At 33.7% G+C, this 72,089-nt stretch overlaps 1 protein-coding gene across 2 annotated transcripts; it reads right to left on the reverse strand.

Moving 5' to 3' along the window:
* Window positions 1–12,959: 12,959 nt before the first annotated feature.
* On the reverse strand, window positions 12,960–37,227 carry LOC149771884 (uncharacterized). 2 transcript variants are annotated; one of them, XM_089948098.1, is made up of 15 exons: window positions 37,112–37,227; window positions 36,723–36,756; window positions 32,643–32,768; window positions 31,484–31,573; window positions 29,555–29,620; window positions 27,875–28,033; window positions 25,567–25,632; window positions 24,192–24,356; window positions 23,530–23,604; window positions 21,133–21,195; window positions 19,572–19,730; window positions 17,465–17,854; window positions 16,183–16,395; window positions 14,864–15,101; window positions 12,960–13,384 (listed from the first exon to the last, which is right to left on the reverse strand). In XM_089948098.1, the coding sequence occupies exons 1-15, from the start codon at window positions 37,187–37,189 to the stop codon at window positions 13,249–13,251; spliced, it is 2,058 nt and encodes a 685-aa protein (XP_089804224.1). In that variant the 5' UTR covers window positions 37,190–37,227; the 3' UTR covers window positions 12,960–13,248. The 2 variants fall into 2 exon arrangements, with proteins under 2 accessions (XP_089804224.1, XP_089804223.1); XM_089948097.1 differs by having other exon boundaries at window positions 29,555–29,623.
* Window positions 37,228–72,089: the final 34,862 nt, after the last annotated feature.

Genomic DNA, 72,089 nt, shown 5'->3' on the forward strand with positions numbered 1-72,089 from the left:
CGTACTGAAATCGCCGACGTGAAAAAAGAACTTCCACCTAAACCTAAAGTAGGAAAAGGAAATATTGATATGATTAAAAATTTAGGGAAGATGTTGTCGAGGATATTAAAAATAGTAAAAGTAAACAATTACCTGAAAAAAAATTAAATGATATGTTTAATAAATCAGGTATTCCAAAAAACATGGTTGCGAAGGTGTAAGTGGTGCTAATCTTATTAAATGGATATACCAAATATATAAAAACAAAAAAACAAGCCAGATATGATGATCTAGAATACGAAGGTCTTGTTAAAGACGTACAGAGACTTACCTGCATTAAATTCCTTCGACTTAAAAAATATTGTCTTGTTCTGAATTTCAAAAAAATAATAAATATTATCTAATTGGTATATATTTTTTAAAAAATTCTCATCTCGTATTTTTCAAAAAAGCAACATAATCAGAATTAAAATAAATAAATCTGAAAGATCAATGATTTTTAAAATAAATATTCCACGTGTTCTGCGACAGGGACCCCAGTTACCATAACTTTCATTTTCAATATATTCACTTTCACCAGTAACATAATTATTTTGTATCGCTTCACGATCTGACATAATGTTTCCTAATTGTCTTATACGAGTATTAATTGTTTTCTCTTTTTGCATCAGCATTCACGAGATAATTCTGATATATTTTTTTTCCAATGCGAAAGAGAGAGAGGTACGAATTGCCTCACCTCGTTTTCTTTTACTGCAGCTGACGAATGAAACATTGCCTTCTGAATCCGTTTTTCGAACTTGTTTTCAGATGGTAGCGTGTATCCACCTTCATATTTACGCTTATTTAATGTTCCAAATCAGAAATAAGTTTTTCAGGATTTAATTCATCAGATAAATTTATGCCGTCTTTTTCTAGTATTTTAATAGCAGAAATAACATCATTAACATTTTCGTAGTTCATTATACAATATATAATATATATTTAAAATAATAAAAAATATTTACACAGCTTAACACCCATGTGAACTCTAAGCTTGCCACCGCATTCTAGAAAGTTCAGAGGGCACGAAATATTTACACATCACAACTCCCATGTGAACTTCTAGCTTGCCACCGAATTCTAGAAAGTTCAGAGGGCACGAACTATATACCACAACACAGACACGTAATGTATACACAACACATACAAAATATATAGAAACAACACAACCCCCATGTGAACGCCTAGCTTGCCACCGCATTCTAGAAAGTTCAGAGGGCACGAAATATGTACAATCTTAGATCCAAGGACGAAACAATTTACTTATGTGAACTACTAGGGTCCCATGTGACATCCTAGTAAATCCAGAAGGATACAGTAAGGACGGCACAATCTCCCCTGAAACACCTAGATTGTCAAATAACATTCTAGCTGGCTCAATAATATATGTTTACAGTATTTACAGTAAGGACGACACAGTACATATAGTATTCACAGTATTTACAGTAAGGACGGCACAGTACATATAGTATTTACAGTAAGGGCGGAATAGTACATATGGTATTTACCGTAAGGACAGCACAACATACACGGGAGCCATTCAATACGCTCAACATATTTCTGCATACACACACCCCATATCAAACCTCTGGGAGAGTGCAAAAACAGCACTCACCACGTTGCCTAACGTGGTGAGGAGGTGTGTTTTTTCTGTTGAGGTTCGAGGCTGGCTGGGTCCCCAATTATATATATATATAAATCGCGAAATATGCGCAACCACCGACAATTGTCAGTCTTAGGACTCGATCGCCAGACGTCGAGCGTCAGAGTTACACGCACTAGCAATTGAGCTGCGGAAGCATCTGACAGATATATGTTTTAGAAATTATTATAAAGCTAGCAGTGTATAAAAATATAAAATTTACCGCTTTTCATCACACACATGATGCACATATATTTTAACGTGGCGCCAGACTAAATGATATAACCTTTATTTTGTAAGTCTTACCCTTTATTAACAGAAACAAGCATCACGATATATGTTCTGTCATTCGGGAAAGTACGGAAAACATATTTTTCGTATTTTCCCCATGATGGATTGCAAGATTCAACTGTTTGTTTTATTAATTACATTTCCAGAAAAAATACACATGAACCAGGAAATCGGACGGATTTAATTTAACAAAAATATTAATTCTTAAACAATATCTTATTTAACCTTAATAAACGATCACACCTACCCGTACTGACATTTCTTGATATATAACGGGAATTACAAGGGAGATCACTGATAGTTTCTTGTATAGTAATGATTAAGCCACTCTCGACAAACCGAAATTGATCGCGGAAGTTAAACAGTACGGCTTCTCGAATTAATATTACAATATTACAGATTGTTTTCTTCAACTGACTTTAGAAATACATGACAAGAGAGAATTAACTGCAATAAATATTTATTTACAAGTCAGCATTATTGTGTAATATGTACCGTTGATTCCTTTCTGACAGAGTCAAGGGAGTTAAGTCTAATCGCATGACGTGTCCTCAACAGAGGTATCTCCCTTGGAGTAATAAAGAATACATTAACAATTGTATAAGTACTGAACAAAAACAATTTAAAAAAAATAAATAAATTAGTTAATAAATATAAACGGCATAACTACTAAATACCTACCGGAGATAGATTAGTTTGACAGTTATCCCTTATAATAATGGAAAGTTATTTTTTGTTCATATTGTTTTGAAAAGGCCGATTTGTACATTTTATTTGTTACAGAATGTGTTGAGAACCTGCAAACGACGATGAACTGATTAGACCAGATGGAAGTATTTGTATCGAAGAAAAAAGTAAGTGATCAATTTGTACGACCTAATGGCGTTATTTATCAAACAGAATCTCTTCACACAAAAATGAAAAATCTTGCACGGCGATATGCTGATGATACTGACGAGTTGCTGAGCAACTGTTTTACTATTCCGTCAGATGCGGTTCATTTTGCTAGAGAGAAAAATTCGTGGAAACCAACTCGGTTTGATTTTATTAATGATATAATATCGAGTTGTGTCGATTACAGACACGGCGGATTGTGGACTTCTAAATACGGTTATAAAGCTGTTATCTCGGTTGATATCGTCGCATGTCATCCAGTAAGTTTTCTTGGTATGGGAGAGTGTTCTGTATATTTTAAAAGATTTTGGTCATCCGACACACAAAATGACCAGAGTATTGATCAATGGATCATTACCGGATTTTGACTTAACTGGATTCGCTGGTATCGAGTCATTCGAGTTTACTAAAGATCTTCATCCAATTATTTATGCTTGGTTGCCAAACATTTGTCAGAAAAAAAATGTGAGCACCAACAGTATTTTTACGATATATAATCAATTTAAAAATACTGATATTTCTGACAATAAGCGAAGCAATTATATCATATCGGAAGCAGACCGAAGTTTAGTTACCACACCAAAAGGAACATTCTGATGATGAAAATCCTGATACAATCGATTATGAAAATAAAATTGCAAAAGATCTCGTTTGAAAAATAATCGGCAAATTCACCCAAGGAGGATCATTTGATCACAAACGACATTGTACAATATTGATTATAGATGATGCTAAGTTAGATTTTATGATCGATAATACAACGAAGAAAAATACGGTTATAAACAGAGAAATAGCTTTCTTGCAAAATGGAACCAAATTATGTACACTTGTGAATTATATGGAGTCAATGCTCGCATACGTTTTGATAAATCTATAATCGATGATAAACAAAATTATTGTGTTTGCCGTCAGAGTCTCTACGGATCCGTTTTATATCAATACAAAATATTCAGGATTGTTGAAAAATCACAAACACACACACGCGTTTCGCTTTCATATGTTTGAATCATCGAATATGAAATAATCATTCAGTCATTTAGTTAGTAACGTATTTCCGTTGTCATACTTCACTTTATTTTCACTAATAAAAAAGTCATAGACGTGTTAGCTCATCCGTTTTCTTTAAAAGGCGTGTCTATGTATCGTATAGAATATGCATTTATTTGACAGAATGATATTTCACTTAAACCAAGGATATGCAATATATATTTTTGTTTGTTTATTATTACGAATATAATTGCTTTGTACGACAATCCGTCGAAGAGGACAATCAGTCCATAACCGTGTCGAATTAATGTATTGACAGTCACGAAGGTCAATTATATGCCCAACTTTGCATTATTCATTTGCGCATTTTCTCACGTAGGCTTTTAGATCATATTAATTTAAAATATATACACGTAAAATGAGATTTTTGGATAGGAACATATCAATTTGTAAACATATATCAAAGGATAGATATAATAACTTATAATTCGGTTATACTTTTATCTTCAAACGGGATAGAATCAATACAAGGAAATGCTGTATATAAAATCATTGATTGTGAAATAGAGATATCTCATAAGTATGAATCGATCCCGTATGCAACATATATTACATTTTAAGTGATTATATCATTTGAAACCATTTTCATCTTTGGGTAGAAGAAACGTTAATCTTAGACAGTCCCCATCGAATGTGTTAGGTCGGCGGTTCGAACCCGGCTGTGTCATTCCAAAGTCTTTATAAAAAAAACAGCGCTCAACATTAAGCGGTTAGTGTTAGGACTGACCACTCGGTGTCACGATAATGTAAATTGGTGGGAAAACATGATACATGTCTGCGGCATCATGCCGCAGTGCCATACATTTTACTATAAAATGCCACAATGCAGATATCGTAGCAATATGGCTGCAAAATTGTTAAAGGTACGTTTAAATGCCAAATCACACACACACACATACACACATACGCACAAATAGTTTGTTACGCCGACTGAACTTATTCAACTACATGAACACTGGTCTCATGAAAGCAATTCTTAAATGCTTTCTTGTTATGTAGGCTCCTTATACAAACACATTCATTTCTTAACACATACACTTCTTTAAACGTATTGATAGACAGACAGTCCAAAATAAAATCACATAATTGCCAAGAAAATTAATGTCAAGTACGATCGCACTCTGAGTATTTCTTGGAAGAAAGACTTAAAGAACAATGATATACTGTCATCTCTCTCTCTCTCTCTGTCTATCTATCTATCTCTCTCTCTCTTTTCTCTCTCTCTCATAGCTTATTTTCAGTCCGCCGATACAAAAAGTATACAAATTTAGATAAAAGCAAGATGCGTTTGTAACATAGGTATGTTGTGCTCAGATAAAACCAACGAGTCAGTATAAATGAAAAATAGAAAAATAGAAAAATCTTTCAGTCTGAAACATCGTCAACTTCCACAAATACAGCTGAAAGACATTTGAGCCTTTATGATGAAAGCACTCGTACTTATAAGTCTTATGTATACGTCGCTTTTTTCACAACGAAAAGGGAATATCCTAATAAAACAGACTGCTTACTGTCCTTTTCGGGCTCCTAGAATAGTCCATTTAATTTAAAACTGTCATATGTTTCCAATATCAATATATGTGATGTCTAATTGTAATATTTCTAAAGCAAGCTAACATAAATAGTAACTCTTGGGTACGTGTGTTCAAAGAGAGACAACTCCAAAATTACTGAATTATTGAGATATCAAAAGTGGTGAACTACATCTGTTGCTTGAAAGTATGGACATGCTCATGCATTTCTAACGACCATATTACTATAAAAACTCACCAAAAAAATGACAGTAGCTGGGATCAACTGGCAACTCAGGTTAGAAATAATAAATTGCACTGGTCAACAGTGAAATCATTACTGACTTGAAAAGGCACTAATCTGTAGTATTTTGGTGTGCCGAACACGAATATAACCGTGAAAAATTTGTATTGGCTCTCGTTTTGAAGATATTCATATACCTCATTTTCTATGTTTCACTGTGTAAATTTCTCCAGTAGGACTGCAGCAACATCCGGAATAATGATGTAACATAGCATAATACCATCATGCTCACATCATCCACAGTTGATTGCATCATTTTCTGATGCAATGCAATACTAATGCCATGCGGCTGCTGAAGTAAGTTGACGTCAGCAGTGTACTATACATGTGTAGGCCTATTATACTAATGCCAGGCGGCTGCTGAAGCTGACGTAAGCAGTGTACTATATAAAGCCCAATCAGATAGGTTCAGCATTTAAAATATTTTAGACGTTGTGCGAGACAGTTCAAGCTACTGTTACATAAAACTTATTATTTTATCCATTTACGTACAATAAAGAACAGTAATGCCTCGAAAGTGTGTTAATACCGCGGACAATTTTTGCTATATTTGTGGGGAAGTGACATTTGCCAACCAGAAGAAAAGTATCAATTCTCAAGTGAAGAAGGCATATCATCTTTACTTCGGATGCAAGGTTGGTGACCAAGACAAGCCTTGGGCTCCGCATATATGCTGTGCTACATGTACAACACAGCTTTCACAGTGGTTGAATTGCAAAAGGTCATCAATGCCGTTTGCAGTCCCAATGGTGTGGAGAGAGCCAAGCAACCACCTAAATGACTGTTACTTCTGCTTGGTTCCTCCTCTTTCCGGCGGAATAACGAAGCGAAAGAAGTCGAGAATAGTCTACCCAAACATTCCGTCTGCATTGAGACCAGTTCCACATGGTGAGGGACTTCCTATTCCAGAACCTCCAGCAGAATATTCTCTTGATTCATCTGACGAAGACAAAGGTGAGTCGACCTGTTCTTCTCCTGGTCCATCAGCATGCAGTGATCCAGATTTTCACTGTGGTGCATCATCAACCCCACACAGAATAACACAGGAAGAACTAAATGACCTGATTCGTGATTTGGACTTATCAAAGAACAAGGCAGAATTGCTAGGATCAAGACTCCAACAATGGAATCTTCTAGAAGAAGATGTCACAATTACTGCATATCGAAAGCGCCACCAGCAATTGGAGCCTTTCTTCAGAAAGGAAAGTAATCTGATATTCTGTTCCGATATTGAGGGCCTCATGAATGCTTTAAAAATCACTCATGACCCACAAGAATGGAGACTATTTGTGGACTCTTCGAAACTGAGTCTCAAGGCTGTGCTTTTGCACAATGGAAACATTCTTCCATCTATTCCAGTAGCGTATGCTGTCCACATGAAAGAGACATACGATAACTTAAGGCAGCTACTGAATTCCATTGAGTATAATAAGTACAGCTGGCACCTCTGTGGTGATTTGAAGGTAGTTGCCCTTTTAATGGGGCTGCAGCAAGGATATACAAAATACATGTGTTTCTTATGCGAGTGGGATAGCCGAGCAAGGGAAATGCACTACATGAGGAAGTAATGGACTCACAGGCAGAATGTAGCCATTGGAGAGAAGAATATCCAACACCCAGCTCTGGTTGAGGCTCAGAAAATCTTGCTACCACCCCTTCACATCAAACTAGGTTTGATGAAGAACTTCGTGAAAGCCATTGACCGGACTTTGCCAGCATTCCGATACCTGCATGAAAAATTCCCTCGACTCAGCGAAGCAAAGATTAAAGAGGGAGTTTTTGTGGGTCCTCAGATTCGAGAGCTTTTCAAAGATGACCGGTTCAACAACTTGCTGGAAGGTGACGCGAAACAAGCATGGAATGCTTTTCGCCTAGTTTCTACAAACTTCCTCGGAAATGTTAGGGCAGAAAACTATAAGGAACTAGTAGAAGACATGTTGATGAAGTATAAGAAACTTGGCTGCAATATGTCTCTAAAGATTCACTTCCTTCATTCCCATTTGGATTTCTTTCCTAGCAACTGTGGTATTGTTAGTGATGAACACGGCGAACGTTTTCATCAAGATATCGCAACAATGGAACAAAGATACCAGGGAAAATGGTCCACTACAATGCTGGCTGACTACTGCTGGACACTCCTCAGAGATGCTCCCGAACAGCTGTACAAGAGACAGGCGAAGAAATCTAAGATGTAGTCAATGACTTGATTTTTTATAGGTAGGCTATTACAGTTGACCTTTTACTATTGGAATGCATTTCCTTATGTAAACATTAATTTCTTGCAGATTACAAAAAAACTAGAGCCAATTTTGCAATTTGACTGTCATATTCGTGTTCAGCACATAAAAATTGATAAGAATTGACTAATTTTATTTCAGTAACATGACTTTTGTAAAAATTTGTTGTCCAGTGTTGTTGAACGACCAAATAGGAGGGTGTGCTTTAGCTGGGATGACAAAAGGTCACGATATTTGGGATGAGCAGACAACCTCTTAAGCAATATAATTTCAATGATTAGACTAGTCTGCATACTTCTGTATCCGTCACCATATTCACAACTAAATGGGAAGTTTTCCTAATGTTGGTAATGGATATTCTCTCTCTCTACTTCTCACCCCCACTCACTCCACTCATCCCCCCCCCACTCACTCACCCCACACACAGAGATCATCCCTAAGTGAGATATTACCATACCAGAGATGCGAACCGCTCTTTATAACGGTACTAAATATTACTAAGTATGTTCTGCGGTCTTCAAGATGAATTGATACTATGAACAAAAATCAGTTCATCAATGCGTCTAGGTTCCAGGACGATCTATTTTTAAATCGAGTGATATGAAACCAAACTGTTGTCATGAAATTTGTTGCTGTGTATTTTATTTATTATAAATTTTTATTTCATATAATCTTCATTGAATGATTATGATGGTGATGATGGAAGCATGAGTGATTCCCAATACCTACTTGGCTAAACAAATGATACTCAAAGCCCTGGTGTATTTGGTTTTAATGTGTGTTGTCAGATGCGAATTTGAATTTTTAACTTTTTACTTTACTTTTGGATCTGTGAGGTTAGTTAGGAGTAATCAGTATAATAAACAATATAGATCCTGATCTGCAGGCGCAATTTGGGAAGGTAGATCACGGTCTATGCTGCTTTCAGATTGAGTCCTGTATTTGGGAAAATGAAGCAAAGTTGATTAATAAAACACTGAAAAAGGCAATTGGTAATGTATATATATATGTGTGGATGTGTGTGTGTGTGTGTGTGTGTGTGTGTGTGTGTGTGTAATTTGGATTTTTAACGCAGCCTTACAAAGTGTTCAGTCATATCACTATAATGTCTGCAGCGTGGCATGTTATAGTGATGTCGGTCACTGAGGGATCATGCCGTATTCATGTGACATCATGTCCCACCCTGTTACAGAATTTTGACACCAGGCCGATCGGTCATAACATATTGGGAATGTAAAAATGCTTGTGTTGCTTGTTTATTTGTTTTGTAAATGTGCGGAGAGGAGATATTGTACATTTCTACCGGCTGGTGTCGCTTGAAATATAGGAAATTATACATGAATTCATGTATTATGCTGATGTTTAAAAAAAAAACATGCTAGCAATCGAAGTAAGGGACTGTTGGACAGGGCGGAGTAAAATTATAAACTGTCAGATTCACAATTTGGTTTAAAAAAAAAGAGTGGGACATACTTTCACTATTTAACCATGCATTGTTTGATTAATAAGTAATTTAGTCAAGATAAAAGGTTTTATGCAATTTAAAAATAAATATATATTATTTACAGATATGACTTGAGATTTAATACTTTTAGACAAGGTTTAAATGGGAAACTGTCAAATATTTTATACAAGGTCTAAATGACAAAATCTTTAATGCTCTTCGTTCCATGTACAGTGTATTTACATTACATGTTTCACATTGGGGTATTCGCAGTGTCTTTTTCAGTATGGTGTACGTTTGATGCAAGGTAACGTGTCAACGCCAATACTAGTTTCGTCATTATCATCATTACAATCTACGGGAGATATCTGTTTATATTTGTAAGAGTTGTCTTTATATTGGACACTGTTTGCTGATGTTTAATGTGTTTCCTTGAAACAATGACGGGTCACAATGGCTGATGGATAATTTGCACGACTACAGTGAAAAATAAAATCTGAATATTAATCTTGATAAGCTAATGTTATTTCCTTTATAAAACGTAGACCATTACGACAAGACGAGGTATGAGTATTACTCAGAGAAATATTGATGAGGTGGAAGATTGTATTAACCTCGGTACTGCTTTCTAGAGCAATAGGAAATTCTCTATATCTGATCAAACAGTGCCTGATACAGTACTAAATGCTTAGTATAATTTGAAAACATAAATGTTACTTAATTTATTGTGAATGTTTCAATCTTTTTGATATTATGTTTTTCCAATTTTAAATAATCCATCACTGATATAGGGTTTTACCAGGCAGACACCATTATATATGTATTTATATAAGTATGCATTTATGTCTGTATGTCTGTATGTATGTACGTGGGTGTGTATATGTATGTATGTATGTATACAGGATTAACCGCTGATGACAAACAACCAACTCCAAAATTATTGATTATGGTAAGATATTATCAGAGCATTAAGACTTAAGTACGTCAAACAAACAAATCAAAATAATAATAAATCTTGCAATGCAAATGTTGATGACTAGAAAATAACATTTTTCAGAAATATATAATTCATTATTTAAAAAAAAATCATGTTGAACGCAAGGATTAGGAAAATGAGCTTCTGGCCTAGTGGATGAAAAACAAAGCACGTGTTAACAGACCCATCAAGTTAAATGAAATTTTTGAAACACATCAAGCTCTCCAAATTTAGCATAATCACTGTGAATTTAATATTCACCTCTACGTGCGAGACATACAATCAGGGAGATCACCATGTATTAGTTCAGTTCACTGTATAATATAGTTTCCTATCCTCTCACATCAATATGTTAAATTACTCTATTCAGGAATAAAGCAGGTTAACCCCTAAGCCATTTACAATTTACCCGAACATCTCATCATGAATGGGAAACAATCATTTTAAAGCTATATATACATAGCAAGATGTGAATAGATGTCATATATCCTTAACAGTTAAAACCGATAGATCATATATATATATATATATATATATATATATATATATATATATATATATATATATATATATATATATATATATATATATATATATATATGAATGTATGTGTGCGATGCACGTGTACGTGTGTGTATGTATACACCATTCTTAAGACGTAATAATGTACTCGTATATTTGAAATACTGGAATATTTATTATTTGCCATATGTTGGATATGTCATGGGAATCTTTACCAAATTTGTATTCTGCTCATAAAGAAACAAAATGATCATTGCTCATACAATTATATTGGTTCCTTAGATTTACTTGAGAATTATATGCAGCTCGTATGCTTTCAATAACAATAATAATACAATTTATTTACGACGTAACCTAATTGGCGAATACGCCTATCTCCTTTGACGTCTTCTTGTATAATAAAACTATCTATGATACATTAAATTATGGAATACCATAATGATTTTTTGTTGTTGTGCAGAATGGTAAGTAGTAATACTCACTGAATAACGTGTTTTCACTGTCTTCAGAGCCTTGCTTGCAATAATCAAGTAGAATATAAATTTGTATTTGCACACGTGTTTGGAGCGGTCGAAAATAAATTGCATGTTGCACAGGAAAAAATACATCGATGTGGGTTTATTAAATATAAAACAAAAATTATTGAAGAGCTATCATTAAATATGTGTGGCACCAGTCTTTATAATTACGAAAGTACTTTAGGTACTTTAGGTACAACAATGTTGAATATCTCAAAGTGTGTTAGCGAAAACTTAGGAATGTTGTCTTTTGATCATTATCCACAATAATACTTTGGTCCGATGCAAGATCACCTTTGCTAGAATTATGCAAGTTTTCAGATTGTTCCATTTGTAAAGATTTTTAAAATATGTAGCAAAACGAATTTAACATATATTTAAACATTATTGTAATTTATCTTTTTGCCAAGTCATCATCATGCAACGCATTGGTTATTCTGATTTCAGCTTGTCGGAAGGTGAAACATTCGCTTCTCTAGAACCAGCAATGCCACAACAGAATAATACTTGCCCGAAACCTGCAGAAATTATTCATACATTTACTTAATTGTTCAAATAATTCGGAAAAGTAGTTGAAAATAGTGTACTTATGAGAACAGTCAGCATATTGTAGCAGATGTAGGAAAGACATTTCGAATGTATCCACTTCTGCAAAGCCATATGCAACGCAGTAAGCAACTTAGATGTTGATTTCAAGCGATGAATGCAAAGTCGACAAAAAACTATGCAGCAAGTGGTGTTGTATACAAGACCGGTCGACTGACAAGTTTAGACAAGTGACTTCGACGTAAACTATCAGTCAAGGAAATATGATTATAAAGTTGTTCGTACATGGAACTAATAGAAAAGTTTCTCTGTGAAACATTACGAATAATCCAATATTAAATATCAAGCCAGTTCGAGTACGTCCTTTTCCTTGGTTCATACTTTGCATCTCAGCTCTAATATAGAAAAGGAAGAAACGAATGCACTGTGACCGATATTATAAAGGTACATATATTTTAAATAGAAAACAATCCATCATATTAGACGTTTCTGAAGCTCTCCTTTTTACTATGAACATTAAATATTTTACACTAAGACCGCAGGAATAAATCTGTGTCGAAAGATAATGTGGACAAAATCGAAGTTTACATAATATTTGAATATTCGAATAACTAAATTTCAAAATTTATTTAAACAATGCTAAATTTCTTTCATCGATATTATTTTACAGCTTTCAAAGTGTCTGCCAATTAGATTTGATGTGGAGGCAATGGTATATATTGCATATCATATTCCGTATGGAATATTAGGCAGTAACTCACAACAGAAGTTTAGCCACATCAAATTAAAGATGCCATTACTCACAGTACCATTTTGATAAGGCTAATGGATCATATAGGGCACTAAGCCATTTTACCAATGCTCTTTATATTAAATGCACCTGCGAATAGTACTACAATTAACGTGATACTGTCTATGATATAATTAATAATTATCACACACACATATCTTATTTATTGTCAAGGATAGAACGATTTAATCAATATAGTAAGAACATAAGACGATGAAATAGAACACACTTTAATCATTGAAAACCCATAAGATAATTTGAACAAGAGACTAAAAGTTAATATAAATATAATCAGGCTTGTTTTGGTTATGTTTCACTTTAATGATCATATCATTTCGGAAGCCATCATTTTTTAATATGAACAATTTTGAATCGAAACTTGCTTGTGCCTCCGCCCAATACTATTTCAGTAATAAATTGCTGAACTTCTAGTTAGATACCGGGAATATTGTAATAAAACCGGTACGTTTTACATCAGGAACATATTCAGCTATGAGGAATTCAATTAATTTGTCCAGCTCAAGGAAAATCCAACTCCTTTCGACGTTGTCTTGTTATCCACCACAAATACAACTCCAGCACATCCTACACTGCAGCTAATGCGTTCCACAGGTGTTGAACCACTGCAAAACTTGAATTCTCTGGAATGTAAAACATACATGCATACACAAATAGATCCACCCATCCATCCATCCATATGAAAACGTTGTATGTGAGTTGCATGTGATTCGCTTAGTGAAGCAGCAACAAATAATGTCACCGATCTCACTTTTGAAATAACGGGTTGTGAAATCTGCGATCTGTGATTGATTCTGTCATAATCAAAGTACAACTATGACTTTGCTAATTATTATAATTACAGGATACAAATATTAAATGTATGTTATTTCTTTAGATTTAGGAGTTCGTGAGAGACTTACTCGTGAGACGTACATCTATCCTATTATTTTATAACGTATCGTGGTTTATAGAATGAATATGCTCATGATATACAGAACGAAAAGAGATTCGGAACGCAATCGATGCAATAAAGTAATAGTGGTCAAGTGATCCAATAGGTTCGATTTTACATATTAATATCTCAACTTTGTTCGCGTCGGTTCTAGTCTCGAGATCCCTTGACTTGTGTATGCGAGAAAACTTGCTGGCAGCTTTAATTGGACCAGTGGTTCGCACTGTGATTTTCCCACGTTTTATTTCTGCAGTATATACTTGCAAAAGTGGAGTTAAAGCCATACCAACCAACAAACCAAGTAATACTATTTGTATTGGAGACATAGAAGTGAGTATTTTTTTTTTTTGCATACAAAGAAACTCTTCTGTAGCATTTATCTATCCATAGGATGAATTGCGAAATGGCAGCAAAGTTGCATTTTGGTCTTGCAAGTTTCATTTGCTGTTTCTTTTGTTACCACACTTGTATTACTAAAACTAAAACTCTTACTTCTTTGGCCATAATGGGTCGACCTTCAACGTACAACGTTTTGCCACTATGAATTGCTAAGACCGTTTCATTATTCGTAATATGACGTCTGACGTTGACTGCAAGCCATTTTTGTAACTGCTTTAAATGAAACTTAACTTAGATTGGCACATCAATCATTATAGTGAACGTCAGGACTATTGCACTCTCTGCAACTAAATGTGGATAATTATATAAAGCAGATTTTACGTTAAAGAGTTACGGTAAGCATTGTATAAATGATTTTAGGGGATGATTATATTGCGTTCTTAGAATGGCATTTGTGACGAAAAGGTCGCTATGCTCACTGAGATTATTCATCAATCTGATCTAAATAAATGCGTCTAATAGCCTTGTTTTTAGAAAGAATGGGCTGTTGAGCCACAAGATATGCGTATTCAGTAGAGTGATTTATCTTAAAAATATGCGCTGAAAACCGAACAAAATTTCACTTGCTTATGTACTAACAATGTAATGCCAAACATTCGATTCCTAAAAGCAATTGCTGACTGATGACAACGATGATGATAATCGTAACGTACATCACAACACTGCTATTGCTGTTCATGATTTTGATTCAGAAATCACATGGTTCATATAAATAGAAGGAAAAGAGGCAGAGAAATGCATTTAATAAGCAATATGAGCGGATATTTACCGACTGCTATCCTTGAATCCACAGAATATTTCCAACCTGTCGCCATTGTTACACTGATTGTTTCCATTTCGAACATCAAAAGTAGTAATATTAAAAATGATTTGACTTCCTGTGGTTACAATGTTCCAGCGGTAGCTTGCCTTTGTTGATCTGTACGGAGATGTCCCATCAAATCCTGGAGAGGTGATGGTTCCTGGTGACGTTTGTGTGTCATCGCCGGGTGGGGAATTCGGAAGAGCTGGCCATTAGATATCAATATAAGAAAATTTAAGCCGAAATGGTAGAAATGGAAAATATGTAAAAACAAGATACAACAAACTAGAGTTGGTATCAATGAAATCAAGTGGAAAAGAATTTAATAAAACAAGTATGCAGAAGATAACATCACATACATTCGCTGACCCATGTGTTGTTCTTTTCCTGTGATCATTTTATTGAAGTAAATGAATGTATAGTAAATTGACATTGTCTGAGTTATGTACGTATTTGACTGACCTGAAGAGGGAAACTCCATTTCTAACAGTAGAGTGACACTTTATTCTCACGCTCTAACATAACTTCACCCCAGTGAATAATGATACTTGTACAAGCGTTTTAACTGTATCGTGCATACGCACTGTCCAACGAAATGATATGGGGCCCCGAGTGGCCGAATGGTCTAAAGCGCTCTCCGTTACGGATTACTGCCATAACATCTCCACCAGTAATACTGGCCACCATGTATTAGCCTATCGTGTGCTAAAAAATGGCGTTAAACTCTACAACAACAACAATAACTAAATGATATGTTTAAATGCACTTCTTATCGCAATTTATTAACACTTATTAAACAATGAGACAGGTAGGCATGCTGGACAAGAACGACATAAAACTGTTATGACCTTGTTATCAAAGATTTGATCGAAAATGAATATCATTTTGTCTTAATAAGTCTATTATACCTCACGCGTATAATTTTATAAATCGATCGATTTCATTGACAGGGCCATACATGTATAAACACAGGTAAAATTACTCAAAATGTAGATTTAACAACTGTAATATACCTAGGTAAATATGTGTATCATGTATTCCAACGCCGATTTCTCTTTCTCTCCGAGGATTTAAATGACACAAGTTTTTCTCGTAATTAATCATCAATTTATTCATTAGTTTATGCAACTGTGCATTGAAAATGAATTATGTAGGTTATGTGTTTCTTTCCATATGACAAGTCAATACAATTATGTTTACCCTCCATCTCTCTCTCTCTCTCTCTCTCTCTCTCTCTCTCTCTCTCTCTCTCTCTCTTCTATAAATATTCTATTTCGTCATTTTACCTTCACACGTCTTGGCTTTGCTGTTAAATGATTTATCATACGTGCCGTCGGGCAGGCATGTTATAACTGGACACTGATCGGGATTAAATACATTTCTGGGGAACGTTTCGTCGGGATTGTTACATCTGTAAACCTTCTTATCGTTGGCATTTGCTGCTCCGGGGGTAACGACTAATAATCCAGTTACATTTGGGGCAGAGCCACAGGTGGGCACTGCAAATAAAAATGATATTAATAATAATAATAATAGTTCTCAAAACATGGAATCAATATCCATGGGATTTTCATGAATTGCCCTACCTGATTGTGTCCCAGTGTTGTGTTTGGTATGAGTCTGTGAGATTTATCAGCAACAGCGTACGTGCATGTGTATATGGACGAAGTTAGTCAAAGGACAACTCCTTATGCTCTGGAAGGTATGCTCTTCATGTATGTTGAGCAGTTGATTGCTGCTTTCACCACGGATGAGTCAGTGTTTTTACCTTGGACTAGTAACAACAGGTATCGGATCCTCGCAAGCAATAAGTTTTAATGGAACCTCTGTATTTGATATCAATATGTTTTATCAGTGTTATAATCGATTGTATATGTGTGTCAAATGATCATGTCAGCAAGTAGAACTCCCCCTAATCGAACCTAGATATAAAACTTCAAACATCGCTATATGATTATGGAAAGGTCTGCAGATGCACTCAACTGTTTCAAAGTTTTGACATATCCTTCCGTGATTGTTCTAGTGGGGTAGAATAATCGTTCATAATTTTAAAATAACTTGCCCGATAATTGAAATATTACCATAAACATTATTTATTATTTTCATTATTCTTGCCACACTTTTTGATGGGTATTAAGTCATCTGATGGCGTGTTTGTGTTGTTATGTCAATCACCTCATATACTGGTGAATGTAAATACCTTAATTCTTTTATAATTGAGCATGATGCGTTGGAGAATGGGCGCGCACATGTATTTGTTCATGTATGTCATCATATGATAGCACAACTCTATTTATACCGTTCTAGACTAGTACTTGAAATTTGGTTGTATGTTTTTAGTGGTCAGTAAGTATACACAACGGTTTTCAAAGTTGTATGATTGCAGTGGGTGGATATTATTTAAGAATAATTTAAGAGTGTAAAAAAACTAAATTAAAATATATAAAATGTTTGCATCTTGATTATCTCCAAAGACGCAATCATCTGTATGCATCATAATCCTACCAATTCAATAGTGCAACACGCTTCCACTCAAACATTTACATTCAAAAGGAACAATAAACTTACATTTTGTGCTTAAACGCTCTGTCGAAGGTTTGGCACTTGTGGTTGAACCCCTGGTGGTGTTTGTGCGTGAACTCGTTGTCGACGGAGTGACAATTGTTGTAGAACTCTTAGTTGATGTAGACGTGTTGATGATTGTACTTGTAGTTGACGGTTTACTATTTGTGGTCGAATTTGTTGTCGATGGTGTGGTATTTGTTACTGTAGGTATACCAGAGGTCGACCTCGTTGTTGAGGATGTAATTCCATCATTCTCTTTCGCCGGACTACTTCCTTCGTTTTTGCCGCAATATTTCCAGTCGCGAACAATTTGACCAGCACTGTTCGTTATATATACGCAGACCATGAGATCGCCAGATGCCGTTGTCCTTAAATCACCGATAGAACAGCTTCCTGGAATATTGTTTGAGTAAATAAGATGTAAAATGCATAAATGTATAACTGGTTAGGTCTATGATTGTGAGCTACACATTTTGCTCATGCTATTACCGGAAGCAGAAGGTAATTTCAAGAGCTGAAAGGAAGAAGCGAAATGCAAAATTACCAAGCAACTAACTGAACCGTACGATTTAATAAAAAATTCGAAATTCTAAATATATCAGATTGCTCTGAACACTGTTTTGTATTCTTTGTCATTTAGTGGTTATAGAACAGAGGACGTGTATTTCGGCATGCCGATAAACAACGTGGTGTTTAAAAGCGGTCACTATCAGCAGATCCTTTGTTTACCAAAGTGTCCAAGTGTAATTAGATACAATTTTCCACTTCTTTTGCGACGTGTTTCATAAACAAGTTGCCTCGATAATAATTATTAGAGACGTTCCACGCATCGAACCGAAAAAGTACTCAGGCGATACTGCTTTGCTTTGTCTTAGAACTTCTACTGTGCTCAACGGTCGTTTATTGCTATTATTATTATTATCGTGTGCAGTACGTGCTCATCATCAGCAAGGTGCAGAGCCCACAGTCGACCGGGGAATTGTGTCAGTGGACAGTAGTTCACAGTGTGTTACACGGTCAGCAACATGCAGAGTCAGTGGCCTGGCCCCATCGGACAAGGTTGACCGCACAAGGACGATGTCATGTCCAAAAGATGTTCAGTGTGGTCCACATATGACGAGAAACCAGGAGGGCAGACAGATGGCTCAACTAAGAGGGAGTGGTTTACGATATCTGTTGAAAACCACTTATTATACTCGGCTTGCATAAAAACTGGGAAATTAACACTCTCTTTAAACGCCTTTTGATCTGCATCCGACTTTGCACCCGCACACAAAGTTGTGCAAATTTTTAAACTGTAAATAACAGGTGTAACTATATTTACATCACCGAGTGCACATCGTACCCAGTGCTGTTTGAGTGGGTGGGACTAGGTTGGGGTTTATGCTACTAAACGCAAACTTAGACACGATAAACCGGGTGGTTTTGAAACGAATTATTTATGTCATCATTGGAATACATTTTGACGATAGTTTCAGCTCTGGTACTTAATGATGTTGTCCATGTGTAACGCGTAGTCATCTGCAAATAAGGCAAGCTCATATCTACTCTTTAAGAGCAGACTGTTGACTTGAAACCATCGACGGAAAGAGCAACTTAGATCACATTGTGCTTCACCAGGTTGGAGCTGATGCCGTGCACAAATGATTGCGAGTTGTGCACGAGTAAATGCCGCAAAGAAAAGTGGTCGAATTTAGTTTTATTACTTCAGCTATAGGCATACTATGAACAATTTACTGGTGGTGCTTGGATTATGATCGAAAACTGACCCTATCACATAAGTAATTCTACTAGTAACTTGACCAGGCATATCTTGACAATTTTTTGGAAATGAACGATACGGCACACCTAAGTGGACTTTTGCATTATCATAGACAGTATGTATGTATGTATGTATGTATGTATTTATGTATGTATATATGTATGCTTGCATGCATGCATGCATACATGCATGTATGTATGTATGTATGTATGTATGTATGTATGTATGTATTTATGCATGCATGTATGTATGTATGTATGTATGTATGTATGTATGTATGTATGTATGCATGCTTGTATGCATGTATGGATGGATGCATTGGTACACGTAGCTTTTTTGAAGACGTACCTATACGTTCTTGATATTTGCCTTGTGTGCAGGTGAGAATCGCTTGGTCCCATGAAGTTCCAGGTGCACAGGGCATAACGTACAGTTTTTGGAAAGAGCACTGACAAAATTTTTCACGGTTGATGTGTTCGTAGTAGCCGAAGCCATTAGGGCAGATATCTGAATAAATAATAAAATAGTTACGAACGTAATTATTAAACAATGATCACGTGGTACTAAATTCGCATTCATCTACTCATAGTGCTAAGAAGTATGTCTTTCGAAACGTTGGAATGAAAGTGAATTTATGATGTTGCCCATACATATTACAAGAAGTTGTTGGATATGATCTTACGTAGCATAAACTTATAGACTCAAGGCGTTTGTAAAATCCGTAAGTATTTACATCTGTTTTGTTACAAATCATTCCGATACCAAAACAACATTTATTTACTGATTTATATTGTGCATAGAAAATGCACAATGTGCTGTCAGCCAAGGACTCCATGTTCATAAATCGTTATATCTGCCTATTGGAGTGTTATTTAAATATTGTGCTTGACAGTTTATAAAATTTAACATGTGTAAGCGTTTTCATAATTTGGATGCTTTTCTTTAACTTTTTATTATGAGGGCAAACTCATGCAAGGCATAACGCTAGCAGAGCATGGTTCACAAGTGGTCCTTAGATGAAAATAAAGGATCAGATAAAGCATATTTAGAGTCTAATATAATTTTGAACCTCGATTTTCTTCAATCATCTGCTACGGGATATAAAACAAACAAGCTTCAGAGCTGTAATCAACCGATCGCGTAAGACTTTACTTTCTAAAACACATTGTTTGGTTAGCTGAAGAGTCCTTTCATCACAGCTATACTGGATACAATATAAATTAGGATCAATACACATGTACTGATATTTCATTTCCGCAAAAAATTCTAGCCTAAATTTACAGTGTCCGAATGCTGGATATGTTCTTGAATTGCAAGTAAACAAATCCGTCAGTTTTGTAATGACCCGTTCACTCAGCTACCAATGAAGGCCCTTAAATTATAACAGGCATCATTTGTGAGACCCAACTACAGTCATTTCTAATGTTGTATCTAGGATTATAGATCAACCGTGTTCTTTACGGTTCATAACAAAACTAGTGTAAAACGTTACTCAAATGGTTAATATCACTATATTTAAGGGAACAAGATAATTTTACTGAAGGACGCACACATATGTGTAAACACAGTTACAATAATCTGCCCTGGTGAACATAAGATAACAGAAAGTCTCTCTTATTATAGACACATATGTTAGAGTAGTAATCTTTATTATGCTCAACAAGAATCTAGTACATAAAATAGTCATTATAACATAATAGGCTCTAACCTTTCCCATCCATTAGAGTGCGGACGACCTCTCCCTCCCCCAATGTGAACTAACTGCTTCATGTTTCCTTATATTGCCAATTTTGTGTGGTCCCTATTTCAAATGAAGATGATTACTATTCCAGTCGTAAATCAATTGTTTCCTAAAATGATAGTCATGCGTTTTACGGTATGGTAAATACTTTTCTGGAATCCTACATACCGATGACAGGGATGATGCAGCCATTTACTTCTGTCCTCCAACCAATTTGTCCGGAATCGCATTCTAGAGGTAAAGGTAACGCAAAATTATGAAAGAAGTTACAATGTTTGTGTAGCATCATTCATGCATCCCTTTGAAAACACCAGCTTAAAATTAAATACAGCCTGCAACATTACATACGTTGAAAAGTTAAAGAACATAGCTGTAATTGATAACTGTGTTAACAATTCGAGTCAGCTTCCTCTTGCTGGATTTCAGCAAGCGGACCATGAATATCCTCATCATATTTGTATGTGGAATAAATTAATAATATTAACAACTTTCCTATACACACCAGTCAGCATTGATATACTATTTAGCAATTACAGGCCAACCAGTGTAAATCATTGTTAACTGTTTTTTTTTTTTTGTTTTTTTTACCGTAGATAATTATCTAGGTTTAAGCTATTTTAATCAATTCATTTCAATAAAAATAATTATCATTTATATAGATGACATTGCCATGGAAAGGAAATGGTCATTGAGCTTGGTAACATTAAATATAGTTTTTATAATTTTTAGAACACGACCTCTAAGGTATCATTATCATTATTACATATCTGATCTAATAATTGATTTTATATTATGTTCCATTTCGGTTATTGGTTTTTCTCGGTAATTAGGCTTTCCTCAGTCGTGTCTATGTGAATCACCACAGTAACACCTACCATCTTCCTAGAAATAAGGATAATATTATGACATTCGAATACCCACAGACTTGTGCTATTTTGTTATTTTTCACTTAGATAAAGTTATTTGTGTGACATTCGTCAACGATGTCTCCCAATTATGAAAGCGGTGTTCCGAATAGCCACATGGTAACTCTACCAACAGCATTACAGAAAATCATAGGCGACCGTTTATGAGAAAATTTGTTAAGTAGGTATTTCCCACTTCAACCATATCCCCGAGGAGTTGTACAGTGTTTGAAAAAAGACGAGACATTATTAAGAAAGCAAACGTCCTATGGATGCTGCCCAATTCTTTGCTTGCAAAACCAGTTATTGATTACATTAATATATATGCATACATAAATGTTAAACATCGATCAAACTGACATTTAGTAACCCTTTTAGAAAGCAAACAATAGTTAAACCCATACACGCCTCGTCCTTATAGTGTAACCACAACAGTAGAATACAGCTAAACACAGACGCAACATACCTGTGAAACGTGTTCAATAAAACGGATTTCCTTTATGAAGGAAAACTTTACTACGTTAAGTAATCATTTGGATTCACAAAGGTTTACCATTTTGCACTAAAGGATCTTAATATTCAGGTATCATTTGTATATAGGTAAAATAAGTATGGGAAAAGAACAGAAGAGATTAACAGATGTGTGTCCTGTATGACCAGATGTGATTTAAATAAAGATAAGTGCAATGACAGATTTTACGGCTTGAAAGGTACTAATAATAGTTTCCTGCAGAAATTGTTACGCTACTACTCTGTTGAACGTTTAATTATCTTTTTTATTACATGATCAATATCGTAAAGCTAGTAATATACAAGCAATATAATCTTAATATCAATTTTTCTTTCTTTTGAAATATTTTCATTTCTTATATGGTTAATGCGGGAAATGACACTTCCTTTGCGCACGAATGGCACAAAGTTATGTGCATGCATGGGCCAAATTTGGTGATAGGTGCATCTAAAGTAAGCGGATTTCTCTATGTTATTTATTGAGTCAAACTCGCGACCAGAATGTGTCGATTCGAAACCTGCTTTGTTCAGGCAGAGATGTCCGGCAGCGTTGGGTCTCTAGGCAAGGGACTTTATTTTAATTAATTAGGCACTATGTAGCCATTCTTGTTTCCGATAACAATGAAATACACAATTACGAGTCTTCTCTATGTGTTATCGCGTTAATTCAATTGCCAAAACAATGAATTCCTTAACCATCACCAAGTTTTGTACGTTTTGATTAACTAGCATCAAATAAATATTATATTTCAAAAGACTGTTACGAACGTTTATCTACATTTAGCATGGACAGTGCATCAGTGTGGATAAGATCTTCTGGATTCACCCCTAGTGGATATTTGTTTTGCAATAAACATGTTGTGAGAATGTAAATAAATTAGTTATGAAAACCCACTTACCGCATTGGATCTTTCTTCATAAGTCACGTTTATAAAATGGAAAATACATGATTTCTTACACGAGCCAGGGATGTCCGTTTTTATAAAGACCTCTTTCTATAAGTAACGAAATCAACCCTCTTAGTTAATGTTGTTTTGTTACTTTCGAAGACTGTTCATAGGTAGTTATGCATTGTATACAATTCGAAATACATTACGTGATTCGCATTTAGATGGTCAGTGTCATACATGCAACCGGTGAAATAAAATACCATTTTTGCTTGATGTCGACTGATATATAGTCGTTCTTGAAGTCCTGGTCGAAGTTGTGCCTGGCGTGGAACTAACTGTTAAGAGAAGGGAAGAATACAATCGTACCTGGTGTAAATTTTCACACAGTTTCAGCTTACTAATCATGCTTAAACTATATTTTCTGCATTAACACAAAAAGAACATTAGCCAACATCATGATTTTTAGTAGAAAAGTTCGGTTAATTTGTTTCTTTTGTGCCAAGAAAAAAACATACCTCGACACGAAGTTTATCCTAAAATATCAGAGAAATTTCTTTCCTTTTGTCAATCTATATATCCATCCATTCACCCACCCATCCACCCACTCACCTACCTACCTATGTGTCTATCTATCTATCTATCTATCTATCTATCTATCTATCTATCTATCTATCTATCTATATATATATATATATATATATATATATATATATATATATATATATATATATATATATATATATATCTGTCTATCTATCATATTTAAACCATAATTAAGCCATTCATTGAGAACCAAGGGTTGTTAATTTGTTTCGTGTGAATTTGTAAGCCCACGTTTTCACAAACGTTTCAGGATTCTACGATCTATTTTTTTAATTCTTAATTAATCTTCTAATCACTCAATATTTATGTGAAGACGAACCTGTAGGCTGTCTGTCGTTTGCGTGTGCACAGGTGAGAAGGGCTTGGTTCCAAGCTGTCCCCGCCGCACAGGGCATAACGTACAGGATTCGCCAAACACACTGACAAAACTTTTCAGGGTTGATGTTTTGGTAGTAACCAAAACCATTCGGGCAGACGTCTGAGTCTATGGAGAAACAAAATAGATGTGTAATTATTAAATAACGACGACATAGAGGGAAATGTTCATTCAAGCAATTAATCGGAAGGATCATAGGTATAATGATAGCTAGGCAACGCCTGTTTATAATGTATTATGACTGATTGTGGTAATATTGTCAGGAGGTATCAGGGTTCTAAAGTTCTGAGTCTAAAGCATTTACTAGTCGTAAAGTAATTGCCTGTTCCTAACGCATCTTGTCTGATGCATGGGTAATTTTTCTTCAGGACATATACAAAATTTACACAAAATAAATATCTTCAACCTTGATGTAAATGTCTTTATGGTTTTGATAAAATGAGTGGGAGTGTAAGTTTCTGAAACCTTTAGTTTTTAGCTATGTAAGACGCTTCACAATATTGTTGCTTGCTGTTTGAAATTTTGAGGCAAAGAGCAAAGTCATGATTGATCGATTGCTACATAAACAGAAACGTCTGGTTCAGACAAATGACTCTTGTGTAAATTGAATTACTGTTTTGAGCATGTTCAATAAATATTATAGATCTGAGATTCGATGTATCTAAATTGCCTGACAGATAAGACAGCGATGCTTTTCTAGATTTGTCATCAACCGATTGCAAGAAGCTTTGCTATTTTTAGCTCCTTTTTGCGTCTTGTGATTTATATGGAGACTAAGTTCGGTTGAACGAGACTGTACATTAGAAGCAAAATAATTTCTTAACCATTCTCGCTGTGCGTGTTGGATATCATGCTAAACTGCAAGAAAACAAAGCCGTTATCTTTATAATTACACGTCCTCTCAAACACCAGTGGCACCTTTAAATAGAGCAGAGATATATCGCCACAGTCTGCATGATTGATTTGTAAAATTTTCCTCCTATCCTTCCCAGCAATGTACCTATGATTATACATCGTATTTTTTATATACGTATCCTCATGAACCTTATGTATACTATCGTCATGGGGTGCAAGTGATGATCAGGTAAATGAAATATTAACACTATATATGGTAATCATGGCAATGTGAACTCTGCTTCCACATTCCTCATTGCTTAAAATCAGATATGTTCGTTGACATATGCATATCTCGTGAAATCGTTTTCTCAACTGATGTGCCCTGCTATATGTTCAAAGAATACATTAACTTGATTCACGAACACATCTGAGGGCAAAACAGTTCACTGTACAATGAAAAATGTTCTGAAATCCTACGTACCTATAATAGGGATGATGCAACCATTTGTATCTGTCTTCCAACCAGTAGCTCTGCTGGGTTCAACTCCTGCATATAGAAATAAAGACAAATTATTGCAGGACAAGTAAAGAATTAATGCTTGTAAATCATCATTTCTGGTCTTCCTTCTGACAATTTAGAGCAATTTACAATGCACCTTTTCATATTATCTATCATGAATGGATACAGAAAATAAAGTGTAATTCATAGTTCTTCAACGTTTGTCTCTCTTACTCTCTCTCTGTCTCTCAAAAACTGGTCCTGAAGCGAACCCAATATCTTTGCTTGCTTGCGTACATCAGTCCGATTCCTCAGGCTTAGTACAATCAACCGTCCCCATTGCTATTTGATCCAGTAATTAAGTATAACGAATCTGGTTAACCAAGTTATTATTTTGTAACTGTTCCTTTAAAACGCCGCTTAGTCTTAGAATACGACTGAATTTCTTTTGCGAAGTTGTTTCAATAAAACAACTTGCAATTTGAGAACAATTTGCTCAAGAGAAAGAAAGAATGATCTTTGCGTTTTTGTAATATTAATTTTCTCGTGGATTTCATAGTTGTTTCGATATTAGTTATATATTGAAATTATCGTAAGCAGCTTATATTTTACTTTCATTTGCGTTCACGTTTCGTTTAATGTGTTTTCGTATTTATTGGGTGGTATTGTGTACCTTTGAGGAGTCCAAACAGTGATTCCTATGAAGCTGATTAAAATAGTAAATGCAGGCAATTAAAATAATGTTGCTTTTGGGGTTTCCATGCCTTAAGGTGACTCCAATATATGCGAGAGGTCTTAAAATGATCTAATAATAACCATGATATGTGACCTGCAATAAATAGTGTCAATTTCAAAACAATTTCGGTAACGAGGAATATCCGACTTCAGTTATATCCGTATGGATTCCTCCAGTATTACGTGTATAGCTTTGAAGAAAATGGAAACATTACGGAAGCAAAATGGCTATTTGCACTTATCCGACTGTTTTTCATCAAAAGCTTTTATTGGTTTATATGACTTGAAGGTAGTTATACCAGTCTAAGACAGTTTTTAAACTGACCAATATTGGCTAATTTAACAGCTTACGGATTAAGCATAAATGATTTAGAAAACATGTCCTATTACATGAGCTATACGGAGACCTGCAGTTAAAGTTTGAACAACACATTATAATAATAGAGCTAAACTCATTTATACAGAACTCATGAAACGTATCAAGCGTTTCGAAAAAAACTAATTCCGGTACAACACACAACTGTAATGCTTTGAATTCTTCATTCAGATCTGAATGGAATATTTAATACCGTTTTTTAATTAAGGCTATCTTAAGCTGTGTCATTTACGAATGGAAGTCATTTTATGCAAGAGAATGGGGAAATCTGACAGAAGAGATTTACAGGTATGTTGTAATTGAAGGTGCATACAAGGGGAAATTTTACAAGTTCTCTGGGAAACAATAACTTCAAAGTTATTTCCCGTAGAAGAAAGTTACACTCAGCTACGTTGATGAGTGTTTCATCATTAATTTTGAATCACACGATTAATATCGTAAAATGTACACTTTAAGGAGCAATATTATTAATATAAGTCTTTTTTTGCTTTTTGAGCCATGGATGAAATATGTACTTTATGTAATAGACGGTATTAAAGATAGTGGAATTTTGTCGCGTTAATCACTTTGGTGTCTTGCTGTTATAATTCATCTTGACTTGATCGAATTTTGCTGTTATGTATCAAAACCATGAACCAAATGTACAAGTCATTTGATGAACAATTTGATTATCAGTTTCCCAGATGCATCGACTTAGAGCAAAATACCGATTTTTGCTTGAAATTGCAGTTGTACCCTCCGACGATGATGCTGTTGAGTCTGGAAAAAGATCAAGTGGTTACTGATGTAAACTGGTAACACATTTCATTTTATTAATCATGCCTGGAACAAACTTTTTTTCATGAAACGGATTAAGTTCATAAAATAAACTATTTAAAAAAAGCAACAACGTTTTGTATGATGACAGTTCTCACTGTGCCAGAAAAGTATCATTTAAGAACAATTTGCAGTCACAAATCAAAAATATCCCTTTACTAGTTTATCTATCTATCTATCTATCTATCTATCTATCTATCTATCTATCAGATTTTATTCAAGGATACGCAAATGATTGAGAATCAACAGTCGCTATTGAATTTATTGCGAATGCTGATTCTCAGTTTTTCATAAAGGTGTTACGATTCCACATGTTATTATTTCTTTCATCTCCTATTAAACACATGTTTATGCGAAGTGGACCTGTAATCTGTTGATAGCATGCGTGTGTACAGGTGAGAATGGCTTGATCCCATGCTGTCGCAGGTGCACAGGGCATAACGTTCAGGGTTCCCCAAGCACACTGACAAAACTTCTCAGGGTTGATGTGTTGGTAGTAACCAAAGCCATTAGGGCAGACGTCTGAGAATACATAGTAAAAAAGAAATGAGTGTAATGATTACAAAATGGCGATATGATGCAAACGTTTTATTCAATTAATTAATTTAGAAACTGAGAGTAAATGCAACTGATATAAATTAATGCATATGGGAACATGTTGCTTGATATGATCCTGCACAACACAGACTTCAAGGGTGAATATCGTGTATATGCACTGAAGCCTTTTATTCTGGTCATACCAATATACATGCAATTTATAATTAGATTGAGGGTGAACATGATCCAATTTATAAAACTCTTGTGTCGAAAAATAATCCATAATATAATTTTACCTAGGCAATGCATAAATATAAACCATTGTTTGAATATGATACTGCCACCAGTAGACAATATGTTTCTAAAGCCTTGTGCTTAAAGAGTTTACTTGTCCTAAAACGATTACATGTGACTTAAGCATCTTATATGATGCATGATATCTTGTTTAGGACACATGCAAGATGTATAGAGAATAATGGATATCAACCATGATAAAAGAGTCCATAAGTCATTGGAGATTTATAAAATATGTGCGAATGTAAATTGTTGATGTCCTTATGTTTTATCTCTGCAATGCTTTTCATAACAGTTCTGCTTATCTTTATTTATCTAATATATGAAATAGATCTAAGCCTCACGTTTCCTGAATTGTCTGATATAGATGATACAACGCAAGAGGATGAGTTTGATATTCTAGTCTTTTCATCAACCGATTGCAAGAAACTTTGACCTGAAGTCACCTTTTCTCGTTCGCAGAAGAGTCATATCTTCGTAACGTTAATGTGGACATTGAAAGTTTGGACAAGCTAGAATGTAATGATCTTTCATTTACCGCAAATGATAAGCATTATATGTCTCTATACGCATGATTGATTCCATACTGACGTGCCAAAAACAAATCAATTATGTTTGTAAAGACTCGTCCGCATGTAAAAAGATAATAGATTTATATATACAATCTGCATGACATATTTGTTAACATCGTCTCCCACCCTTCGTATGATTCTACCTCGTATTGGACATCTATTCCTCCACATGTGACTACGGTATAACATCAATACGAGTTGATAATGATCAAGTGAAAAGAAAAAATACAATTTGGTTATGTAAATATCACTTGGCATTTTCGTTGACACAAGCCTATCTTTGCAAATCACCATATTACAACAATTAGTGTCGGTTTCCCAACTGATGTGGACAACTATACGTTCAAATAAATATATTAAACTGACATGTGCTAAGAAGCACATAAGGAATAATATCTCCCTTCAACTTCTTATATCTGTTGGAAATGTACTCATTAACACTGTAACAAATGACATGAGGTGTAAAAGGGCATTATCGTAAAATATAATAGTTTCATTTTATTAGGGTAGATAGATTTGCGGCATGTGCTATGTTTGATTCTAACCTGACCTATCCATATGAGTACATACGATAATAAGTTCCTAAAATGATAGTTCAATATTTAACGAGATATTAAAAGTGTTCAGGAATCATACTTACCTATAGTAGGGATAATGCAGCCATTTGCATCTGTCCACCGACCACTTGGTGTCCTGGTATCAACTCCTGCTGATAGAAATCAAGAAATATGTAGTAAGACAGTACACAAGTGTGGTGGTATAGCATCAATGTTTGGTTTTCCTCCTCAAAGTGAAGCAAAATTTACAATGCCACGTTCAAGCACATACATCCTGAAAGGAGTAGGAAAACATAAAGAGTCCATTAGTTCAATATTTCCTCTTTCTCTGTCTCTTTCTATCTCTGTCTCTGTCTCTCTCTCAGTAATGGGTCCGTTAACATGCCCAAATCCTTTGCATGTTTGAATACGTGAATGTCATTCCTCACGCTTAGAACAATCAACTGACCCCATTGTTTTTCCTTATGTATCCATTCTGGCTATCCAGATTATAACTTTCTCTAACTGTACTTTGTAAACGCCGTAAGTTGTTTAGTCATGGAAAACGAATTAGTTGCTACTTTTAATGAATTGCAATTTGTAATCAGTTTGTTGAAAGAAAAAACGATGATCTTTGCGCTTTTTTAATATTAAATACAGAATTCACTTCATACTCGTTTGTATATTATTTACGTATATAAATTATCATGAGACACATCTAAAAGTTAAATGAGTTCATTTTTATTTACCTCCAGGTTTCTTTAATTGTGACTGCCATGTTTTACGTTCATCTTCAGGTATACCACTGAACAGTCCACACAAAGAAAGCTATGATATTGATATAAATATAAAACACACTCTATTAACGGAATGTGTTCTCCAGGCATAGTTATTGGCTTTTCATCCTTTCGGGGGTCTCAGAGATATAAGTGTATTGCAATAATTAATGTCAATTTCAGAACAATTTCGTTCGTTAGAAATTTCCAACTTCAGCCATGCCATTCAGGATTTATCAAGTATGACGTGTTTGTCTTTAAAAAAAAAAAACGAAAATTAGATTACGGAAGCAAAATAAATATCAGTTCTTAACCAATTTATTTTTCGTTAAAACTGTTGATGGTTTACATTTCTTTGAGATGTCTATACCAATCTAAAACAGTGCTCAAACTGACCTATAATGAGTAAATTGACACCTTCGTGGTTAAGAATAAGCCATTTAGAAAACATGCACTGATAGATGGGCTCCATTTTAAGTAGAAGACAAAAGTAGTCTGAATTCCGTAAAGACGAACAACTTTAATACATTAAATAAAAATTCGGATCTATATTACACATTTGATGCTTAATTATAACCATTGGATCATAAATGGTGTAATTTATGAACTGAATCGATCTTCTTGCTGTGATCGAATTCAGGTTGATTTGTATCAAACACATAAATCAGATGCATTACAAACTTTCCGAAAACAATCATCTGCTTAGACATCCACGTCATGAAACGTACCTTTGGGGACAACCAACAGATCTTAGTAGTTATATAAATAACATTATAAAAGCAAACTACTTATACTAAGTTGATCCAAAACGTCCCTTCTAATATAGTTAACTGAGCCTCTTTACTTTATTTTCTCTCAAAAAATATCAGAAAGGTATTCAAACTAGATCTAGATCAAGTATTACATCCGCTTGCTAAATAATCCTAAGAGACTTGATTTGAAAAACGGCATTTAGGCATTCAATCATACCTTAGAAGAATGATTTATTCTTAATGGTTTAGTACCAGACAATAATTTTATAGAAATTATCAGATATAACAAACTAGCATTGTTTAAGGGTAAAATGGTAATGAAATGCATGTTTTTAAGTTGTTCTATTACAATTATAGGTTTGGACTTTGATGATGGATCTCAATTCTACATTACATGGAATGCAAAACGTCATGAAATTTTTCATCATGGAATACAATAGATCATGAAACACAATACATCATGTAATGATCTGTGCCCTTCGTACAACTCATGAAACAAAATTACCTTTTGAACACGAACTCGTGGTCGGCGGATTTGTAATTGTTGATGAGATCATGGTCAATGTCATCCCTGACGAAGACTTCGCCGTTGAGACTGAAAACGATTACTGCGATTAGTCGTGTAAATTAAGAAGCATATTCAATGTATTGGTCATATTTAAAACAATTAACATGCATTAATATGAGTTAAGAATGCTACAAAATATAATTAATTTAATTTTTGTAATGTGACTAAATAATTAATTCTTGTTTTCTTTTAAAACGGAGCAAACGATTCGTTTTCATTTGGGCGTTAAGATAGGTAATATTAATAAGTGTCACTCTAACATATGACCATACCAACTTATCCTTGTACCTAACAGTTTTTATCGATGTATCCATCTATATTTTAGCACACACACACACACACACACACACACACACACACACACACACACACAGAGATATATATATATATATATATATATATATATATATATATATATATATATATATATATATATGAGAAAATTGCTGAACAAATTGAAACGAATTTCATATACTTAGATTTCGCGTTTGTAAAATTATTGTTTATTGATTATATTTCCATGATGTCTATCAATGGCACTATTGAAATTAACATTTCCTCTTTTAGCATGGCATGCTATTCGCGATGGGGCTTTTTTTTTATATAAAATAATTCAAATAATTATTAGTGCTTACGATATGTAAACATTAGGTGATGCAATAGTTTGATTGTGTCGTGTATTATTAAATATATAATTCATTTAATGATGTTACACAAGTTACAAATCTTCATGTGTAATATCAAATCTAATAATTTAGTGTGCTGCTCTGCGCTCGGTTTCGGTCGCATTTAGTTCAAATAACAGTTGTATTTTCATTTGTTTCTTTTTTTCATGCTTGTCCTACTTCAGCAGTAGCAATGACTAGTCCTGATGAAAAACTTATTGACCTATGTAAGTTATGAAAACAACGTAATGACAGCAGGCTACTTGTATATATGCAACATATCCTTTTCCGTCATATATAGTATATGGTCGGGTGTTCATTAAGGTGACTAAGGATAAGGTTCATAATTATTCCCTTATAAATGTGCGACAGTTTCGTGGTAAATAATTAAAGGGTAGTTTTGGTTAAATTTATGTAACAATTTGTATTACCTTTCTCGGCCTTTTCTCTAGAATCAAGTTCACTGCTTGTGCCATCTCGCACTTGTGAATCATCTCCTTTTTCTTGGTCATGCTCGGCATCCCGAACTCTCCTGACTACATTTAAATATAACTCTTCTGAAAACGGAAACATATATTGTCATTGGAAACAGCATGTCAAGTTCTCAGTCTGGAAATACAAATACAACTGACTGCTGTGTAACTGAAATAACAATAATAAAGCTAATAATATTATCCTTGATTTATTCAGGCAAACATAATTAACAAAGAGTCAGTTATCACTGCAATTAATACAAATGTACAACAAATATAGGGATACTCATTTAAAGTGTAGAAGATCAACATCTGAATAAGACAAAACAAATTTAAAACGACACAATTATACACGACTAACATGCCGTTATCTCAAACAAACATCACATATACCGTCTACATAAGCCACGTGATCTCACACCTCGATTCCGAGTTAAATATCTACTGAAAAACAGTTTCTTGGTAGATAAAAACATAGGCGCTTCTTAAATCATGCTGGAAAATATTCCATGAAACCGTCCGATGCAATCATAAGATGTTGATAGATTCTCTATCTAAACAGTTCATATATGAAATTCAATATTTGCATTCAGCTCTATACTCCTGTGCTAAGATTTTTACCAAAGATTTAGGCACTACGATACTCTGATGATATATTATTTAAGATCTTGAAAAGAAGAACAGAGTTTAAAAAATATATATTGATTTTAACAGGCATCCTTATATATATATATATATATATATATATATATATATATATATATATATATATATATATATATATATATATATATATATACATATATATGTATGTATGTATAACGATTTACGCTCGCGTAAGGACTTTTATGGGATGTGTGATTGGGTCTACAATTTCCCGCCAGATTTGTTGGGTAACGCGCTGTCAAGGGCCAATATATTTAAAGCTTTTAATCACGTGTTCTGCCTAGCCAATCGCAATACTCTCGCTCCGGCAACGCGCGGAGGGATTCTCTCTGATAAGGACTGTGGCTTCAGTTGAGTCAATTTCCTTATGGGGTGCGGACGTGTTTCCTTTGTTCTGTAGAAATTTAAAGTTTCTTCCCAATCCTCCATACATGCTGGATATATCCTAACTAGCGGGGAGTACAATACAGAATTCATCGGTTTAATTTTGATCAACATTTATCTTTTCTTTGATGCTGGACATTTTTGTTCTTTTCCCCACCCTCCTTTTGTGGCTGCCAGAAATACAGCAAGCTCTATTTGCTGTATTTCTGTTTATGGCGGTTGCAGCCTCAAAAAATATCTGTATTATATGCTATGTCTCGTTGTTCAATTTCTTAGCACGTTTACGCTATAGACTTTGTCCACATAGTTATGATTTGCTGTAAATACATAGCAAATATTTGGTTCACTAAGATCATTTATGTTCAATACAAAGTCACGAAAGTGGCCAGCATCAAACACAACGTTTGTCTTTGTTTTAGTTATGTACCCATATACTTTGACTTTGTAATATCTGCACGACTGACCTAGGGTATTCTGTCATTTCACTCTCTATGTTCCTCTTGACTCTATCGCTGTCGGAAAGAGTAGGCTGGTGCAGGTACATTTCATTTTACAATCTCGTCAAACAAGTTAATAATACAAACCACCGTTCTCATTCACTTTCGTTCTGACAATAACTTGCACCCCTCTTATACATGTGCAAGAACACATCACATATATATATATATATATATATATATATATATATATATATATATATATATATATATATATATATATATATATATATATATATATATATATGTGTGTGTGTGTGTGTGTGTGTGTGTGTTGAAAATAGATGAATCAGGTGTGTTAAAGTATGCTTGAAATTTAACATCACCATGGCAGCTCTTTTCCGTAACCTGTGCCATCTCTTAATGCAAAAAGATTTCATTATTTATACGCACAATATGATCAAGATATAATATGTGGAAAAGCCATTGTGTTGTACAATTTTCGGATTCACTGGTCCGAGATAAAGTATTTTAACCTTTTTGAAATTCCTATTTTCTTACATAGTTTTGCAAAGTTTGTCAAAAAGTCGTTGGAAGATAAAGTATTATTAATAAGGATACATAAACGTAATGGCACATTTAACAGTGTTAAGTTCGATAACATTTACTCAGAGGTACAATTCTCTGCATTTGGTTGATCGTTGTGCAAGGAAGATAAGCATTAACTGGGTTTTGCTATATTGAAATTAAGTACATGTCCTTACATATATTACATAGCTCATTGGAAATCTTCATTTATTCTAACGTCAACGATGATAATATCCCTATGGCTAACATATCGTGATTCATCATACACATACATAAATATTGAAGACTGCTGGTTTGAACCACTTTGGAGAATCATTTGCATATGCGTGTTTAAAATGAACTGGAGAGTTACAGCTTGTAAAAGATTATAGAGGTGTAAACATACGGATTTAGGGTTTTGTAACATCATATGATAATAATATATGCATCAAGACTACATTATTAACATAATAGTAGGGTAAGAATGAAACTTTAATACATTTTCCTTCATCACGATTATTTAGCCAGTGGTTTATTGAATCACTTAATGCTGCATTGTATGTATGATATGGTCAAACGTTGACCCACTGTAAACATGATATGGCAACTTTTTATAACATGCCTAACCTTAAGTAGGACAGATGCAAGCCTCCCAGTATTGATACTGAATTAGTTTTATTTCTAAACAAGAGGAGAATTCATATTTTTTAATCATCTACAAAAGTATTTTTGAATGTATTAAATATATAAGTCTGTGGTTCAACTGTGTAGCCTTTTCAATGCTTTATGCCCTTCAAATATAACACATCAGAGCCAGTAATACCTGAGTCAGAAACACTTCCTTTCTAACTAAGGCCTGTCTAACGTTTGATATTTATGCAAACGTTTAACCTTGACATATGTTCAATATCGGTATTAGTGATGATTCAATGTTTTACCAATAAATAATTACGAAAACAGCTGAAACTATTGTCACTTTTAATCAAGTTGTTAACGATAATATCAACAGCAATAAGAAAAGAAGATACAATAATAAGATTTTGGAAGAAAATGTAAATCTTTAAATTTCTTCCACATTTAAGTACGAAAGATTGATAATCGTTCATCAACTTCGTCTAAGGAGTTTCCATTAACATCTTTAATGTTTTTCAGCACCCATTTCATCAATGCTCAAATGTAATGTCACTTTCTTTTTGCTGAATGAAATACATGGTATTCGTGGACGCTTAATTTCAGCGTTAATACAATTCTACGCAGGAAAGTTTTTCTAATGATTTGTACAGCAAATGTTAATCAGTCATATGAGAAATTATTCGGTCAATGCTAACCATGCATGGTTTATACAACCCAAAATTTTAATTCTTCTGGGGAACTTGCCTTCTGTTTTCATGTAACCTAAGCTCATGCTTGTTTTGAAAGTACACAGACACACACACATAGACACACACATACAGACACACACACACACATATATATATATATATATATATATATATATATATATATATATATATATATATAGATAGATAGATAGATAGATAGATAGATAGATAGAGAGAGAGAGAGAGAGAGAGAGGCTTTCCTAATGTTTTCCTTCCTGACCTAATATAACATTATGGGAATCAGTAGGAGAAAGTGGAAATGTAACCGTGTGTATATGAGAAATATATATAATCAGTTAATATGATCCTGTCCTTTGCTTTACGAGTTTGCCTTGTACCATGAGTATCTATAATCAACGTATGTAATTCATTATCACTAAAATCATCTAATGCAATTAAATTGCCATCCCTTATATTACACATTAACGTATCGGATTCAATATATATATATATATATATATATATATATATATATATATATATATATATATATATATATATATATATATATATATATAATGTGTTATATATAATTAGTTATGCTGATATCGCGAAAAAAGAATTGAAGGATTCACTTAAGAAGAGACTAAAGCTATACTCACTATTACTGTCCAACTTGCTATCCTTCACAATGTTCTGTAAAGCAATAATGTTTATCAGTTTTAATTATACGTCATTTAGCATTATATGTATCTATATCAATGTTGTCATCTTTATTTTAAAAAAGATAATGTTCTATTGTCACAAGCTAGATTGAATGAACTCTCTATCTTGTATCCACTGTCAAATTTAGCCCATGTGGTTATTATGTCAGCAGATCAAACGCAGATTAAATTCGTACGATTATATGGTTTGTAAAGTAACACATTCTATTATGCAAGCAGAATAAAAAGACATACACGTAATTCTTGTTTGAGGAATCTATACTATAGCTAAAATCATACTTTTCTTTACATACAAACTACATTATACTCCTTAAAGCAACCATTACCTCGCTAACTGGAACACTGTCAGTTTCTAGAAACCCATATAGTAACAGTAGCACACACATTAGTCTTAGAGGATTCATGTTGAAGTTGTTTCCCTCCAAACGTCGGGTTGTTAATCGCAGGTGGTTGAAAAGGTTTTTATACTCTAGGCGTTAAATGCATCCGGGACCAATAAAGGAGGAAAGATTGCAGTGTAATCATGCATTGCAACAAATATTTTGCCGATTCATTCAGGTCATTGTGTCGATTAAGCCATCTGCAAGCATTGGCTACCACGGTCTGGTTTGTTAGGATGGGTTGTTTTTGATGTAATATTTCAGATTTGTTTGTAGCCAATGCAGACTTTGCTTGTTTTTTCATGTTCCTGCTATAAACGCATATGGAGGTAAGACCTGAAAACTAAACGACATACATATATGGTTACAGTTTTGTGCTTTTTATTCTTCTAACACAGGTTGTAAAGAGCAATATTCGCTACGTCATTATTTTTTAACGACGCGGTATGTAAGTTCAGGCATAAAATTGTATTCGCCTAGGAAAGATGATAATTTCATATTTAGAATACAATCCGGCATTTTTGTTTTTGAAATGATGCAATAGATTAGGGAAACAAATTTAAACAGCCAACATTTGCATCAGTCTTAAAATCTATATTTTTTATTCCGATACTTGACTTTGTAATTATTAATATCGACCATACTTGGACATGCTTTTAAATGTTAATTCATTGATATGGAAAAATAATTGGCGAAATCGTGTCAAGTATAAATCCACGTTCAAATATTGGTTCCTGTCCGTGCATGCACTACTAGTGACCTAAATGAATGTTTTTGATTTGCTAATGATTTTTGAGCTTTTTTGTAGTGCCAATGATTGTAATTTGTATTAATTCGAATTTGTAATGAAATTGTCATTGTTTGCAGGTTGAATGACGCCAGAGGATTTTCCTTTTGTATCTATTTAAGAAGCTATATTTTGCCTTTCTTTCATTCTTTCTTCGGCATCTTCTTCCAGTATTTGTTTATTTGCTTTTTATTTACTCTTTTGTTTTACAAAGAACAAATCTCATAAAAAGAAATGAAGGATTCAAAGTAAGAACAAATATTATTTGTCTCCACGTATGTCCACTTCAAGGTTTGATACTCTTGAATTCAGACATTTGGCTGATCACTATGTATAACCTAGAAATCTGCTGATCTATTAATTCTAGATGATGAAGCGATTAGTTTTTACACAGTTGTTTAGGTAAACTTTGACAGACCCGGCCAACACATGGTATTTTTTCCTTAATATCGCCTACATAGATATCCTAATTGGACCAACAGTGTGGCTAACGTTCAAACAAATTTTAAAGTCGAGTGATATTTCAACGGACTACAATGAACACACCCAACTATTCCTACTGAATTCCATAATCTAGGAAAAGGCACTCACGGTACATGATTATGAAAATGTTGACTTCAAGGGTAACTATGATGCATTAATAATTGTCGTGTGGTAGTTTTTAAGATATGTTTAGAAAGGGGTAAAATAATTTATGATTTCATGTTCGCGAGCAGTGGAGCATTGAGATACAATATCCGGTTATAGAACTGACTAGAACATAATTGTATTGATGTGACGCATGCACCAAAATCCCACTTAATTTAAAGAATAGTTTATTCATATGCATTGCTCTGCTGTGTATATAAATGAATGAGTGATGGTGATACAACACATAAAACATCGGCGACAGAAAAACATACATATATATAGACGGACCAATACAGCGACAACTAGAAACCAAAGAAGATAGTTTAAGTTGGATACATTAAACATAGATTTTCTGGAGATGTTAAATCTTCATTTTTGTGGAATTGAAGTGGTTTGTATTTCCATGGTTTACGTTAGAGCTATAGGGGACTGTTTAAATTAAAACTATATTCATTATTTAGACAAAGTTCCTTGTTGTTTCATGTCGTTTTTATTTCATACGTGCTTACCGGCCTCGATAGTAGATGCGTGTGAAGACGCCTACAATTTACTTCAAGCTTTTATATGGCTTGGCATTAGCAATTGTTCTGATATAAGAAGAGGCCTCGAACATATCTTTATTAATATTTATACATGTGTGAAGTTGTCGATGCAACTGCTGAGGGCCTGAGCGAATAATTGTCTTTAATTCTTTGGTAATAAGGTAATATAATGGAAGACGTATAAATCAAAAAAGGGTAATATCAGATGTCTCCAAGCCATGAGCTGCAAAGAAAGAATTCTAACAGTAACACCCAATTTTTAGTATTCTTTTTTTCCGCAGGGTTAGCTTTAAGTGGTGTATTCATGAAGAATGAAGAATATAATCACGTCTGATTAGCAATTTTAACCAATACATAATTGTACCATTATCTCTGTCAAAATACAATGGATATGTGTCTAAATCTCCAAATACAAACATATTGTAGCTAGAAAGTTTAACATCTAGAAATCAACTGTAACATTATATATCTACCCGTTCTATATTTTCTACTTGCAAACATCCCCAAATTTCACATCCAAAAGACAAATTGGACATAAAAAGAATCAAGCAAATGACGTTTTATATCCAGTGGATTGTTAATATCACCACATCATCATCATACAATACAGTATACACAGACGCTTCTTCTAAACTGATGACCACCTTTGTGCTGAATTATAAAGCAATTTGTATGAAAGGAAAATGGAAATGGAGAGAGCCGTCTCCCTTGATGAAGCCCAAGTGAATAATGGAAATACTCTGAGTTCACCGTTAGGTGCGTTGCACTGTACCGATCTGTACATAAATAGTTTTTTAAAATCATTTTCTAGTCACTCCGGATTGTATTATTTTATTTCTTAGACATGTCCTTTCCACATTATCAACTGTTTTTAAGATCAATACAGAGACATTTTTTCCTTTCTACGAGCAGCTTTGGAACAAAAATATGAAAATTGCATCACGCCTACAATACCTTTCTTACTCCCAAATTTATATCAGCAATCAAAAAGGAAGTATTTGATTAGCTATTCTAGTAAAGGTTTTTCAATTCTGAAGGATAAATACCGCTACTAAATTTCATATTATATAGTTTTGTCATGTAGAATGATAATTGTGCAAAGGACTCAATAATCTATTCATGCAAAATTATTTGCAAACTTTTTTTCAGGGTTGGTGGTTGCTGTTAAAATATTCTAACACCTGAAATAAATTCATCAGCTCTATCCAAATCTGCAAATATCAGTTCTCTTAAATTCTCAGTTATGCATTCATCTTGCATGTTTATCTTTGCTCTGGTTGATCAGTATATATTCTTATATAGATATTGTGAGTTGCTTAAACTGTTTTTCAACGATTCGACCTTTAGACAGACATCAAAACGCGCGTGGAATTTCTTTTCGTAAATCATAAACCTTTGCCCTATTGATCGATTGTAGAGTAGCTTACGCTTTGGACATAACGTTCCGTGTTCTGTTTTCTCCATTATTAATTCCTTATTGTTAAGTTGTCATTGAAGAAACTGAAATTAATCAAATCACTTTCATATCGATTCCTTTCTTCACTATATTCGCTATTAAACATATAAAGATTAAATCAAATTTCTCACTTTCACAAACTATCATTCACTATTAAATTTAAAACTCGATTTACAATTATGAAAATATATTGCGCAAACGATTCAAGGTTTTCATCTGTTAATGTTTGGTCCTAGAGTCCAATACTACCACTATTAAGGTGATCTTCATTGTCTCCAATTTCATCTTCAACATCAACAAGGAACGAGATTGTAAAATCTGGATTCCTTTTATGCTATATTATTGTAAATTATTATGATTCCCATGAGTTAATTTGGTGTTTAATGAGTAGACAATGGACTATGAATTGAACTATATTACTCTGAAGTTTTTAATGAAGGAAAAATAATTATCAGAAGTAAAAAAAATAATCAATTTTACATTCAATAATTGTTCAGGTGTACTGATATTTATCTGCTTCGCACCCTAATATTCCATTTATAATGCGTCTTACATAAGTCTAGTAGGTGATTTCCATGATTGCTATTGTTGTGGCCATGATTTGCACGTGGAAATGGAAGGTCAAAAATATTTATGATGTCATGCTTTATGAAGGCAGTGTCAGTTTCTTTAGAATTTACTTTTTGACCGTCCCTACTATTCCCGTATGCGTCTAGTGATTGACATCCACCTGTAGTTTATAAAAAAAAAACTGATATTAAGAACTTTATGTTTTCGTGATTTGAAATGTGAGACAAAAAACTGGAAATATAAAAACCTTCTTAAAGAATACAAGCCTTTTCTAATCTACAACCATACAATGCAATTAAATTGACTTTTTGGAACTTGTAGACATTATACCAGACTTTGCTTTACATATGCTATAATCCTTCCACTGGCTAATGTTGGTCTGTTGATAACATATTTTCCGGAATAATGATAAACGTTATCGTCAGTAAAATCTATGTGAGCATTTTGTTTAGGCCATTTTTCGAAAAAGCATATAAGTTTGAATTTCAAATCAAATTCATTAAATTGATTTGTTTATTTGTATCACCCATGCGTCCTTATACATCCCATGTCATAATCTTAATCAATCTGTTTTATCTCTGTGCAATTATTATAAATGCCTCTTGTGAATAACCTGATGTATGTAATCATATATAATACTATTGGCGCTCACTGGTGTAGCTCAATTCGATTTTTCTGTTGCGTATGGGCTCTGGGAAATATGCTGTTATATGACCCTAGATTTGAAAACAAAATACAAATTTGTGCCATCAAATCAGACTCATTCGCAATTACTTATTTCACTTAATCTGTTCGAATTCTCTCTATGGATACATGTACTTTGCATCATATTCATCTCATTGAACCATTGTCAATATGAATGAATGTTTAAATACATAATTTTTTAAAATATGTTTCCCGGGTAGCCATTAATAAACATATTGTTTGTTTTTAAAGAACACCTGGACATCAAACATGTTTTAATCATTTATTACTTAATGTCGCTTTTGGATCTTGAATTTGATAAACAAAATTAATTATAAAACAACTTCATCCTCATTTATCTATTTCACTAGAACTATTCCAAAAGGACTACCACATTTACGTGTCTTTTTCTTTTAAAATGAACTTTATGTCCTAACTGATGATTTTGCAACCTGATCAAAGCAATAGGTTCAGTGAATACTTTCAAATACATGTATGCTGAGTTGATGATGCTTTGGAAAATGGGGTATACGCGTTTTCGAACCTTGTAAACATAGTTTGTATTTACTTGTGTATTCAAGGACCGTTTGCACTCCAAACTACACCATTGCAGTACGGATCCATCACTGGTACAGCGAATTCTCTTAAAATTAGTACAAAGATCGACTGAATAATGTACCTTAGGTTTGATCGTTTTCCATTGATGATTGATAGTTGCATTTGCTAAAGGCATTTATTTGACTTTCAAGATAGAACATTTAAATCAAAGATCATTATGTGTTAACTCAAGCATGCCACCAACTTCTTTGAACTGTAAGAGAGCGTACAATATGTACCTGGCGAAACATGTTTTAGCTTTATCTCTTGAATGATTCGCTGCTTCTGCATCTATATTGGGAACATTAACGCGATCTTAAAGCGAAGAGACGCGCGGTGACAGGTAGATTGGTCCTTACAGTTTGATTAGCAGTGTCGCACTGACGGTGACGCGTTTAAATTGTGCAAATACGATAATAGGTGTTAAATGCTACTATAAATATAATGAGTGCTAAAGAGACAAGAATCTTGTCTATATATTGAATGAAGAGCGGAGGTTTTTTCTTTCAAAAACGTTTGTGGTAATCGAATTATTTTGCATCACGCGATGTTAGTTCGTTGTCTACTTTTATGTCATATTCATGTTTTCGCTAAAGCGTATAAATGACACTGAACCTGAAATCACTGTGAGTGCGGTTAAAATAAGTATTATTCTTGACCGAAAATGAATATAACACTTTATTACAAGACAAAATTAATTTAGTCTCAGACATGGCGCCAGCAAAAAGCAGCATTGGAATGGGCATGTGTTCCCACCTGCCATGATTTCGCCTCTAACCATGTTTAATCCTACAGGCATAAAACTTAATATCTGACCACTAAATGTCACCCCACCAATAATTATGCGAGCGCCCTCTAGTCTTCGAGTCAATAATAAATACAAATTTAACATTTTTAGTTCACCATTTCAAACTGTATATCAGAACGTAGAAAACTAAAGGTTTTGTTCACACCTTTTGATTACATGATTCATATATATTGCGATAGTAATCGATAGAGAAAAAATTGCTTTTCGGCAACATATTTTGGTTCGAATTTAACCTGTGCATGTTATTGATTACATAAGCTTGAATCTTAGACTGACAGAGACTACTCGCTGTAGTGATAAGAAACATAATGGTATATGTATAAGTTTTAAGGTGTACAAAACTAAGAAAGCAACAGTACTATTTTTAGTAAAATCAACAAGCAAATTATTTATCTTGAATACAAAGACAAAATGCAAATTAAGTTGTTGATTCGAGAAGAAATAATTATGTATCGTTTTATCATTTCAGCGCTTTCTTGATTTGTATCGTCTGTTTTGCCTCTATTTTATGCTTACGTTTGAAACAAATCGATTAGGGTCGAAAGCACTCAGGCTAGTGAGGAACAAGTTTTGCAATGTTCTTGTTTTCAGTCTTTTGATTGTTATTCGCCTTAGGATATACAATAATAATAATAATAATAATAATAATAATAATAATAATAATAATATCCATATAATATACAGAACCCAAGTAATAATGTGGATATATCATCCAATAGGTATGGAGAAAGTGGAAGGAAGGAAGAATATACTTAATCAGATTTGAAGCCCAGAAAAAGCGTTTACAAGATTGCAGATGTTCAGAGGTTTTAGATTTTGGGGTACTGATGTAGGTCAAAGTCTTCTGTACGCCACTAATTTTTTATTTTTGCAGCAATTTTCCCACGCAATCATACACGCTACGTGACAATAAATGATAAAAAAGCTAGTGGAAAAGATGTTGCATAGTAAGAAATTGAAACATTTGTAAGATAAAGAGTGTAAGCGTATCTTGAAATGTATCAGTGTCTGAAACGATGCTCAGATGTAACGACACAGGAATTATAGAGTGAATGTAAGAGCAGTGTGTTGCATGTGATGTTATCGATTGTCCTTATACAAGTGAGGGTTGTTTACCCGTTAAGATTCAGCGTATAGTGATTTGGGCATATATTGAACAAAAGTAAATTACATGAAACTTGTAATTTCTTTAGTCAGGGCTTTTATGATAAATAGAAGCCGTGTTAGCCTTTCATGATATTGGTCTTGAGCGCTCGAATTTGGGTTCAATAGCTTTCCAATAATTCTTCTACTTCTTGATGTCAGAATGAACATTCAACAAGTGTACAACAAATCCTTCCAAACTAGGATGGTCGTGGTATATATCAGCATGTCCGACACAAATCTGTACCTGTTGTGTTGCTAACAACGCAGCACCAGCTCCGTGAAATGGTATAGGTGGATCAACGCGCAATAAACGTGATCATGTTAACGGTCCGCGTAGGTAAATACGTTTAAGTGCATCTCCTACGCTTGCTAAATTTGTACATTCCTTCTGCGTAGCTTCTTTGTATCCGCTGGCAACATCTACATTCATTACAACGTTCTTGCATATTCGGAGAAAGACATTGTCGTTCAATAAACGTGTATGTGGAAGAAATAAAAGATCAGCTTGGTGAACTTCATTTGTCGTCTTCGCATCAGACCAAACGCGAGATTACTTGACTGGTACAGGACGGTAAATTTGCCGACTTTGCTAGTTTTTCAAAATCAGCTTCGCATTTCCATTATCCACATAACTGTATTATAATTTTGTATAAAATACGCTCAGAAGTTAAATGTCTGAGTGAGCACTTAACTAATAGAATTATACTCATTTATGTTAGCTTGCAAATTACATACATCTAGAAGCATAACACTTAGCTTTCAATGTTGGGCGATGTCAACGTCAGTATAGTAAAGATCAGTCTGCTGATGTAGGCCTTATAACGAGGAAACAAACTGAGATTAGTTGTCTAGATTGCTTGCGAGTGTTATTTAGAGGTTTAAACATTATTAAATAAGCCCATAAACATTTATTTCGTGGCTTATTATATTAATATATCATACTGTCGACGAAATGACTTTTGTCCACCACTTAATATTCTCCAAATCCAATCTTTGTATTCATATTTCCTTTTATGATCCATGTGGTGATTCTTTCTCTAAGTATATGAATAATTGCCTTCAGATTAAAAGTGAGATTGTCATCTTCACTTTCATATGATCCGATATTGTTTGAGAAGTTAAAGCGATACCAAGTTGACAACATGCAACAACAACTCGATTTATAAGTATTTTGGTGTATGTTAGACACACGTCGTATATCAAACAATGTATGAGGTTCACCATTGTTGACTCAAGAGATGTGATCTTACCAAGATAATTATCTCATTGTGTATTGTGTTAATGCTGCAGGAACATCATCAGCAACGTGTAAGACCTTGACCAATGGAAATAAAAGTTACAATAAACGTAAAAGTCTTTCTTTTACATCAAATACAAGATTGAGTGAATTCGAAATATTCTTGGAGCATTTCGCGTAATATATAAGTTATACTTGTATTATACAACAATTGACATAGCGTCAAAATAAGGAACAGATTCGATATGACAACTAAGATTCTTTGAGAATAATCAAAAATATTTCCGTGATTGACTTAGCCACGCGGGCAATACCCAAACCACCCAACTTGAAGTTCCTTGTTATCAATCTCATTTCATTCATGACACATCACATGTGACCAGTTGGATGAGGGATAAATCACATGTTCTTTAATCGGCTGATGGGATGATTAACGTGGGTCCCCGGAAGGAACTTGAGCAGGTGGTAGAAGATCAAACGCGCTTAAGGTTGAGATTCAGTAGCTGTGTTACAAAGCCACCAAGAGACGCATTAGTTTGTGAAGCGAATCTTGTATCGTTGTTTTCTTAAAAAAAATTAGTTTAAGCCTCCGCGATTGAAAATTTTGATTCAATTGCAAATATTCTTGACGTGTGCGACGAGGGCATGCTTGAACACCAAATACATTTCCTGAGTTTTACATATAGCATTTACATGAAATTTTTGATACAAAGAAACGATCACTTCTTTAAAGTAATTGTAGATAACATAAACATGATGATGACATTTAATGGCAATGACGCGCATAGCCTTGCAAGCATTCATTTGTTCTGGTGTTTCGCAGATATTAAGTGAGATTAATATAACAATATGCCACCCAAAAGCGTTTTATGTATTTCACTAGTAATTTAACGAGAATGTCACGAAGACGTATTAGAGTCGAGACAAACTTTAATGGCCGATTTCAAAGAAGTCATTGAACAATGTTTGTACCGCTGATTGAACCAGGAAATATATGATAGGAACAAAGGTGAATTCTAGTCCTTTTGGTTGCCAAAATATTTAGCATTCCACGAAGGAAAAGGTGTAACTAATGGAAACGCTAATGAGGACCGAAGAAGAGCTGGGTCAAATGTGTAACCAAAATCACCACAGATATTAAGAAAGCCTCGAGGGTAACCGCAGAGAGCATTGGATAACTAGAATAGTCGATTGAGGTGATCAAAGAAAATATTGAAGCCATTGAAAAGCAAAATATGTGAATGAAAGAGGCACATATTCATAAATGAAGAAGACGGATAGGCATTACTTAATATTCCAAGATTATCACCTCACTACAAGCCACGGATGAAAGGTCCTACTCAGTTCTTTAAGTGATTTATTGACCAGGCGATCTGAGTAAATCTTGTGCATGAGTCATTTAAAGAACCATCAAGTCTAAATAACAAATTTAACGTCGACTAAAAATTATAAAGACATGGAGACGAATAATGCTAAAATGACATTTAGGGATTTTATTTGACAGATAATGGCCCATATTGAATCACCATGGCGCACTTTTATGCTGTTTGGAAATATCAACGCAAGCCCAAAATTGATATGTAGGTAAATACTAAATAAATCCTCAAAAACACGAAGATACCACTCTGAGTTCGGTACTTCAAACCAACAAAACACTATTCACAAACACCACCAACAACATTAACATCGTATATACTTTTTAATTGGTTATTCCAAAATAAACCCAATGATCATGGTGCGTAGTTTTATCTTCTTCTTATGCTCATCAGCGTAGATGGTAACACTATAGATAAACACTTGCGTCCAATGATTGTGAAAAATATTGTTTTTTATTAGTTAAATGTCGATCGGCACAGGAGTAACGAATATTGCATCTTCATAACATACACACGCACACACACATGCACACACACACACACAGACACACACAGACACACACACACACACACACACACACATATATATATATATATATATATATATATATATATATATATATATATATATATATATATATATATATATATATCCGTTGTTTTCATGTGACGTCACAAAACGTGTGTACTTCCAAATCCGCCATTTTGAGTCACTAGCCCCGCAAACGGGTACCTAATATCATTGTTCTTTCCGCATTATTGCGAAGGCACGTCTCATTTTGTGCGTAAGAATATAATAATATATCTCATTATGTTGTGTCTGTCAACCGCACGAGACCGAGTGCGTGACTTTTCTACTTGCTTTTTTCAAGTAAAATATTTAAATTTCAACTATCTTTGTTATTGTTTCATAAACAAATAGATCGACCAATAAACAAACGCATACACAAATGGATACGCAAACAAGTAGAAACATGTAATGATTTTCAATTTTCGTTGGCTGAAATCAATCATTTGGTTATAGTTCAAGTTATAAAGCTAATTGTTAATATATAATTTCATATTTCTAAAAGCATTTCAGGAAAATTTCGTTTTGACATTCGACACAAAGTCATGCTGCGTTAGGCACGTGTTTCGTTTGAACACAGTGAAGATGAAAATTCTTTGAATGGTTATCGCTTTCATTCAGTATCATTCTACGTCCATCATCTCCACCACAAATACAATATCTGACCATACTAATTAAATTGGTTTGACAGCTGTCATTGGCACAAACACATATTCACACAAAAAGTATTTGAACGTAAAAGTTCTGGCATAAAACACATGCTATGAAATTTTAATTGGTAACTAATATTGTATCCCGAAAATCATTGTCCGGAAATACTCTTTCAAGATGACAAGCTTAGGGATATGATACGAAACACTTAAAAAAATATCAATATTATCTGTTTGTAAAAAGAAAAAGAAATAAAATATCCTCATTTTTATTTCAACGCAATATGCACGATTACGGTTAAACCTCGCTATTCTGTCTTTCGATATAAGCAAGGGAACTTCCAGCTTTATTTTTATTTTCGTGTCACTTAATTTTAAGTATAATCTATGTATCGACAGTTAAATCAGATTATTATCTTGAATATACATGATGACTAATGTTGACTTAGGTTTGTTAGAAACTCAAGATGGTGGCGCAAGGTGCGCGCGCATTGCACTGTGGGCATTTGCGTACTCAATCGTGACGTCTGTGAAAATAACCCATGTATGATAGATCATATCGGCTAGAGCACGTACGGTTGACCAAGCTCAGAAGACTGACATATTTAGAAACACAAGAACACGACTTACTGATGGGAAAACAACTATTTTCGTCATAATCTCAGACTAAACGTGATACGTTTTAAAGCAATCGATAATATTAATGATGACACGTACAACAGACACCTTGAAAATGCTTGTATCCAGCATGGTTCCATTTGTTTCAAAGCAAGATTTCAGTCCATAAACTACAACGATTTTTTTTTCTAAAATAACGAAAATAAGTTAAAAATAACACCTACACCATTAGAGAGAGAGAGAGAGAGAGAGAGAGAGAGAGAGAGAGAGAGAGAGAGATCATCGGTATAGTAGACAATTCAGCCTTTCGAATGATTCTTCTAGAGCGAGTTTAAATGGGTTTGCTTAATGTAAAACATTTAGAGAACTGGACTCTGAAAAATGGCGAACAAAAGATCGCATTGACTCTATACAAGGTCTGCCAAACATGGCTCATTGTAATTATTGTCAAATTCTACAAGTACAATTAAAGATCTGGCACAGTGACGCAATGAACGAAAGCCCGCAAAAGTATGTAACAGGAGCAGTTAAAATGATTTACAATGACATAAATAACATGTGCTTGATCTGACAAATACACGCCATAACATATATATGTAGCTCTAAATGAAACCATCGCACAGAATATTATTCACTTTCATGTCAATTAAAAAGAAATTGCTTATGATCACAAAGTGTATCTTTATTTAGTTGTTTATATTTATTGTTTAGTTCAAATAGATCGAACAATAGTCAAGACAGTAGCTTAAATCAATCAGGTTTTATATCTGTATATTCTACTGCTGATAAATACTAATTGTACCAAATCAGATGGAATCATCGTTCTTTGCCAGTTCATATGAGAGCTTTGGCAGGAAGCTGTGCATACGGAATCAAACTTCATATGCATAGTTATATGAAAATGTGGAAATTTATTACTTTCTTGCAAGTCGTTCTATGTGTTAACGTGTTTGTTGTATTGAATAGTTCGCAAATTATCCAAAACGTTCTACCAAGGGTATAGAAGGTCACTTCCATGCCACATAACACCACTCTATATAAACTGAATGAGATTCGAAATTAGAGGTCTTACCAGACACGTTTAATTCAATCATTTACCATTTGAGATTAAGGAGCTTCTACTCCAGTGCTAATAGTTTTGACGTAGAGAGACTGACGAGAAAGTATTAATTATAATAACAATTTAATGCGTTCGTTCATATCAAAGAATGAGTTAACATGTAACGTACCCGCCTCGTATATATTGGTTAATGTGCAATGCAGCGTTCGACTTTAAACGTGACTTGGATATTAAGCTTCACATTGTTTATGTTATTGACTATTAGGGGTGTAGTCCAATTCAATTTGGAAGTTTAAATACGCTACTGGTGTCAGTTTTGAAGTTGGTTTGAAGGACACTACTAGCTGAATGATTGTAATGGATCGCATAATTTAGATCATAAGGTCGGTGGGGGAGTAATGTTCCCATGGAATCTTTCAGCAGGCCTCGTGGAGTGAACTAGACGTGAACAGTCCCTAACCATTCATTGGATAAGGTCGTAAATTTTCTGAATAAGGCTTTGCATGATATTTATAGCTGTAATAGCTTGTGTAGGAAATTAAAATATTCTTTCTGAATTCAATTTTTATCTACAATATCGCTCGTAAGATAAAAAAAAAACGAAAATAACGAGGTATGTAACAAACAGTAAATTTATTCACATTTCAATACTTACCACATAGTTCATCAAAAGAATAAAATGATATTACATCTACAATATTTTCATCCTTCCTTGCTTATTGTCTTGTCTAACATAATTTCATCCTTCCTTGCTTATTGAATTGACTATCATGATTTTATGATAACTGTTTTGTATGTAGCAACGAACTTTTTTTTGGCCCCGTACGTGCCAGTGCTAACGCAACTTGGCTATGTATATTTCACTGCTAGCATGTCAATTAATATAATCCGAATTAAATATATGTAACCAGCCTTCCCCTAAAATAGGGTATATTCAAATGGCACGAATTTAAGCAGGATATTAATTTAGAACAAAATTCGTGGATAATGTGTTAATAGGTGATAAATGGTTTTCGTCATGAAGGTAGCTTCAAATGCAATATACCCGACGATATTAAAACGCGTTGTCAGGGTCTATATTTCGGTAAAACAAAAATTTGAACCCATTGTGAAAAGCACAAACATGCTTAATACCTTTCAAGGGACCAAACTTTTCCAAGGATTCTGCGAGATGTTTTGAACGCAGATTAGAACAAATAATAAACTCCATCGAATCGATGTCGGAAATATGTTAGTGTAAGGTTACTTATTTAAAACACTTTTATTAATTACGACATATTTTATGGTATCACGGTACCAATTGTTTTTCCATATACCTCAATGCTAATGTTTTGTGAAATAAATATACTTTCTGTCCTACTTGGGCATGCATGTCACACACTGTCATATAGAACAATGCTAGATTGTCAATTTGACAATGACATAACCAGGTACTCCATTGCATTTAAGAGAGATAACTCTACTGGAACTAGACAGGGGTAAGAGTTATCTAGTCACAACAAGCACATTTTGAGCCATGTGTACCATATTTTAAAAAAATCATAAAAAATACAAAATATGATCTAGATAGAAATTAACACAAACTCACATGTTGCCATGAGGCTCAACATTTTTTGTACGCCAAACAGAAAGTACAACTCTTACATAAAGCACCAATCACAGCTAGTGTTGTTCTTTAATTCTGAATACAATGTTCCATACACCTTAAGCTCCGCCCACCTGGACTTGCGCAATTGGTACCGTTATACCTTATAGCAAAAGTTGTATACCGTTGCTATTGAATAAAAAAATGGTTTCAAATCTGTAAAGACGACAATGCGTTTATAGAACAGCGATAAAATTAGTACCTTTTGATTTCAAATTCAGGTATGTGCAAGATATCACTAATAGTGAGTGTAAAGGTTTCGTTGTAAGAAGAAATATATGCTACATTCATTGAAATGCTTGAATAGCTAAATCTAAATCTTAGTTATGAGTAGTACTTTGTTGAGGACTAATATGTAATACAGACCCAGAAGGATCCCTTTCAAACACGTGCGTAACTGTTAGACTCAATGATGAAGTGGTAATACATGCAGTTATGGCTGAACATGTCCAAAAGAAAGGAGGATGATTCAATAGTATTTGTATCATAATATTTTATATGTACTCACTATCGCGTAATGCAGAGCATTGCACCTCTGTGCTATAAATCCTATGGCAAATTTGCCTCTATCTCGGCAAGTGTCTTAGAGTTTCTTAGTTACACGTCGGAAACAGTAACCATGAGAAAGACACTGACAAACCTGGTAAAGATTTTACAAGGTCTAATAGAGACGACATCACAAGACATCATAATAGGAGGTTTTACAGGTTCAACAGTAGAAGAGAGTGGAAAAAAGAAACAAACGAAGAAAACAAATTAAGAGAGGTAAAGAAACAGTCTTAAACCTCTCACGTAGAATATTAACTGACAATGATTATATATTGTTAGGCAAAGGGCTAAAATTTTGTCCTAAACCAAAATGTCACAATAAAATTAAATTAGCTGAAGAAATTTTTAATTTCTCTAGACGCTTAAAATTAAAAGAATTTTTTTTTATGATAAAGCATGCAATAATTCAGAGAGTAAATCGTTTTCTTATCATTCTAAAAAAAGGGTTATTTTAACACGGTTAAATCATCTTTTACACCAGCTAGTGGACGTGATTCATATTTCGATTTTTATATTGACGCGATCACAAAAGAGATATTAACTGATAATCATAAAAAGCAATATCATAGTTATATTTCTAAGGATGAAATTAAGTCTTTGCATAATCTAATGAATGACGATAGTATAATTATTAAAAAGGCCGATAAATCAAACACTATTATTATTATGAATCAAGATGATTATGTTTAAGAAGTTGAACGTCAATTAAATGATGAAAAATACTACAAACATATTGACAAAAACCCGTCAATAGAAATTAAATCAAATATTTAACATGCATTAATGAGATTGCTAAAAATAAAAATTTCGTAATTGAGGAGTTTGATACTTTCCCTCTTAACATGCGTACACCTCAGTTCTAGATATTACCCAAAACTCATAAAAATCCTGACCATAATTTACCTTTAAATTATCCAGGACGACCTATTATATCAGGCTATAATTCATATACTGAAAACCTATCCAAATTTATTGATAGTGTTTTACAACCTTTAATGAAATCACCTCCTTCATACATTAAAGATACCACTGATTTCATTAAAAAGTTGAAGTCTATTCCACAGCTATCGGATAACTCAATCCTTGTATTACACTGGTCAACAGTGAAATCATTACTGACTTGAAAAGGCCCTAATCTGTAGTATTTTGGTGTGCCGAACACGAATATAACCGTGAAAAATTTGTATTGGCTCTCGTTTTGAAGATATTCATATACCTCATTTTCTATGTTTCACTGTGTAAATTTCTCCAGCAGGACTGCAGCAACATCCGGAATAATGATGTAACATTGCATAATACCATCATGCTCACATCATCCACAGTTGATTGCATCATTTTCTGATGCAATGCAATACTAATGCCATGCGGCTGCTGAAGTAAGTTGACGTCAGCAGTGTACTATACATGTGTAGGCCTATTATACTAATGCCAGGCGGCTGCTGAAGCTGACGTAAGCAGTGTACTATATAAAGCCCAATCAGATAGGTTCAGCATTTAAAATATTTTAGACGTTGTGCGAGACAGTTCAAGCTACTGTTACATAAAACTTATTATTTTATCCATTTACGTACAATAAAGAACAGTAATGCCTCGAAAGTGTGTTAATACCGCGGACAATTTTTGCTATATTTGTGGGGAAGTGACATTTGCCAACCAGAAGAAAAGTATCAATTCTCAAGTGAAGAAGGCATATCATCTTTACTTCGGATGCAAGGTTGGTGACCAAGACAAGCCTTGAGCTCCGCATATATGCTGTGCTACATGTACAACACAGCTTTCACAGTGGTTGAATTGCAAAAGGTCATCAATGCCGTTTGCAGTCCCAATGGTGTGGAGAGAGCCAAGCAACCACCTAAATGACTGTTACTTCTGCTTGGTTCCTCCTCTTTCCGGCGGAATAACGAAGCGAAAGAAGTCGAGAATAGTCTACCCAAACATTCCGTCTGCATTGAGACCAGTTCCACATGGTGAGGGACTTCCTATTCCAGAACCTCCAGCAGAATATTCTCTTGATTCATCTGACGAAGACAAAGGTGAGTCGACCTGTTCTTCTCCTGGTCCATCAGCATGCAGTGATCCAGATTTTCACTGTGGTGCATCATCAACCCCACACAGAATAACACAGGAAGAACTAAATGACCTGATTCGTGATTTGGACTTATCAAAGAACAAGGCAGAATTGCTAGGATCAAGACTCCAACAATGGAATCTTCTAGAAGAAGATGTCACAATTACTGCATATCGAAAGCGCCACCAGCAATTGGAGCCTTTCTTCAGAAAGGAAAGTAATCTGATATTCTGTTCCGATATTGAGGGCCTCATGAATGCTTTAAAAATCACTCATGACCCACAAGAATGGAGACTATTTGTGGACTCTTCGAAACTGAGTCTCAAGGCTGTGCTTTTGCACAATGGAAACATTCTTCCATCTATTCCAGTAGCGTATGCTGTCCACATGAAAGAGACATACGATAACTTAAGGCAGCTACTGAATTCCATTGAGTATAACAAGTACAGCTGGCACCTCTGTGGTGATTTGAAGGTAGTTGCCCTTTTAATGGGACTGCAGCAAGGATATACAAAATACATGTGTTTCTTATGCGAGTGGGATAGCCGAGCAAGGGAAATGCACTACATGAGGAAGGAATGGACTCACAGGCAGAATGTAGCCATTGGAGAGAAGAATATCCAACACCCAGCTCTGGTTGAGGCTCAGAAAATCTTGCTACCACCCCTTCACATCAAACTAGGTTTGATGAAGAACTTCGTGAAAGCCATTGACCGGACTTTGCCAGCATTCCGATACCTGCATGAAAAATTCCCTCGACTCAGCGAAGCAAAGATTAAAGAGGGAGTTTTTGTGGGTCCTCAGATTCGAGAGCTTTTCAAAGATGACCGGTTCAACAACTTGCTGGAAGGTGACGCGAAACAAGCATGGAATGCTTTTCGCCTAGTTTCTACAAACTTCCTCGGAAATGTTAGGGCAGAAAACTATAAGGAACTAGTAGAAGACATGTTGATGAAGTATAAGAAACTTGGCTGCAATATGTCTCTAAAGATTCACTTCCTTCATTCCCATTTGGATTTCTTTCCTAGCAACTGTGGTATTGTTAGTGATGAACACGGCGAACGTTTTCATCAAGATATCGCAACAATGGAACAAAGATACCAGGGAAAATGGTCCACTACAATGCTGGCTGACTACTGCTGGACACTCCTCAGAGATGCTCCCGAACAGCTGTACAAGAGACAGGCGAAGAAATCTAAGATGTAGTCAATGACTTGATTTTTTATAGGTAGGCTATTACAGTTGACCTTTTACTATTGGAATGCATTTCGTTATGTAAACATTAATTTCTTGCAGATTACAAAAAAACTAGAGCCAATTTTGCAATTTGACTGTCATATTCGTGTTCAGCACATAACAATTGATAAGAATTGACTAATTTTATTTCAGTAACATGACTTTTGTAAAAATTTGTTGTCCAGTGTTATTAGACGTAACATCACTATAAACCAACTTTCCGCATGCAGATGGTATTGAAGCATGTAAATATTTTATTGATAACAATCTTAGTAATAACACACTATCTAGTGAAGATATATGTAAAATAATAAAACTTATCTTGGAAAACAATTATTTTCAATTCAATAATATGAATTACATACAAATAATGGGCACAGCAATGGGTAGTCCCATGGCTCCTTCATATGCTTCCCTTTTCATGGGTAAATTAGAAAAAGATTTTCGTCAAAACGAAAAGTTTAATCCATCTGTTTGGTTTAGATTTTTAGATGACATATTTATAATCTGGAACCATTCAACTGAAGAACTAAAAATATGTATTGATCTCCTGAATCATTTTAAATTTACTTCTGCTGCATCAAGTACGCAAGTTTCATTTTTAGATGCAAATGTAATAAAAAATATTGATAACACTATCTCTACAAATATTCATATCAAAGAAACTAATATCCACCAATATGTAGAATATTCTTGATGTCATTCCATGTCATGTAAAAACGGCATACCATATAGCCAGGCCAAAAGATACCGACGCATTATTTCAGATGATTGTCAATTACAAAACACTTTGAATAAATTACGAACTTATTTCCAAAATAGAAATTATCCTACATACATAATTGATTCTGCACTGAACAAAGCCCTTAATCTTACTCAGCATGAGGCTTTAAACACAGCAGAATGTAAAATAGAGAGAGATGTAATTCCTTTCACAATATAATATAATCCTTCATTACCTAATATAGGTCGTATAATTAATAAATATTATAGTCTCCTAAATTTATCCAATAAAACTAGCGTCAAATCACTTTTCAAAATTAAACCAGTTCTCGCTTATAGAAGACCCAAGAATTTGCAAGATATTTTAATCAGAACTAAACAAACAGAAAATAAAAAAATACACCTTTCGTCATCTGAATGTAACAGACACCAGTGTTCTCAATGCGCAAACATAAGAGAAAGTACTTCTTTCAGTAGTGCTAATACAAAAGAGGTATTTTCTCTACGCGATAACACTAACTGCATATCAACTAATGTGATTTATTTAATAACTTGTAAAAAATGTAGCATGCAATATGTTGGACAAACACTACAACAAGTCTCTAAGAGAATGAATAATCATCGCTTTCATATAAAAAATTATAGAGATCCTCAGTTTTCCTCTAATGTTTCAATACACTTTAACACCAATAATCACTCTCTACTTGATTTTTCTTTCATGCCAATAGATATTGTGCATGGTGACATGAATAGACTCATAAAAGAAACTTGTTGGATTCATAAGTTAGATACTCTGTATCCTAATGGACTTGATGCTAATGCACTATATCAAATTGTATAATTTACATTGATATATTGTATATCCTTTATAACAATATAATTACATGTATGACTGTTTGTCTCTAGTTTATTTTATTATTTTAGTTACACGTTGAAATATGCGTATAGTTCAGTAGCAAAGAACGTGTATCATGTTTCTCTATTTAATCGGATACACCTTTGTTTACCTTCTAAACGATTAATCTCAGACTGATGTAAATATGAAAAGTTCTATAGAAGAGATTGCACAAAAATATCTTATCTTAATATGTTCGTCTTTGTTTTAGTCGTACCAGTTTGCGGCTTTAGAATCATCCGAATATATAATATATTACAGGTTACGCTCCTATAGTTAGATTTCTAATTGAATATTAAATGATGAGAAAATGTGCCTCGGGTGGATATATACACTAATGATCTGTTGGACCATTTATTCATCCGGGTTTATTCTAACAAAAACATACATTAAATGAAGGATCTGACTATGAAACTAAGCTCATTGATATTCAATAGACGGTTGTTTAATTTTCAACCAGGATAGAATGAAAAGGAAATTGTATTATACAAAATCTCTGACTGTGAAATTGAGTCTAGTTACGTACATTAGGCGATCCCATTACATTTTGCTATTCTTTACCGCCTGAAACGTTATCATCTATCATCTGTATTTAAACTCATTACCCATATGAAAAATGTTACGAACTTTTAACTTGTCATCCTCCTAGAATGCACCAAAGAAGCCAAGCCCGTATTTATGGTGCATCCCTCTCTATATACCTTCATCACGATTACTTTGTCACTGATTGATCAAGGTGTTGATAATATACTTGATGCATATAATCGTCGTTTCGAATACGTTCATATTTTCCCTATCACATTACCGCATGAGTGGGGTGTGGTGTTATATATATATATATATATATATATATATATATATATATATATATATATATATATATATATATATATATATATATATATATATATATATATATATATATATATATATATAGTGATGGTTGTCTATTCATATGTGTTTGTATCATTATTTCATGTATATTTTCCCCCTTAAATTGAAGAAATCTTTGGGAATGGGATTAATCCTTGTATATTATATCGTTTGCCTACCAGATTTCCTGACAGATTTTGACATCCGAAAAAAAAGTTGCAACATTATCTATAGAGGCAAAACCCCTACAAAATGTCACAATATTCGATACTGGAAATTATTATTATATCTGGAGCTATGAACGATGATGTTTAGTGTCAATAGCCTTTAAAAGATGTAAAAAATTGCAAACATTCCAAATCTATATATTTGTTTATCGAACGAATGTTACGTGAAAGCGTCTCCATTAAGGAAATTGTTTTGTCAGCCGTATTCTATCCTTCTTTTTACATACATACGATAAGGATATTTCTGTTATTGTACACTGTTTAAGTCACACTTCTGTGAATAACCATAATTCTGCAGTATAAATATAAACAAAAAGTGCAATATTGCTTTGTGATAAAAGAAAGATCCTTTAATGCGAGATTTAAATGTCAAAACAAACCTCTCATCGCACATTTTGTAGTGACAAAATATCCTGAATTGCACTGTTCTTTTCTAGAGGTAGGATCACGGCACTGAACTATTCTGATTCAATCTCGTCATAGTTTTAAAGAAAGCTGGAAATATCTTCTTCTCCAGCAACGATGGTAATGATAACAGCATACTTAAAACTGCTTAAGAGTAAAGAACTATATCGTGGTCTTACTTAAAATGGGAAATAAAATCCGTAGCTTTATCTACAGCAAATTTCAATAATATAAATTTGTCAAACCTTGCTATACATCGATACCAAACCTTATATGTCCTTCCCATAAAACGTTTCAACCACGATCAACCTGCAAGTGGAGATAACATTTCAGAGCCAGCCAGCTGCTGAAATGTTACGTAAAAACTATATACACACACACACACACACACACACACACACACACACACACATATATATATATATATATATATATATATATATATATATATATATATATATATATATATATATATATATATATATATATATATATATATATATATATATATATATATATATATATATATATATATATATATATATATATATATATATATATATATATATATAGATAGATAGATAGTTAGATAGATAGATAGATAGATAGATATATATAAACAGACAGATAAGCAAACAACAGAGCGGGAAGCTCTCCGGATCTTACATAATATTATCATACTTTAGATATATGTGTATTCGTGTTGCACATACATCTGAACACGCCGAACCCACAGCCATATGGACATGAATAATTTTCTAATTAATTAACATTTATCAACCTGTATCAGAGCATTTTTTTATTAATCCATTAATTCTGTCTATTATTGATAAAATTCTTCTATAAGAATCCAGAGATAGCATTTTCCGTTCTCTCTCTCTCTCTCTCTCTATATATATATATATATATATATATATATATATATATATATATATATATATATATATATATATATATATATACGAGAGAGAAAGAGGGTCCAACTTCTCATCTTACCATAGATGCCTTCTAAAAATAATCGCTGAGGGAAATTCACAAAGAATTAGTATTCAATAGTCAATAAAGAATCTGCACTCTTTACAAAGTTCCCTCTGGTTTCAATGGTTTAATAGACCATGAAATTACTTCTTTTATCTTAGTTTGTCCAAAGAAACCTTCATATTTCTCTTGGGAATGAACAGATTCCTTCAAACAATTTCATTTCATAATAAGTGTTACTCTACCATTAAAGATAAACATATTCATTTTGTCATGTTTACAATTGATATGTTTTAAGCATAGCATTTATTTTATTGAAAACGAAAAATGAAGTAGAAAATACTATGTTACAATAACCATGTACTAATATTACGTACAAATATTAAACATGTACCTTTTGGTCTGCCGGTTGTGCCACATATGCTACGTTATTCGAAATAATCTGTCTTCTTCTACATAGCTTTTAACACTTTAAATCGATCCCCAAATTTGTATTTGGACTTTATGAAAATGCATTTTTTTCCCAGTTGAAATCAGACGAACCGATCGATCAGCAAAGGCCATGAAGATCCCGTGTTATGCAAAAGGAATGAATTTGATATCGCGGTAATACCAACATAATTTTTGTTCGGTGGCATTTAGTATGTCCTATTATAGAGAGCTTGATGTATAATATGAAAATCAACTTGAAAAATGCCCCTAGAAATCGAGAAAGTATGATGATTTATAGAAACCAGCAGCAAATGTAGGTATGTTCAGTAAAGTTGTCAAATTAACAGATCTAAGATTCTTCTTTGTGAAAACGTTCGTCTAGAAAGATTGGCCGTTCTCAAAACTAAAATTGAAGCAATAATAAAGATCAGCATTGTATTAATTCTGTCCAATACAATTGACGACTGGACTCTGATGTTTCAGTCGGTAAGTTTCACTTTGATCTCTTGTAGCCTGGGTTCTTTCACAAATGGTGTCACGTCATACACTGTTTCCATTGTCTTCAGATCTGATGAAATTATATGATGTGGGTATTCTTCATTCGATTTCTAATCGCTGTCAAAATTATGAGTGATGATAATTATAAGTATGATAAGTACACTGTGCTGTAAATTTCCGAAGGCAGAATTCCTCCTTTGTAGTAAACATATCGAAGACAGTTTGAGGAAATATTTGGAAGAAGATAGCACTCGCCGTGTCAGTAGAGAACATTATTAATAACATCACTTACCAAGATTGTGATGGAATTCTTTTTGCATAATCAGAGACGGATCCATATGCTTGTGAAACATAGCATAATATTAATATTTTAGGGTCAGTAACTCTTTTGGGTTTTTTGTTTATATCAAGCCTAGGTCCCGCATACATAAAACATCTCAAATTTTATTAAATTCTATATCAAATGTATTGCTATTATCTTTGTAATGTTACGAACTACTAACAAGATCCAATACAAACTTGATGACACGACTGTCTTAAAGTAAGTTTATACTATTAAATAATAATTTATACTACTACTACTACTACTACTATAACTTATGATAATAATAATAATAATGATAATAATGATAATAATAACGATGATAATAATCGTAATGATAATAATAATAATAATAATAATAATAATAATAAGAAGAAGAAGAAGAAGAAGAAGAAGAAGAAGAAAAAGAATAAGAACAAGAAGAACAAGAATAAATAACAAGCACAAGAGGAAGAAGAAGAAGTAAAAGAACATTTAATATTACTTTCCGGATATGCCCCAATGCACACACATATACATGCAGACTCATGATGATGCATCTCAAAGACTCATACCAACCATGTCATAAAAACTCAAACACCTAGGCAGACGACGGAATACCCATGAACATTGTTTCCATGTTGAATGTGGATGTGATTGTGTGAGCGAGTGAAATAAATAATTGGATTTATAAAGTAGCTTTTTCAATTTCAGTCATATCGCTAGGATGTTTGCAGTGTGGCAGTTTATAGTGAGGTCAAGCTCAAGGGCCTCATGTCACATACATGTATCATGATGACCCACACAGTCACATTATCCTGACATCAGGCTGACCAGTCCTAATTCTAACTTCTTAATGCTGAACACCAAGAAAGCCATCTCCTAGTACCTTTTAATAAAATTCTTTGGCATGATTTGACTGGGGTTCAAACTCGCGACCTCTCGCATCCGATGCAGATACCTAACACTTATGCCACGGGAACGGTTTGTCCCCTATTCATAGCATTATTGTTATTATTATTATTATTATTATTATTATTATGTATTTATTTATTTATCTATTTGTAACCCCTACACGTGGCACTTCGCCACACGTAACCGGAGTATTTGCAGTTCCATCAGGAGGAGCAAATGAGAACAATAAGAAGCTGTACAGATGTGAAAATCCAATGAAACTTTACCGAGAATATTTCTAATCCAGATCAGTGCCCACTTATAAAATCCAAGTCCGACGGACGTTATGATATGTCACCCAGCTGCACGGCCAAGATTTGTGAAGGTAATATGTCTAAATGCAATTAAACCGATCAATATAAGCGGTCCTACTGAGATGTGTCAAAGAGAGGTGAAGACAAGATGAAATTAATTTTCGATCTGATTGTGGACGAAACGTTTATATATTTTCATGTTTCCCATTTATATGATGAGTGTGACGAGAGCCGGAAATTGTTAAGATAATTGTCGATTTCAAACATAATTTAGTTAAACAGGCTCCATACTCGTTACAATGACAACTCGTGTAAAGGTATCACTCAACCCATATAACTGGTTTGCACTACACAGGGCCAAAAATGGAGTCTAAGAAAATAATTCCAGCACATCAAGTATTTGTATAGAGATGTACATAGAGTTAAAAATGATTTACAATAGAAACCTTGATCAGTTTGACGCAATATATGAATCCATTGAACAATATTGTGTACATATCCATTTCCTTGCATATATAGGTCTATAAGATGATCTTCTAGGAGCATATTTGCTATCATGACCCTAGCACTCCAAGCGCATTTAATTGCAGATGGATTCAGGGTCACGTGGTGTGGGTGGTAACACCATTTTAAAACGTGGAGTTGTTGTTGTTGTTCTAGGGTTTAACGCCATTGTTCAGCAGAGGATAGGTTATACATGGCGACCAGTATAACTGGTGGAGGAAAAATCCTAAACGTGGAATTATAGCAGTCACAAAAAGGTCAAATGCTTTTGTGTCCGCTGGTGGAAGGGATATATGGATATATATATATATATATATATATATATATATATATATATATATATATATATATATATATATATATATATATATATATATATATATATATAGAGAGAGAGAGAGAGAGAGAGAGAGAGAGAGAGAGAGAGAGAGAGAGAGAGAGTGAGAGAGAGAAAGAGAGAGAAAGATAGATAGATAGATATATATAGATATATACATTGATATATAGATAGATAGATATATAGATGGATAGATGGATGGATGGATACATGTATAGATGGATGGACGGATGGATGGTTGGATGTGGATGGAAGATGGATGGTTCGATGGATAAATTATGGATGGTTAGATAGATAGACATATATATATATATATATATATATATATATATATATATATATATATATATATATATAACCATGACAAGGAAATAACAATAAACAGGCAATTTACACCACTATGATACGTAAAATTTCATTTTATGTAAACTGCTTCATTGGATGGAGAAAACAACTTAAATAAGATCATGACTCGAGCAAGGTCAATTTTCTTTACATGGTATACATTCCTTTATTTTAATAAAATGAATACGGCTGAAAAAATATATGTAAGTCTGCGAATTTATATTATGTTTCGGTCTATATGACTGTTTCATTTTTTATTTCTTAGATATAATGTATCGATACCTATTCTAGGTTGTAGCAACTTGCTTTTAAACATATTTTCAACTCCTAACACTTTGGATCAAGCATTACTTGCGAAAATAAAATTGGTGAATATTTTCATATATTTCCTGGATTTGATGGGATCAGTTTTCAGCGTATATTTTTAAGACAAATCATTCTACTGAATATGCATACCCTGAGGCGCTTCATCGGGCTTTCCAAAACGAGGTAATATCAGGCATTTATTTACATCAGCTTGATGCACATTCTCAGACAGCGTAACCACCCTTCCATCGTGAACGTCATTCTAAAATATAATATAATGATCCATGCAATTCAATTATACTATGCTGACAGTAACTTTTTAATGTTTTACCTCCTTGGAATACGTTTCCACAATAGCCATGACGTTCATTATAATGTTTGATACGTCAATCTGTAATTCTATTCCGTTAGAGCGGTTGCAACAACTTTGCATGCGAACAATATCGGGGGACATATTATGAACAATAATGTTGTATTTAGTAATTTGTTATGGGATAGGGTCGTACATTAAAAGTCCGCAAAGATCAGAGTATTAGTGTAATTAATACTAGTGGAGTAACACAAGTAGAAGCAAGTACAATTCGCAAGACACAAAATGCGACTCGGCTGTCATTTTGCAATTCATACTACAGATGGATAAATGCTAACAAACAGTTAATTCGTGCCCAGGAAAACTCACTTGTACGTCTCTAAATACGAACACTGTTGCTTTATTGATTGTTTGTTAATTCCATTTTACAGCAGCTTATAGGCTAGATGAAGACAGCTAGTATATTTGGCATAAGAAAGACCAGCTAATTCTCAAAAGAACCGCTGTCCCACGGCGAACTGCTGACAAGCTTGCACACAAACCAAACCGAGAAGCCTTACCCGAACCAACGCGGATGACATTGAGATGTCCGTAATATATAAAGGCTGCGACCACGAGACAATCCAGGACCCAACTACAACTTTATTGCATTGCATAAGGAATATATATTTGACCATTAGTATCCTCTAATTATCATAATCAGCGCAGTTGTCATTTAGTTCTAACATACTCAGTCATCCAGTACGATGATCACAGTCTGAATAGAAAACCCTTATATATATATATATATATATATATATATATATATATATATATATATATATATATATATATATATATATATATATATATATATATATATATATATATATATCCGCAGATGTCACACGCAGTTATCTTGAAATGCGGTGACATTAATTTTTGCTGGTTTTCAAAAAGCGACTCACATGCAACTCTTGTACTTGTAATTTCTAGATTTCGATAGTGTGATTTGCCCTTATGAACTTTTATTGTACTGCTGTATTAAACATTGAATGGAATCATTGTGACAGTCAGAATGTATGTATATATATATATATATATATATATATATATATATATATATATATATATATATATATATATATATATATATATATATATATATATGTATGTATGTATGTTAACTACAGTATAGGATGTGCTGAAGTTGTATCCGTGGTGGATAACCAGACCACATCAACTATAGTCGGATTTTCTTTTACTTGGATAAATTAATTGTGACCTCCTCAATTGTATATGCTTCTTATATTAAATGTACCAATTACATTTCAATAGTCTCTGTATAATGACAGGAAAACAAATAAAGAAATCAGGCGTGCTTTTATTTATTTAGATGTTTAAGCACTTTCTACATAATTTTTCAACGGTTTCCAGTCATTAGAATGGTGTTATATTTAATTTGTGTATTATGGTATTACGAAATCTTTCTAGCTTAGGACAAATAACTATAATAATTAATTATATGATAGATGGTATTTCTTTGATTATAGTACATGTACATTCATTAACTTAGTTGGCTCCACCCTTCCACGGCAAGTAACCGTTTAACATCTTTAATTATTACGATCAAGGAAACCTGTCAAAATTTGGCTCTAGCAGACCTTAATTTACAGCACAACCAGCTCGTTTAGACACACATATGTAGACCTCTTTTCTCAATTTCTTCCATTCGAATATATATAAAATGGTGCCTGATAATAAATTACACCATTTAATCTGCCTTGATTATAAGTATGCATTCAATAAATAATAATTAATATAGATCCTAAAGCTTATTTAATATATTAAGTCGTTCGTCCCAACGAAATTGCGTTTTATCGGAAAACGTTTCAGAAGTATCATGAGATCATTATAAAAAATATAATGCATGGTTTCTGTTCAAACCTTTGACTGAAGGCCCCAAACGGCTCATCTATTAGTGGATGTTTTCTAAATCACCTATTCTTAACCATGAAGATGTCAGTTTAGTCAATACAGTTCAGTTTGAGCACTGTGTTAGATTGGCATGTATATCTTAAAGGAATTTTAACCAATAACAGTTTCGAAGAAAAATACATTTGTTAAGGGCCGATATTTTGTTTGCTTCCGTAATTTTAGTTTCATTTTCTTCAATGACAAACACGTCATACTTGATAAATCCTGAATGGCATCGATGGAGTCGTATATTTCTATTTAACGAAACTGTTTTCAAATTGCCATGAATATTTGCAATACACTTAACATGATAACTATATGATTGATTTTAAGAATTCGTTCATATTTTTGAGACACCTAATAGTACGGAAAACCAATAACTATGCTTGCAAAAGGTTTCCGTTAGTAGTGTATATTATATATACTATATCATGACCATATCTTTCATTGTGCAGACTCCAAAAAGATATTCCTGATAGTTCAACGGGATACTACCCGAAATACGAAATCATAGAAAACCAAAACCGGAAGTAGAGGAAAATGGACGTACTTAACCAGTTAGACATAGCAAATGATACTTTCAAAAGGTAATTAAAGTAGAAAAGAGTATGGAATTAATTCTGTATTTAACATTTCTAAAGCTTAAAGATCCTATTTTTTCATTTCAGCAAATTGATTACAAATTGTAATTTATGAACATAGCAATTCAATCGTGTTCTAAGATTAAACAACTTACGGCGTTTAAAACGGACAGTTACAAAAATAAATGACCTGGATTTCCTGAAAGGATACATTATTACTAGATGAAATAATAATTGGGTCAGTTTATTTTGCTAAGCGTGAGGAATGGGATTGAAGTAGTCAAACATGCTAATATACTGAGAATGTGTACGGACCAGATACTGAGAGAGTGAGATAAAGAGAGAGAGAGGAAATGTTGAAAAGAATATGGACTTAATTCTGTTTTCTCATCCCTTTCAAGATATATATATTGTTGAATGCTGCATGTAGTTTTAGCTTGATTTTGAGGAGGAAGACCAACAATGACGCTTGACAGCCATATTTCGTTTCTAGTCTTAATATATGTTTCTTGATTTCTATCCGCTGTAGTTGAGACTAGCAAACATACTGATTGGACGACATATGCAAATAGCTGCATCATCCCTATTCTAGTTAAGTAGGATTCCTCAACACTTGTATTATCTCGTTAGATATTTTACTATCATTTTAGAAAACTATTAACTACTGTACTAAAATGGATAGGTCAGTTTCGAATCATACGTAGCACTTATCGCAAATTTATTTCCTGTTATACAATTAAATTATTCTATTTTGTGATAATGAACTTTTACATATTAGGTCATTTGTTAAAATAATGATGAGCATATCTCCAATATATATATATATATATATATATATATATATATATATATATATATATATATATATATATATATATATATATATCTAGTTGAAGAGAGATTTTGTTATTTTATGTGCTTCTTATCAGGTGTCGATTTAATATTTTCTTTTAGACGTAAAGCAGTTCAAATGATATGGGAAAACGACACTAATTGATGTAATATGTTGCTTTGCAAAGATAAGCATGTATCAGCGAAAATGTATGATCATGACGAAGGAACAGAACGGAAGAAAAGTCACATTTCCATGACACAATTGTAATAGTTTGTGATTTGATCACTATCTACATCAAAACAGTAATTTCAGGAGGAAGTATAATCATAGGCATATCTCTGTAAAGGATAAGATGCGTAGTTCACACATGCAACTAGCAGATTTTGGCGATAAGTGAATTCTCTATTTACGTGCGGTCATTGGTGTTTGAGCAGACAAGTCTTAACAAATATAACAAATATAACTTATTAGTTTCCTTGCATGTTAATATGGAATCAGTCATGTATATAGAGACATTTCTTGCTAGTTATCTGCGGGTAATGAAATAACACTACACTCTATTTCGTCTGAACTTATATTGTCCACATTCAAGTTGTGAACACATGACTCTTCTGCGAACGAAACAAGGTGGTTTATAATCAATCTTTCTTGCAATCTGTTGATGACAAATCGAAAATATCACCAATGAAATACGGAGACTTATATCAAGGTTAAAATGCTTTATTCTGTATATATTTTGCATATGTCCTAAAAATGTCACAGGATGCTTTAGGAACAGATACTCATTTTACGATAAGTCAACTCAGTATACACAAGGTTTTATAAACATATTGTTTAGTGGTAGCAATACCACATTCAAACAATGGTTGATATTCTTGCATTGCCAAACTAAAATTATATTCTGGGTTATTTTTCAACGCAAGAGATTTATAAATCGAATTAAGATCACCTAGGATCTAAAAATACATACAGGCTATATTCACCCAGGAAGTATGTGTTGCACAAAACCATATCCAACAACATCTTCTCAAATGCATACATTTATATCAATTGAATTTTTACTCTCAGTTACCGATTCAAATAATTGAATGAAACTCCTGCGTCATATCATCATTCCTTAGACATTAGACGTTATATTTAGACGTTCATAAATATGTTCGTTGACCACTAACTTTTTGTGCGGGTGTAAGTGTTCCAACAAAATATACTACATCGGGTTCGAAGGTACCAAAATCAGTCTGGAGATCTCTATGATCGTTTTGAGCAAGATTCAGTAACGACAACAACTTGTGTTAGGAATGTTCAGTTTGATTGTAGGTAATATATAACAAACTTTTTAGAGGATCGATGATGACATTTCATTCGAACAGGAATTTCAGACTGTCTTAGCCGATTAAATACCACTTAATATACAGTTTGATAAGGTTGGAACTTGTCTTGAGCACGGATAGCTGGATGTGTAGTTTCGTCCATGAAATCAGCTGACCCTTGCCTTCATATAAGTCATTGGTTAGGGTGTGAATTAACAAGCATTCATAATGCTAATTTCAACAACTCATTTTTGCTCGAGTCAATAATTATGGTAGGCGTTGTGGCCCATATTACTTGAATTAAATCACGCACACGCACAAATATATATATATATATATATATATATATATATATATATATATATATATATATATATATATATATATATATATATATAGGTAGACAGACATACAGACATACAGATAGATAGATATACAGACAGATAGATACGTCAACAAATAAATGGATAGATGAATTGATAGATGGATAAGCGGACCTTTCCTATGATAAATTCTGCGCCACATGGCATCCAGCTTATTGTGTTTATTATTAAGCTATTAACACAGCATGGTTACAATAATATCCTAACGACGCAGCGAAGGTTTCGTGTGAAAGATGCTTAAGGTAAGTAAACCGGCATTGAATGTATAATATGATCCGACTCAGTTGTTTCAAAGCTGAAACCGAATAGGTTACACAGATTTTACTAGTCTTATTCAATTTCAAAAGACGCAGAGAGTATTAGCGTAAGGTTTTCTTATTTTTGGAAAGTACACCTAAGCAGAAATTACCAAGTCAATGATTAATGGATTTAATGTAACATAATCAAGAATAATAATTTCCACTCTAGAAAAGAATAGTAGCTTACGTGTAAACCGTTTATTTCATTCATGGTAAATTCATGGCATATGGGAGGTAACCTACCGAATATTGATTTGCATGATCAGAGGCAATTATGTCCCTGTTGTATCTAAACAACTGTTTTAGTTTCATGTGATAAAGTATTGCTAGAGGCATCTCTCAGAAATGCTACATAGAGTTAACTTGATACAAAATATCAGAATGATGGAGGTGTGCGTGAGTTAGCTATAGGAGTCATATACGCATTCATAAAAGTACGACCTCTTCTCCAGTAAGGCCTGTATCGATTAGAGTCATGTTTAAACAGTTTGTCATCCATATATTTTGTCGTGTATACTCAACATGCTGATTCTTACACTATAAGTCACTGAATGGAATATTCCATACGTAAAATGGTGACTGCATGGAAGGAATTACTTATATTATTTCCGTTCTTTTATTACTTTCTATGCCATAAAGGCTAGGCAGTCAGCAACATGATGTATGTATGGATTATGTCAACAAATCATGTTTTATAAGATTATTATAGCGTCATTGAATTAAATTGATTGAAAGATTTCCAGCGTGGAATGAAAATCCAAAATTAGTATGCAATTAATATTTTAAGACGTTTCAATGAAGTTAAAATATTTGAACATATTTGTAATTTATGCAGCCAAACTGCCTTAACCACATTACGATGTATATTAGTTAAATCATTAAACTTCATGAACGTTTAAACCAAAATCAAGAAATTGAACTTTGCTCCTCATCTTATAGCAGAAAATGAATAATGGGTCCTTTTAAAATATTTAAACATCACAAAGTTTCAAATTCAAAGGAAATGCATTCTTACCAAAAGACAGTGAACATTATACTGAGACCTGCTAAACAAAAAGTTGTTTGCTCATGCAAAAAGAAAATAAAATTAACCAAAATTTAGAAAGTTTCATGTACCGTGAGTTTTATTTATAGCTCATTAGTATTCAGTCAATTTCGCTGATTCTGTATTTTTTTAAACGCACACATAATAAAGCCTGACCCAATGGGTACTGTCAGATTGTCACTTTTGGCTTTCTTGTCTTTTTGGGTCCGAATAGTCGCCATAGCCTCTATTCAACCACATTACTTTCCAGTTAAGATTATATAATATGTACAGCCCGTGGATGATTGGAGATGTTTTACTCAAACTGTATTTACCGTATTTCCGGATGATTCCTTATCTGTGCTCGGAGTTTTTGGTGATTGTCATTTTCCACCAGAATCGACTCGATTTCCACCGCGCCAATTATTTTGTCATCGGATGTAATAATTGTTTTGAGACTACTTTGTGTAGTATTCGTGAATGCAATCGTATTGAATTTAATTTTGGTAGTTCTACTGTAGACAACATGTATTATTGTATAGCTGCAACACAAATTTGCTTCATTTACCTAAGATCTCACCAAAACTATCATTTATTGCAGCAGTAATCCCGCAAATAGATCCACCGTAAAACAAACACGGCTGTATGTCATGATCAATGCTTTTTGCTTGGTTATTTAATCTCGCAGCTTTTGTTCCGCTTATATTATTTTACGTCGATAACACTGAGAATATATCCTAGTTCTTCATTTTGATAATAGTACTACTCTAAGGTATTAAACTAATGAGCAGTAATGCGCGAATATCAGCAGGTTTTGCAAGATTCAGTAAATAATTTATTTGCTTAAATGACAAAGCGAAAATTTAAAACGCACTTGCAATGTTGCGAATAAAATCCCAGATGGTAGAAACATATTTAACGTCATTCCTTACGAATAACGTTCAATGTACATTCTAGCGGTGTCCAAAAGATAATCCATATCTGAAGGCGTTGAAGTGTCTGCAGTCTCGAATATACAAGCGTAACATTACGTTACGTGTGATGATTTGCCAACACTCTTTCGATACATCACACAAATATAATCAAAAATAGTTTTGTTTTAATTCACTATACTTTTTAGTTCATGTCTATGTCGATGTCTAGCATTAAGCACTTAGCATTTCATAAAGCAAACAATTACTTAATAGAAACATCAATTCTATAATTACCAGGTACCAACATCATATTATAGACTGTGTTTAACACCAAACCTACTGGGTATATTTATGGGGGAACTATAGTAAGCATGACCAAGACCCTAATAAATATGTTTGCTTCTACAATGAACCTAATATTTAACATACTATCCTCTATGAATATTATCTCTGTATAAATTGTTTACAAAATAAAGAAGAACCTCATAAACTCTAGTCAGTAACAACAAGAACATGCTTTTGGACAAGGTCAAGTCTGAAACACAGTTATCCATAGATTGTAAGGAATTAATTAAATAAATAACATTGTAACAAATATATTACAATCGTGTAGTAGAAATGCACAACATGCAACCATAGCTGCCTTCATTATTTTTGGGCGCAATATGCACATGTACCGCTATCCAATTACCCGTTTTCGGTGGAACAATTGTGATACAGATTTGGAAAATCGCTAGAGCCCATTTAACTAACAAATACACCAATTACTCCCTTATCTTTAACATCCAAAGATCGTCTTCGCCCAATAATATTTACCCAAACAAGTACCTTGATGCTGAATAGCATTTGAGATCATTTTTGCCTCAGTGGAATTAATGCGAAATATTCGTTGGTGAAAGTATCCGTGTGGATGCAACAGGACCATTACAAAGACCAATTTATATTCGGTTCGTAACAACAGTATATGACAGTTCAAACGAGGGTTTGGTAAAATCACTTTTAATCAGATATTCATCGACCAGTGGAACATAATTGATATTAGCATCCGCTGCA

This window comes from Sinohyriopsis cumingii, unplaced genomic scaffold (assembly GCF_028554795.1).
Source record: "Sinohyriopsis cumingii isolate HCF-2022 unplaced genomic scaffold, ASM2855479v2 utg001603l, whole genome shotgun sequence".
Classification (NCBI taxonomy): domain Eukaryota; kingdom Metazoa; phylum Mollusca; class Bivalvia; order Unionida; family Unionidae; genus Sinohyriopsis; species Sinohyriopsis cumingii.

What these genes read in the sequence shown, in the direction of transcription:
- LOC149771884 (XM_089948097.1), bottom strand. Translation starts at nt 37,189, where the DNA reads ATGAATCCTCTAAGACTAATGTGTGTGCTACTGTTACTATATGGGTTT. An exon ending in AAACGACAGACAGCCTACAG is followed by an intron (nt 23,605 to 24,191) that starts GTTCGTCTTCAC and finishes TTCTCTTAACAG; the next exon opens with TTAGTTCCACGCCAGGCACA. An exon ending in GGATTCAAGGATAGCAGTCG is followed by an intron (nt 13,385 to 14,863) that starts GTAAATATCCGC and finishes TTTACATTCCAG; the next exon opens with AGAATTCAAGTTTTGCAGTG.